At 50.2% G+C, this 70,629-nt stretch overlaps 2 protein-coding genes across 2 annotated transcripts in view; both read right to left on the minus strand.

Annotated features, from left to right (window-relative positions):
• Positions 1 to 14,990: 14,990 nt before the first annotated feature.
• Positions 14,991 to 40,435, minus strand: LOC111144904 (SPARC/osteonectin, cwcv and kazal like domains proteoglycan 2). Its single transcript, XM_022499500.1, has 11 exons — positions 40,009 to 40,435; positions 27,108 to 27,116; positions 26,706 to 26,751; positions 26,352 to 26,466; positions 24,906 to 25,020; positions 23,107 to 23,221; positions 22,600 to 22,719; positions 21,906 to 22,124; positions 20,285 to 20,347; positions 18,804 to 18,941; positions 14,991 to 18,648 (listed from the first exon to the last, which is right to left on the minus strand). Exons 1-11 carry the CDS (start codon positions 40,195 to 40,197, stop codon positions 18,503 to 18,505), a joined length of 1,275 nt encoding a protein of 424 aa, XP_022355208.1. The 5' UTR covers positions 40,198 to 40,435; the 3' UTR covers positions 14,991 to 18,502.
• An 8,985-nt stretch (positions 40,436 to 49,420) lies between these two features.
• The window catches only part of LOC111144905 (activating signal cointegrator 1 complex subunit 1), a 97,696-nt gene continuing 76,487 nt past the window's right edge, over positions 49,421 to 70,629 (minus strand). Inside the window, exon 10 of the mRNA XM_022499501.1 lies at positions 49,421 to 49,997. Within this exon, the coding sequence (XP_022355209.1) occupies positions 49,881 to 49,997 (117 nt within the window). The 3' untranslated portion in view covers positions 49,421 to 49,880. The remainder of the gene's footprint in view (positions 49,998 to 70,629) is intronic.

Here is a 70,629-nt window from a genome sequence, read left to right on the forward strand (position 1 = left end):
ACCGAGCCTACCCCAGCAGCCCCCACCCTCTCTCAACCACACGCAGAGCGTGGAGAGTCTCCTGTGGGGAAAGCACGCAGTGAGGAGTAGCTATGCCCACCCTGTGGTGGGAAGGTGGCTCGCCCTGGCCCCAGACCCAGCTAAGTGCTGGGGAGACTCTCGGCATCCCACCTGGAGACTGAGGGTTCCTGTGAGGGGAAGGGGCGGCCATCTGGTGACCCAGGAGCCTAGACAGAGTGCTTGGGAGAGCTTGGCCCGTGTCCCTCTCAGTCTGCGGTTCTGGAGAACGGAGAAGCTGATTCCTGGACAGCCGGTCCTGAAGGACACGCCCGTTAGAGACAGGGCCTGGTGCCACATGGAAATGCCTTCTTCAGAGATTACTAAGCAAGGTGAGCATCAACAGTGCTGAGTCACGTTACCATGTACCCTTGACAGGATGTGATGGGAAGGGCACTTCCTGCTACGGGCTGTGCCCATTCCATGCAGGACGGCCTCTCCGGAGGCAACTATGAGGCAGGAATTGAGAAGAAAGAAGCCAGTGGCCAATAAAAATTTGAAAAGATGCTCGGCTTCATCAGAGTTCAGAATAACACAAATTAAAACAACCACGAGACCACTATTTTTTATCCACAAATAGGGCAGGATTTAAATCAAAGCCACAACAGCAGTGGTACTGGGCTGTCAGGGACTCAGCAACAGCCTTTTGTCCCGACTGTGCTGCGTCACCCTTTTGAGAAATAACCTGACATTTTCTTCTCAGATAGGAAAAACACACAAATTTTAGCCCAGCAGTGCCAACACTGACAGGTTTCCTATGGGAATAAAAGCACTCACCGAGGGCGCCCGGGTGGCTGGGTTGGCTAAGCGTCTGCCTTCTTCGGCTTAGGTCATGATCTCAGGGTCCTGGGATCCAGTCCCGCATGGGGCTCCGCCCTCTCCCTCTGCCTGCCGCTCCCCCAGCTTGTGCTCTCTCTCTCTGACAAATAAATAAAATCTTTTAAATAAAATTTTAAAGAAAGCACTCACCAAAAGGACACATAAGAAGGAGTGGGCTTTACAGTGTTGTTTGAAACCGTGAACCCGCCCCCACGCCAGGTGTCGGCGATAGACTCCTCCCGTGGCCCATGAGGCAGGTGTTACAAACGGCTGATGGCTCCAGCTCTACCAGGAGACCTGTGTGCCTGTTGTTAAATTGAGAAAACATGTTGCCAGACTGGGGCACTGGGCCCTGCAGGCAGGACAATTCAACTGTACAACTGTCCCACACATTCCAGACATGTGGCATCCCTGGTCCCTTCACGATGCTTCCGTGTCAATGGAACAAAAAAGCCTTAACATAGTTCCCAGTAAGCTGTGCAATGGGGAGGTCTGGTATGGTTTTGTCTTGTGGGTGTTTTTGTTTTTGTTTTGTTTTGTTTTGTTTTTAACAAACAATAGCAAAGCCCTCGAAGTGTAGATGTCAGGTCCTAGGGAGGTGTGGGAGGGCCTCAGGGGTGATGTGGGAATTCGGGGCAGGGCAGCAGAGATCCTTATGCTCTCTTTCCATCTTTGCATGGATTTGTCCCATAAATGAGCATATCACTCTTGTAGTCACCAAATAAATAAAGAGAAAAACCTCTTAAAGACGAACCACGATAGACCGTGGACTCTGAGAAACAAACTGAGGGTTTTTGAGGGGAGGGGGGTGGGGGGTTGGTTGAGCCTGGTGGTGGGTATTAAGGAGGGCACGTATTGCATGGAGCACTGGGTGTGGTGCATAAACAATGAATCTTGGAACACTGAAAAAATAAAATAAAATTGAAAAAAAAAAAAAGTAAGGAGGAAGAGCGCTCTGGAGACCCAAGGCGCCCACCTCTCATGTGGCCGCAGACAGCCACACCGTCCCCAACCTGCCCAGGGGCCACATATCAGGCAAGTGGGGAGCAGCACCTGCTGGCCACCTCCCCAGCCACGGCCACGGCCACGCAGTGCTGGCTTCCTCCCTCCAGCCGGGCTACTGTTGCCCGCTAGCCACAAAGGCCCCTTTCTCTGCTGGCTGTTTGGGTTGGTCCCTGCCCACCCCGATGGGCAGCCTCTGGCCGGCCGCGGATGGCCCGTCGCTGAAGGCTCGCTTTATAGACCTGAAGATCCGCCCGCCTGTGCACCAGGCCCCCTGGAAGCCAGCTGTTGCCACCCTCCTACCACATTCCCACCTCCTTCCCCGCACCCCGCTCCACCCCGCTGGGGCTCCAGGAGGGAACACACAGCCCCTGTTCTTCCTCCACCGCTGGTGACAAATCACAGCTCTCTGCAGGCCAGGCGGCTCAGGGCTCCTTGACACCCTGCTGCCTGGCAACGACACCCGCGCCTCCCCTCCACGTGGCCCTCTCTGCACCGGGAGCAGAGCGAGGCTGGGCCAGGATCCCCCGCCTCCCACCCCCCTGCACCACGGCGGGAAGCGCTTCCAACTCACGGATTTCTTCCTCTGCAGACACCGCGCATGTTGACACGGGCCCGGCCTTCCGCCAGAGAGGGTATAAAATAGCCACAATGATGGCTAAACTGCAACCAGCACATTAGGACTGGCAAGCCGCTCCTCGCTCTTTCGCTATGGAGAGTTTCAGGGTAGTTTAGAGCAGAGGAACATGAGAGACACCTCCACCTGGGACAGTAGGGCGTTAGTTAAATAAATTATAATAAGCCGCACAGCTGCACGGGACGTGGCCATAGAAGTTAAAAGGTATAGCTATAGAACCTAATTTACTTATAAATAGTTTATTTATTTATAGAATCTAATGGCAAATTCCTAAGTATATGCCCAATGGTATTTTTTTAGGAAAGGGACTGGAAGTCTCATGAGCTTTTTTTTTTTGTTTTTTTTAAAGATTTTATTTATTTGACAGAGAGAGACACAGTGAGAGGGAACACAAGCAGGGAGAGTGGGAGAGGAAGAGGCAGGCTTCCCGCGGAGCAGGGAGCCCGAGGCGGGGCTCGACCCCAGGACCCTGAGCCGAAGACACTTAACCACTGAGCCACCCAAGCGTCCCTTTCATGAGCTTCTTGAAATGACTTAGGACCCCCAAGAAAGGAAGTGTCACTGTCCTACAGAAGCGTATGTAATGTCATGATGAGACACTTCTGTTGTAGATAAACTGTAGGTTAGTGACGAAGTCCCACCTTCATGTTTGTGGGTAGTGTGGGAGGCTATCCCACAGAAGCCAGTTCCCTTATCCCTGGGTAATAGAGATGTAACTGATTTTTTTTCTCCTTTGTTTTTCTACCAGCCCGATCTATACACTCATCACAGGGAACCACAGCTTCGGCCATACATTTTCTAGCACCCAAAGCAAAAAAAATGTGGGCAGTTACTAATGGCTAGTGTCCAGAGAAGAAAGTTAAGTGAGAGTTTTTGGCCTTATAAAGGGTAGTAAGTTCTCTGGAGAGGTGGGGTGGGTATGATGAAAAAATGTATGGGGTTCCGCATTAGGACAGCTGAGTCTTAGGGATGGAGTCAAGAGGGGCTGTCATGGGCCTGAGTTGGATGGTGATTGGTCTTGAGCCAACTGGCCCTGAGTTATCTTGTGAAGAAAAAGAACAACAGAGGGACACCTGGGTGGCTCAGATGGTTAAGCATCTGCCTTTAGCTCAGGTCATGATCCCAGGGTCCTGGAATTGAGCCCCGCATCAGGCTCCCTGCTCTGTGTGGAACCTGCTTATCCCTCTCCCTCTGCCATTCCCTCTTCTTCTGCTCTCTGGCTCTCTCTATCTCTCTGTCAAATAAATAAAATAAATAAAATCCAAAAAAGAAAAGAAAAGAACAACAGAAACAAGAACAAAATGAAAGAACGGTGTAGTTCTAAAGTGTTTTTGGATGGAATGACACAATGTTTCAGATTTGCTTTATAATTCTGGAGCAAACAAACAAAAAGTACATCTGGGGGTAGGGGTAGGGGGTAAGATCAGTCATGAGTCGCTAATTGTTCAAGTGTGGAGGTTCATTGTACCATTCCTTCCATTTTTGTGAATATTTGAACATTTCCATAATAAAAAGCAAAACTGTATTAAATATTGGAAATCTATCCTTAAGTATTGCATCTGAAAGTCAAACTCTGATTCGGCATAATTAAATTCCTGGAAATTTCTCCTCCCCTAACTGTTATACACTCACCTGGTGATTTTTATAAGGATTATCAGGGTCATAATTATAGACAAGTCAATAACCGTCTGGACTGATATACTTAATTCTATTGTGTCAACAATGCAGAATTTTCCTTTCGAGAAAAGTGTATTATATATGTGCAACCACAGAAGTAATCCTCACGCCTGAATTCAGAGCTCTGGAAGCAATGAGAAAGTGTTAACAGAGAGACAGCAGGGGTTGGCAGTGAGAGCAGGAATATTTGGTATGGTTTAGGATTTTTTTGCCATGTGAATGTGTCAATTTTTTTAAGTTAATTGGTTTATTTAGAATAAAGAACAGCTGTAGAACATGTACTATTGGCTGTTCCTCTCTTCTTTCTCAAGTATATCTTTGCTTCCTTTGAACTTGTTTCATCTTCCCAGAGAACAATATCACTGACAAGCAAGAGACAGCAGGCATTAAAGATTGATACAGTCATGGAAGAGTATGTTTGAAAATGTAGGGAAATCCAGTAGCCAAACTATGGAAAGAGCCCAGATGTGCATCAACAGATGAATGGATAAAGAAGATGGAAGATACACACACACACACACACACAGGAATATTATGCAGTCATCAAAAAATCTTGCCATTTGCAATGACGTGGATGGAACTAGAGGATGTTATGCTAAGTGAAGCCGATTAGAGAAAGGCAATTACCATATGATCTCGGCCATATGTGGAACTTAAGGAACAAAACAGAGGATCATAGGGGAAGAGAGGAAAAAATAAAACAAGACAAAATCAAAGAGACAAACCATAAGAGACTCTTAATCATAGGAAACAAACTGAGGGTTATTGGAGGGGAGGAGGGTGAAGAGATGGGGTAACTGGGTGATGGGCATTAAGGAGGGCACGTGATGTAGTGGGCACTGGGTGTTACATAAGACTGATGAATCCCTGACCTCTACCTCTGAAACTAATAATACATTACATATTAATTAATTGAATTTAAATTTTAAAAATACATTTTTTAAAAATGAAATGCAGTGAACTCTGGCAGTTAGCTTAATCTCGCTCTCCTCCCTCAACCTCACGTCTCCCTCCCTCCTCCACTTTGTAAAGACCCATTGCTGCATTTCAGCCCCTGGCCGGCTCCCAGGCCTGGTTGAAAGAGGCCGGCCGAACGCAATGACTGGCGCGCCATCTGGTGGCTTATGCAAGAAGTGCAGGAGGCCGTTTTCTGAGCTAGCTCACGGGAGCCAGGCTTGAGTTTCCCCCAGGAGTCACAAACGAGGCCTGCAAAGATGGAATCTGACTTATAGACACGCTGTCTATCAGTGTAGAAATGCATGGGTCACAAGGCTTAAAAATGTTTTGAATATATTGCCAGCGCTTAAAAATCTGGATATTTTACATAAAAACCCAGATCTCCGGCTTCTTTTGCAAACTGGTTCTACCGACGCCTGGGGCTGCGGCTGGTGCTCTCCAGTTACCTGCTCAGCTTCTGCGGCAGCCACTTTGGGTTTTGCCCAGTTTGTCCTACACAGGATCCCTGTAGTGTGTTGAGTAGTGTCTCCCAAACATTCAGGACCTCATCAAATGACCATATTTGGAAATAGGCTCTTTGCAATGTCATGAGTTAGGGATCTTGAGATAAAATCATTCTGGATTTAGAGTGGGCCCTAAAGTAATGACGGGTGTCCTTCTAAGAGGAAGAGAGGACACAGAGAGACCCAGAGGACGATTTCACGTGAAGGCAGAGGCAGAGATTGGAGGGAAGCTGGGCTAGCAGCTGGGCTAGCAGCCACTCCAGGGGTTGGAGTGAAGCTAGGAGAGAGGCATCGGCTGGGTTCTCGGAGCCTCTGGAAGTAACTAACCCCGCTGACACTTTCATTTTGAACTTCTGTTGTCCAAGACTGTGGGAGAGTACATTTCTGTTGCTTTAAGCTACCCAGTTTGTAGTAAGTTGTTACGGCAACCCTCGGAGACTGATATGCCAACCCGCCCCCCAAGTACTTACCTTTGTCCAGTGTCCCCCCAAACAGGCCTGTGCTCTAAAGCTCCAGGATGGAGAGCTGACCACGTCCCATCTGTGCGATGGGCTAGTTGTTGGGAACTTCTTTCTGCTAAACCAGTAATACAAATAATACAAAATCAGGACACAGTGTATAAGGGGCGAGGGGAAATCCCTGCCACCTGTGGGATCGGGGAGGCTTCATGGAAGTGGCAGCACTTGAACTGGGCCTTGAAGGGTGAAAATGACGGAAACAAGGAGAAACAAGTGCAGGGGCACATGTTCCAGATGACAAGGCAGCAGAAGGCCATGCGCAGAAATGTTCATTCGCCCCTTCTATGAATGGTTATTTGCTAAGCAGAGTCACTTCTTCTGATCACACCCCCATGGGCCTGGGACAAGGCGATCATGTGATCCAGGCCTGGCCAATCACAGCACCCCAGCCACCTGCGGCAGTAATGGATCCAGTAGGAGTCCTTTTCTGGAACTGATACAGACTTGGGAGCCAACAGCTCTCGCTCTCGCTCTCTCTCTGTCTGCTGGAGCAGCGTGCTTCCTGCCACATGGAGCATGCCCATCAGGGGCCAGAGAGAACGAGGCCAGCAGGCGAAAAGAAAGAGTAAAGTCGAGATAACAGATGGCTAGAGTCCCGGAAGCATTAACCTCATAGTTGCTATGCCGAGGCCCTGGCTCCTACACTTGTGCCTCAATTTCCAAGAGCTGTCCCGATATCCACTCCGTCATGAGGGCCAAAAAAATTCCTTCTCTAAGTTAGTCTGGGTTGGGTCTCCGTCTCTTGCGATCAAACAGTCCTGGTATCCGGTCCTGTCTCCCAAACCCTCCCCCTGGTGACCAAGCAACCAATGAGAGCAAAGGAGGGTGACGAAGCAACCAATGAGAGCAAAGGAGAATGGTGCCTATGTAGAGCGGCAGCCCCCATTGCCTTTCAGAGGGGTTACCCCCCCCCCCCCCCGCCCCGACCCGTGTGCTTTCTGGTAAGCCCGTGAGCGCTAGTGCTATTAGAGAGAAAGCGAAAAGGCACAGGGCTGTGGACCCTAGTGAAATACAGACAAGGACTGGGAGCCTCTCCGATATTTCTGCCTCTGAAGACACACGCATTTGTGCACTTAGAGATCCAATCCTTTGGTTTAGGGCTCCTTTCAAAATAGAAATATGAGCTGGGAGAGAAGTTTAGGAGGTAGAAAGTAGGCCAGTTTGCCAAAAACTCAGTACGCCTTAGAAGAATGCACTAAATTTACTACATTAACAAAATTACCCAAAACTTGTTTCTATTAACTAAATATAAAGTTTTCAGCAATTCATATAAAATGTTGACAATCTGGTTTCCAACAAGAAACAGTTGGGATATGTTGGCTTGGAATCAATTTGCAGAAAGGTTCCACAGGAAAGGGTAAAATTGTTCAAGCAACCAAAGAGAAGTGAGTCTCTGATGGTGATAAGTAGCACCAGGAGTGAAGATAACTTTTGTGGACAAGGGTGATGTGAAGGCTGGACGGGGACACGATAATTCATCTCTCCATTCATTTATTTCACATAAACTTCCTGGTTATCTGACGTGTGCCAGGCCCAGGACTCAGGATACAGCTGTGACAAGAAATGATTTGTGCCCTCAAGGAAATCAGAAGGGGGAAAACCCAGGGCATTAGCCACGAGATGCACCCCCATGGTCCTAGGCCAAGATACAGACCTTCTCAGGGCCACTGAGGAACAGAGGTGGCTTGGTCCTTTCTGCCTGAGGAGGTGGGAGGGAGACATGATGTTTGATCTGGGTTTTGAAGGATGCATAGGGGTTTGCCAGGTAAAGAAGAACAGGGAACATTTTCAGGCTGGAGTAGAGCTCACTGTAAGGCTCTAAGGCACAGGAGAGGGGGAGGAAGGAGAAAAAGAAGATGCTGGTGAGGAGTATGGGGTCTAAATCCCCAGGTTTCCAAAGAGCCAAAGAGAACTTTACTTTTACCCAGTGGCTAATCAGGAGCCGCTGGGGGTTTTATCAGAGGAAGGAAGTACCTGTTTCTGTGGCAGCTCTGACAACGATGGACCAGGAGTGCTGGAAGGGAGGGGGTTAGAAGACAAGGTCAGAGGCTACAGGTGTCCAAGTGACAGGTGAACTGTGTGGAGTTGGAATTCACTCATTCCACAGACACTTACTGACTGCCACTGACTAGAGATAGGCATGAGCCCAGATGATCCCTGCTGGGGATTCCGTGGTGTGAAGAAAGGGGGAACAAGAGTGAGGCAGGAGAAGAGCCTTCCAGAAAGAGTGAACAGAATGTGGGGGTCCCAAAGTGGGAAAGATTTAGGCTCTTCTCAGGCATAGAAGGAAGACCAGTGTGGCTAGGGCCTCGGGACTGTGAAGCTGGGAGAAGCTGAACCTGAGGCTGCAGTGAAGCTAGGGCCAGTCCTTGAAGGTCTGGTGAAAGTGCCACCTCCACCAGGAAGCCTCCCCAGATCACTGCAGTCCGATTCGTCTCTCCCTCTCCCAGCTCCTTGCCACTTTTACAAGGACAACACTGGAGCATTTTCTGGCCCAATGTGGACACTCCATAAATCTTTGGTGAGTGGATGACCGTTTGGAAGAGGGAAAAAAGAGTGGTGTGAGGCAGGCCATGCTGGAAGTCGGGGGTGGAGGGGGGCAGAGAAACAGGAAAGCTGGATGCTAAGGGGAGCAGGTCAGTGTGGACAACTGTCAAGATGGTGTTTTTTCAGACTTTCAGTCACAATTTGGTGAACACACACACAGCATTTAAAAAGAAATGAAACAGATTAAAAATATGAGAATGCAGAGTGAAGAGTACGGGTTTGTACTGCTTCACAAAGTCTTGTTCTAGTCTCTCTCTCTCTCTCTCTCTCTCTCTCTCACACACACACACACACACACACACACACCACAAAATAAATGTATGCCTTTCTATGGTCATGGCAAAAAAGCTTAAAATCCTCAGAATTAGGATATAGGTTTGGCTTTTGTATCAGAGACCAAAAATAACAGTGGCTTAAACCAAACAAACAGTTACATCTCTTTCCATAACGGTCAGGCCCGGCAGTCCCAGGCTGGAATGTGACTCCAGGGGCGGCAGCAGTGGTGGGGGGATGGTTAGGCCCCTCCCTCACGGGTGCTGCACGGACAAGATGGAGATTCCATGTCTGCCCTCCAGCCAGCAGGGAGAGGCATCCTGGTTTGGATGATTTCTTAGGACTCCCAGCAGCCCATAGTGAGCCACACTCACGGCTAAGACCTGTGACAGTGCGAGGATGGAGAGCAAAGTCGGTGCAGGGTAAAGACTGGAGGAAACCAAGCAGAAGCTTCCAAGAGTCCTCATCCCAGAGAGTCACACAGGACACGCTAATCTCCTCCAGCAATGTGTTATGACAGCGCACGTGCAACATTTTCTGCTAAAGACACTCATTAGAGCCCCAGTGCCCAGGGTGTTTACTGGGGGCTGGTCACACAGTTGCCCTCTGCCTACACGCACCAAAATTCCAGACTCCCCAAAGGAGAGCAAGGCTGCAGCATAAGCCGTACTGTTTGCACAAAAGATTTAGGCATCGTGAGCCCTTCTTATCGGAAAATCACAACAGCGCTCTTGAAATCCAAGTTCCCAAATGCAAGCCAAGGGCCAGGCTTGTGAGCATGCCTCTCCAAGGATGGCAGTCTCTGGCCTGCTGTGCTAACTCTGTTCTGCCCAGTTGCCAAAGAACGTGGCATTTGACGTGGGAAAGTCAGGAACAATATCGAAAGGGCAAAACTCTGCTATGTTGACCCCCAACTTCCTCTCCAGCCTTCATCTGAACCTCTTCCTGAGTCCCAGTCATCACACACCCAGATCCGAGCAGGGGCGGCCCCATTGCACGAGGTACATCCCTGCCACGGGGTCACAGAACCCAGTCCTCAGGCCCCGACACCCTCTCACACTGAGTTTGCAACCCTGGAAAGGCACCTTCCTACACAGCAAGAATCGTATCCAGACTGTGTTCTTGGGCACAAGCCTGTCTTCTCAGTGGGTCTGTGGGGTCCCTGAGGCAGGCTGGATCTTATTTCTCTCCCTTTCTTCCTTCCACCACCACCCGCTCCAGGCTCTGATGAACAGAGAGCCATGCATACAACGAGGGCACCATAAATTCAGCTGTGTGGAACTTCCCATCTCCATGGGCCAAGGATGGGGAAGGAGTAGACCAGATGAGCTCCAACATCCTCGGGATTGAGGAGTCCAGGATTTTCAGAGTCGGAGAAACTCAAATTTGGTGCGGCCACCTGAATCCTGAGCAAGGGAAGCTCTGGAGCCTGGTGTGTGGGTGCAGCAAACAGAAAAGGAGCAAAACCAGAGACCCAGCCGGATGGAGTCCCAACCCTGCCAGGCAGCAGGTAGCAAGCAACGGCAAGGAAGGAGCCCAGCACCTTTCTGGGTGTCTGCCCACTGCTGAGACACAGGACCTCAGCTGGTCTGAGAGTGAACAGGAAGAGCCGTCCGCCCCAGCCCGGCAGCCTTGCCTCGGCTGATGAGGGGCCCCTCCTAGCTGGTTCTGGGGGTCCTTGGGGAGATATACTTTGTTAAGCAGATGCTCACGTAGATACTGCCGGGCCCTGGGCTCTCCCCACACCCCCCCCCCCCCCCGCCAAGGCAAAGTAAATGTTGGAGGGGCTGGCTGGGGCTGGCTGCCTGGCACAGGTTCGGGTTAGTGGGGAGGCCAGGGGTGAGGTGGAGGGAAGGCTGCCCTGCTTGGGGTGGAGTTTCCGCTGGCGTATGTCATTGACTGTAAATGTGTTCAAGAGGATTCAGTGCAGGGAGCGGTCTCCTCCCCCACGGGGCAGGGAAGCAAATGTTCAGGGAAGTCTGGAAGGAAACCACCCATCTTCTCCTTGCACAAGGCAAGAATCAGGAAGGGATGGGAGGAGGGAGCAGGAGACTGACTCCTTGGATCAGTGTCATCTTCTCTAGAAGCCAAGCCTCTCAGAAGGAGAGGCGTTGCGGCTGCCCAGCCTTCTAGAGAAGTTGCACAGAGTCATATCAGGTGGCAGCCTAGAGCATGGCGGGGGGTGCCAGGTAGCCCCAGCTTGTCCACTCACTCGGCCATGTGCCCTCTGCTGCCTGTGCCCCAGCCACACCATCCGTAGTTGCTGGGGGTGGGGACAGTGAGAGGACTTGTCAGAGACGGTTGTGTGACTGGTTTCCTCACCTATGAGATGATGAGGGATGTCCTAGGCTCAGATGAAATCACGTGTGTGGAGGCTCTGGCCCAGGCGGGCCTGAGGTCAAGGTCTGCACCAGCCACCTGCTGGGGCAGTGTCAGAGACGGAACCCTGGCCTCGGTCTCCTGGGCTGTCCCATGCTCAGGCCAAAGGGGAACAGTTCTTGCCTTTGCCAGCCTGTTTTCCCAACTAGAGTGAGTGCCACGCCCCAGAGTCTGGCCATGGCCTCCAAAAATTTCAAGCAGCATCCTCCTGCCTGGACATCAGGCACCCCCAAATATCACCAAGAGAAACAGTCATTTGAGCCTCCAAAAAGACGGCTGCTATTACTTATATTCCATCTCCAGCTTTTTTTTTTTTTAAAGATTTTATTTATTTATTTGAGAGAGAGACAGTGAGAGAGAGCATGAGCGAGGAGAAGGTCAGAGAGAGGAGCAGACTCCCCATGGAGCTGGGAGCCCAATGCGGGACTCGATCCCAGGACTCCCAGGATCATGACCCGAGCCGAAGGCAGTCGTCCAACCAACTGAGCCACCCAGGCGTCCCTCCAGCTTTCTTTTTAAGGCATAGTTAATTCTGCTTTGCAAATGTGTGAGCCCTTGAGGTTAATTAGATCAACTGTGGAATGTTCCAGAGAGAGAAGGATAACCCTGAACTTTACAGAAACTGATTTCCGGATTCATACCTTTGCATTCTTCCGCAGAATCATGAAACTGGGCGACCAAGTCATCTTACAGATGGGGAAACTGAGGCTCCAAGGAAGGTGCTGGGAGGCAGAGCCAGGCAAAAACCAAGCATCCTTCTGGACTTCGTCCCTGACGCTCAAGCTGACACCCATATTCATTCACCCAGGACTTGTCTTGGAAGACGCAGGGATCCCTGCAGAACTCATTATCTCCCTGTGGGGTATTGCCAGGTGCACAGCAGTGGAATGTGGGGGCTGACCTTGATGCTCAGCCAGGCCTGGGGTGACATTGTGGCATGCACCAAGGTGGGCCCCCGGGGGCATAGCTGTCTCCCGAGTAAAATGAGGCTGGGTTTGTAACATCTGCCTCAAAGAGTTGTAGGCAGGATTAGACACGACAGAAAAAGCACACCGATGGGAACAGAAACATTCCTGCTTTTCTCCTCTCCCTCATCCGTTTGGCTCAAAAAGAAAATGTTTAAAAATTGCTCTTTAAACTTAGTTGTTTGTTTTGTTTTGTTTTGTTTTGTTTTAATTGTCTGTGTTTGTTCGCTCATTTGTTCTTGGTCTCTGAGGCCTCACAAAGGAGTGGGACCAGCCACTGGCCCCGGGACCCAGAAGGCAGGTGGCAGGGGTGGGGGAGGGATGGGGTAAGCTGGTTCTGCCCCTTCGTGGCTATATGGGTTCGTGTGCCGTTTGTCTTTCCTCTATTAGATTTATTCTCAGGCCCCGGTTATTCACCAGAGAGCAGTAAATACACAGTCCCTGTCCCCAGGAGGCTAAACGTGAAGGAAAAACAGGGGCCAGAATGAGGCGGTGCCCACAGTGGAGGAAGAGGGTGGGACAGACCCCATCCAGGAGGAGCGGGAGGCAGTGGGGGCTTCCCGAATGGCCATTGGCACTGGGGCCTGTCCCCGGCAGTACCATCTGAGCCACCTGCCCTAGGAAACCAGGTTACTGGGTCACGGTGACGACGGATGTCAGGAACTAGGGCCTGGCCTGGCCTCTGTGGCCCCATTGCCTGAACAGATGTGATCTCGGAGTGCAAACACCTGTGTTTCCCTGCAGGCTGAAGAGACTCACTGGGAGGGTTCCCATGGGATGGACAGGGGCACCCTCAGCAGATACCCCACTGAGCCGGCACCAAGCAGGTACCCCACTGAACGTGGTTTGGGGCTTCACAAGATGTCAAATAAAATCAATAAAACAGGCAAGCCCTTCTGGCCTTGACCAGCCCACAGGCCTCACACTGCCACCACTCAGAAAAGGGGGCCCTGTCCTGGCTCCTCACAGGTTTTTTTCTGCCCTGGCCACCTGTACATCCTGTCCTCACCAAGGGACGTGCTTCTGTCTGCTCAGCCATCTGGCTACACATTGGCGTCACCTGGGACCCTTCTAAAATATACTGACGTCCGTGCCCCAGCTCAGAACAATGAAACCAGAATCTTTTTTTTTTTTTTAAAGATTTTATTTATTTATTTGACAGAGAGAGATCACAAGTAGACGGAGAGGCAGGCAGAGAGAGAGAGAGAGGGAAGCAGGCTTCCCGCTGAGCAGAGAGCCCGATGTGGGACTCGATCCCAGGACCCTGAGATCATGACCTGAGCCGAAGGCAGCGGCCTAACCCACTGAGCCACCCAGGCGCCCCCAGAAACCAGAATCTTTGTAGGTGGGGCCTAGGAACCTAGACTTCCCCCAGATGATTCTGAAGTACAGCCAGGAGTAAGCCCCTGGTCCATTTCTACCCACATAGAGGACCAAGATGAAGGCCAATTCCTCCAGGAAGTCTTCCCGAACTTACCCCATGCAGGTGACTCTTCTTTTCTGACCACCTTTGAGCCACGTGAGGAGCAGTCACTGGACACTGGTGGCAGCCTGCTTTGTGTCAGATGGTAGGAGCAAGAGGAACCCCAGCTCCGCCCCCACTAGCTGTACATCCTTGGTTGCTCCCGAAACTCTCTGAGATCTAGCTTCCTCATCTGTGAAATGGGCATTAACAACAGTACCTCCCTGACAGGCTGATAGAAGACATTCCCAAGGATCGATTCCAACCTCCAGCCCTCCCCCAGCCCATAGTCCTCTATTTCTAAAACTACAGGTTCCCACAAGCCCAGCATGCGACCCAGTTCCCAGAGACCTCTGTCCCTGTCTCCATCCACATTCTCATTCCGAATGCTGGGAGCGGCCAGCCCCTTGACAAGACATGGCCTTCCTCACATGGCCTTCCAGGACTCCCGAGCCGGCCCCTGGAGGTGGCTGGAGAAACATGGAGGAGCAGAAAACCACCCCCAGAAGGTAGGATCCCTTTTCTGAGGATCTTTTCTAGCCAGACGGGCAGAGCCTGCCCTGACTGTGAGCCGGCAAAGGGGGAGGGGAGTGAACTTGACATCACTCAGGGCTTTCACTGTTCAGAAATCACTTCCACGGGTTATAAAAAGGGATCTTTGTGAGGTGAGTTCTTCTCTCCATCCGCCAGATGACTTGCGGAAGGTCATGGTTAGCTAGTTCTAGGGCTAGAGTTGAGAGTGCTAAGAAATTGAGAACAGTCTGAATGTCCAAAAATTGGGAAATTATTAAATTCACTAAATACATCCATATCATGGAATGCTATGCAGCTATTCAAGTCATCTCTTCCAATGATTTTAATAATGTGGGGAAAGGTACATAGTAAGTTAAATGGAAAAAGCAGGACATAGAGCTTGATCTCTGCTCTGTGGTGTAGACGTGTTTACCGGCATATGTACACATAGAGATCGCACGCAGATCTGCAATGACACCAAAAACCCTACTAAGTTGCTCCCGGTTCTCCCCTCAGATCAGGCCCCCCTCCCAGCCCCATCCTGTCTGGGGTCTCATACGTGAAGGTGCATAAGGGTAGCCTGCCGACCACGTCTCTCTAGCAGGGAGCGCATCTGGGAATGTCACTTTTGTGAAAAATGACACCGAGGGGAAGTGTAATCAGAACATCGCCAGAGGGTGGTGTTTATAAAGTTTTTATTTTCTGTTTTCTTAAAAATAACATTTGATTTCCTTTATGCATGTGTGGAGTGTACTTGTTTCCTTAGGCTGAGTAATAGGCAGATAAAGACAACACGAGGCGGGGTCCCCAAGGGGAAGGGGGGTCTGGGGGTGAGGGGCTTGGGGGCACAGGGGAAAGGGACAGGGTGGGGTGACTCACGGGACGCTTGAGTGCCCATCAATGCACATACACGGTCTAACACTTTGTTTTTCGATTTTTTAAGGACATCTAAAATTACTGAAAGATACGATTTCAGCACTGAAATATATAGAAGGAAATCCAAGCACTTGAACACAATTCTTAACTCTAAGCTCAGTTATTGCACATCACACAATTTAAGTAGGCTTCAGGCTGTAGAGCAGTTTGCTCTGCTTGCGACTTCCCCGGGATGTCTCCAGTCTCCTTTTGTACCCCCGGTGTCTCTTCCCCTTGACCCCCGCCTGCCCACAGCCTCACAATGACGGCGCCGGGTGGCATCGTGACATGCCAGACTAAGCCATTCGTCCTCCCCAAGGGCTGAGGTGAGGCTTTGGTGAAATGGAGGGTTCCCATGGGGGTCCCAAGGGACCCCACGCACTCAGAGGTGAAGTTGGAAGCAGACAGAGCTCATGAAAGGCGCAGGGGTGGCCATTAACGCCAGGTGGGCTGGCGTGGGGAAGGAAGTGTGACCGCTGAGCACCTGCGGTCACAGCACCAAAGGGATAATAAGGGACCGTCATGATGTCCCACGGTGCCCTCATCAACTTCGCCTTCCTTTTCCTCCTTCCTGAGCTCCAATGCCCTGCCTTCTTCCCCATCACCCTGAACCTCTGAGTGGTCTCTCAAGGCACATTTGTTCTCTCCAACTCCAGCTTCCCCGTCCTAGACACACCCATCTCGCCCAGCCCCCATGGGTGAGGAGGCCTCCGGCGGCCAAGGTCAGCTCCGGGGCTCGGCAAGAAACCGCTCTTCAAGTTTGGCTGAGCTCTTTTCAACAGAGCTCTAATTCCACTGCCTGCCTAAACCAGGGGAGACAGGGTATCCACACAGAAGGACATGGGAGGAGATGGGTGGCAGGCAGCTTGGTCAAGGGCATGAATCCGAGGAGCCGAGGGAGGCCCGCCCTGCGACTTGCTCACGAGAAAGCCTGTAGCTTGTCTGACAAGAAGTCAGTTGGAGGCTGTCAGCCCCCCTGGGAACAAGTTGCTTTGTCTAGCTCTGGGGGCGGGGGGCTCAGTCTCAGAGAGTGGGGTGAAAAGCAGGGTGGGGGCTTCAGAGACAGGACAAGGCTTGACCCCTGAATCCCACCAGGGTCTAATTCAGCGCCTTTTGCTTTCTTTCTACAACATATTTACAAGGTCATAAGAAACGTGCACAACCAGAAGACCCAGAGACACAGAGAGAGCTTGTGCCCCCAGTAGGGGAGGGCAACAGTGAGAGAGGGGTGCCCCTTCCTCTAGCTCTCTCCCCACCCTGGAACTCCCCAGCCTCCTCAACAGCCGCTCCCAGCGACAGGTCCAGAAGCCTCGGCTGGGGCAGAGGGAAGAAACAGACAGACTCCATTCCTAGTGAGAGCAGGAAGCATCGCGGCTGCTCAGAGAGCAAAGGGCGGTTCCCTGAACTGAGCCGGGGCCAGAGGGAGGAGGTGGGAGGGCAGAGAAGGGTGGGGGGCCAGGAGACGGGATATTGGGGGGTCTGGGACAGCGCGACACCCTACCCTGTGCTGTTGTGCTGCGGGATGAGAAGCGGCTCATGGGGCTAGCTGCGGTTTCAATATTTTCCCCAGCATAGGACTGGGAAGATGTTGACTCCGGGGTGCAGTCAAAGAGGCAGACGGGGTGAGCTTCTTCCATAAGGTCTGGCAGGCTCAGCGGATGCTGCCGAAGCCAGAAAGGGACGACGGCTGGAGCCCTGTCTGGGGACACTTGCCCCGGGGGCCCCCACACACGCACCCCTCCTCACACCCCAGGCTCTCACACACATTCAAACACATACAGCCGCTCACAGACTCACACACAAACACACACGGCACACACCAGGTATAGAAGGACAGCAGAGGCCCAGGTCCAGGTTAGAAATTCTTTGCCCAAAGTGTTAAGGAATTTGCTTCAACAGGGAGAATGGGACAGATTAGGAAAGAAAACAAAAAGAAACTCAAAACAGGGAGCTCGGTCTCATCCACCCTGGCTCCCGCCTGGTTAGGAGATTTGGGAGAACAGGATGTTTGGCCCCAGTCCTGTCCTGTCCCCTCTGACCTCACAATTCCCGGGCCCCTCCACTAGAGCTGCCTCGGGGGACCCTCCACTGGGTCAGAGAGAAGGTCCCAGCGCTGGCAGGGGAGGGGACGGAAATGGGCCTGGTGCTGCCCCCTGGAGGAGAGATGGAGAAAGGTCACGGGAAGTGGAGCTTTCCCCCGCTGCTGCTTCCCGTCTTAAGGAAGGTCTGGATGGGAGAGGAGGTGGTTGCACATACACCGCCCCCACCCCACCCCGGCTGACACCCAGCTTCTTCACCTGCAGCCCGATCCTCAGGCTTCCAAAGTGGACCTGGGGACAAGGGCAGTGCAGCAACCCCACACGGCCCGGCGGAACCCACCCGCGGCCTCCAAGAGAATAGTCCGGACCAGGCCCCCACCTGAGGCCCACAGGAAGGGGCCAGGCTGTTCAAGGGTCTGGCACTCAGGGCTACCCAGTCTCCGCTCCTGAGAGCTCCTGCCAGATCGGCAAAGGCAGACCCTTCCTTCCTCCTCCCTCTGCTCCGGCCCCACCCCAGCCCCTCAGCTTCGGCCACCCTCGCTCACACAGGCTTGGGTTAGGAGAGCAGAGTTTAGGGCTGGGAGTCTAGTGCTGGGGAGTCTGGCGCAGGGAAAGGGCTCACTGCTGTGGGTGTCCCAGCCCATGTCATCAGAAGCCGGTGGGCGTGTCCCAGCCACACTGGCCTGGCCCCGGGAGGACCCCAGCCAGCAGGCAGCTCCCTGCCTTTCCAACCCTCTGCAATGGAGACACCCAAGGGTGGGAGAGGGCAGGCAAGTGCAGGAGGAAGCAGCGCTGGTTGAGCCAAGGATAGCAATCAAGACAAGAAGCCCTGGTCAGGGCAACCCAAGGGTGTCAGGACAGGCCCAGAGGGGGCTTGGGGGACATGGCAGGGGGCATTCATGTCATCAGCTTTGACCTTGTGGTGGGTGGATATGTGTGGATATGTGTACTTTGAAACCAACACTAAATGGAAAGCAAACAAGGAGGTCTCTGGAGCAGTGTGGACCAAGGACACATTTGCCAGCGCATGCCACACTCACACACACTCACACGTCCTAGCCATACAGGTCTCACATTGGCCATGCACAGTCACACACCCAGTCGTCCCTGCTGGAGCCAGTGTCCTTCCAACGTATCTTCCGGATCCATGCGTAAGCTGCCTGCTTCTGTCCAGGTCTCTGCTGGCCCGTCTCCCCCGGCCATCGGCACCCTGGCCTGCCATGGCTCCCCGAGGGCCATCTACCAGATGTAGCCTCCGTCGTCCGCCTCGCCCGCCTCGCCCTCCTCCTCCTCAGCCTCCTCGCCTGCTTCCTCTGTCTCCTTCTCCTCCTCGTCCTCCCAGCCGACGCCACTCCCAAAGTCCCCTGAGAAGCCCACGATGTCATCTGCGAGGGGAACAAGCCGAGGGGCCGGTTAGGACCCCGCTGGCCTCCTCGAATTGCTGCCAGCAGGATCCACCACAAGCCAGGCCCCCCAGAAGCCCTCCCAGGGCAGGTCATGGGGTACCGGGGTGGTGCCTGTGCTGCCACCTGGCCCTTACCGCAGTCGGGGCTGCCATGCGTGCGAGTGCCCGTCAGCTCCAGGCCCAGCTGGTCCACACACCAGCAGTCACCGCTGCTCTGCTCACACTGTGTCTTCCTGTAGTAGCCGTCCTCGTCACAGCTCGGGATGAAGATTCCTGAACACGGCAGGACCCACCGGGTCAGAGCAGGCGCTGGAGTGTGAGCCCTTCAGAGATGTGTCCCCGGAGCCTGGGCCATGAGCAAGGGTCCAGACCCCGCCGGAGCGCAGGCAGCCCAGATGCCCAGGGCGGCATGGTAGCATTTCTTCTGCCTCGACCGGCCTGAGCTGGAAAAACCTGCCTCCCTGATTGCACTGTGCTCAAAGCCCTGGCTCCGGCCGCCACTCCTCGGACCTGGCTGTCCTCGGTCAGCAATGCCCAGGCTTCTCCTCTCAGCCTCAGGGCCCACCTGCGCTCCCTCAGACCTGGGAACTATGACCCCTATGTCCACCCGATAGACTCCTGAGCGCGCCGACCCAGACAGAGGCTCTGCCCCTTCGGGGAGGCAGGTGACACACATTGAAACAACTATTCCAGGCACTACCGAACGGGCACCCTGAGGCCCAGGGAGTGTGCCCAGGGAACACAGACCCAAGAGGACGGCTTCCAGGGTGGAAAAGCATGGCTTCCTGAGGAGCGCTGCCGCCCATCCCGAAGGCCCCTGGGCTCTGGTCAACAAGGCTTTGTAGGGTGGTTCCAGCATTGGGTCCCACGCACGCTGGTCTCGTGGGCCCAGCAAGAGGCTGCTCTCTGCCTCTTGGCCCTCTGTCCCCTCAGCCACCATGATCCAGCCACATGGGCCCTTTCCTTCTGTTTGCCAAGAGCCTCCAGCTTTCTCCTGCCCTGGGTGGGCTCATCCTCACCTCTCAGGTCTCCCTTGGAACACCAGCTTCCCCAAGAGGCCTTCGCAGATGCGCAGGCTACCTTCTACCCACGGTGCTCTCCCTCAGCGCTATACCTACACAAGCCATCATGTGTAGTTCTGGCTTTTTGGTGTGTCAACCCATGTGTTGTGTTTTCCCAAGTAGCCTGTGTGCCTTCTGAGACCAGGGACCAAGTCTGTCTTGCCCTGACCTGGGCCGCGTCTACTGTTCCCTCTGGGGTTGGCACCGGGTATTTGCTTGCAGATGTGAGCGTCTGCTATGGAGGGGGCTCACTTGAGTTTTGCACGTACCCCCCACCGCCACCCCTGCCGGAGTGAGTTGAATGGAGGGTTCTAGGAACCTTCTGTTTTCCCATCCTCCAGTCCCAGAATGGAGGAGCTACTTGGGAGACCCTGTCCCACCACGAGGATAAGAACAGGAGGGGAGTTCTCCTTCCTGTTTTCCTAGGACAGGGATTTCTCTGGGCTCAGCTCTCCTGTAAGGCCCAGGGGCTGGAGCCTCTGGGCCTCCGGCAGACCCTGGGGCACCCCTCCCCTGCCTCCTCCAAGCCCAGCCCAGTCCAGCCAGCCCCCTCACCTGGCTTCTTCTTGGAAGCCTCTTGGATCTGGATGCGCTCCAGCTCCGCCAGGCAGGGAGGCTCTGTGTGGAGAGAAGCAGCCTCTGACGGGGGCCATCCCGTGGTGCTGGTAAGACTCACAGACGGGCCCCCAAGGCTTGGCAACCTAGCAGTAGGCTTTGCAAGACACAAATACCCAGGCTTTGACTTGGGGAAGCCCCACGGTGGTAGTGGGGAGCATGGATCCCTCCAAGTTCCCAAAAACTGACATAGGGGCTCTGCAAGATTAGAGGAGGGGAAAAAAAAAGCTCCAACCGGGGGAGGCCATTCCATGGCTGTGGCAGGGGCTGAGGTGCCCTGAGAAGCCCAGGGCCCCTGAGAATGTTGGGAACTCATGGGATAAGGATGCAGGATCCAGAAGAAGAGGCAGAGTGGATTCCCCAGGGGAGAGGCTCAAGGGGAAACATGAGACCAGAGGGAAGGTTAGACAGAAGCTCAAAACTAGGGGCGCCTAGGTGGCTCAGTCGGTTAAGCGCCCAACTCTTGGTCTCAGCTCAGGGCTTGATCTCAGGGTCATGAGTTCAAGGCCCATGTTGGGCTCCATGTTGGGCACGTAGCCTACTTAAAAAAAAAAAAAAAGAAAAAAAAGCAGCCGCCCAGATGTAGTTGCAGCCAAATCTAATTGCTTGTCACCTTGAGAAGTCCCTAGCCCTTCCCAGCAAGAGGCCTGGCTGATGGTAAAAATGAGGTCAGCCCCCCGCCTCCTGCCCAAGGAGGCTGCTGTACAGAATGGACAGAATGAGCTTCAGAGGCCTGGATGGTGAAAGTGCCAGAAGGCGGGGCAGGCGGGGTCCCTAAAACTGACCAAGATGCCACATGCTGGCAGATGGATTTGTGACTGACCCACGCTCTGCGCCCAGATTTTCTCTGGTCACCCTCACAGCAGGATGAAGAAACCGAACTTGAAGAGTCAGTGCCTTGCCCAGGGTCCCAAACCAGCCCGATACAGTGGAGCCCCAGTGGAAGGCTGGGCCTCGGCCGCGAACACCATAGTGCCTCCAACACACGCCGGCGGTGGGAACCAGGCAGGACGCTGGACACGGAGCACCAGGACCTCCCCTACCTCCGGGCGGACCTGTCGGCTGCCCCCCAGGGACCTCAGCTTCCCCACTGATGACAGTGGCCACCTGGCTGAGGTGATCTCTGAGCACACGCCCAGCTCTGGTTCAGGATATAGAAAGCTAGCAAACGATGTCCTATCTCTAAGGTTGATGAGCACAGATTTGGGGTAAATAATGTGAGACGTGTCCAGAAGAGGAATCATCGAGAAGCCAGTATAGCTTCAGCCGTAGAGCCCAGGAGCCCTCTCCAAGGCCCCAAGGGGCCCTAGAAATTTTACATTTGTAGTTTTTACTTTCCCAACATGCATATGCTTCAGGACCCACAAATCTGGATCACTGAGGTGCTTGCCAAGGAACAGATTTAACGTGCTGGCTTCCCCGGGTTCCAACAGATGAGGTGCTGGAGCGGGCAGGAAGCAGGTGGGCTGGGGGCGGGGGTGGGGGGGGGGGCGGGGGGGGGGGGGGGCGGGGGGGGGGGGGTGCAGTGAGGGGTGGGGGACCAGCCAGGGGCTACACTCACTCTCCCTCCAGAAGCAGAAGCACCACTCAGCAGTGGAGACCCGGCCGTCCTTGTAGGTGTCGCAGGAATTGAAGAAAGGGCGGATGCAGACCTCATACTTGTCCAGGTTGATGGCGGCCAGCTCTGTCTGGTCCAGGAAGAGGTCAGCACTGGTGTCCAGCTTGGAGAACATCCAGCCAATGGAGTCCTTGCAGCTGGCCCCCAAGCTCTTGTCCAGCCCTGGGGAGAAGGCCAGGTTCAGGCGTGCTCAAGGTAAACCACTCCATCCATCTGTCCACCCATCCCTCCACCTCTCCATCTGTTCAGGGTCAGGGTCAGGGCAGCTCAGAACATAACCATGGGAGTGAGAAACTCAAGAACAGCTGAAGGAGAGTCCATCTGCCTCCACACAGGACTGCACTTAAGCTATTCAGAACCCTGTTTGGAAAGAAAGCCCTTCGGGGAAGATAATTTCTTGCCTTCTCTTGGCTACCCATTTTAGGCTTTAAGCTCCTTCCACCCACTTCTAGAAGTTCTTCCAATAGCTAACCCAAACCCCTCCTGTCTAGTTGAAGCCTCCTTCTCCTTGTTCTGGGTTTAGGCCCTTTTCGAGGCTCAGAGTCTGGCAGGAGGGAACACCAGGCAGGCTGGCCCAGGGCACTCCTGTTTCCCCATCGCCCTCCCCCGTCCCAGGCAGAGCAAGTAGCTTCTGTACCACCGGCCAGGTTGGCCCCACTGCCGGCCGAGCCATTTTGCTTGGCGTTCTCATGAAGGAGCTGGAACCAGTCCCGCAGCCGGTCCCCCAGGTCAGCCAGGTCTTGACCTGTGCAGGTCTCTACAGTCGGAAGAATGGGGAGAAAGGGGTGCGGGTGAAGGTAGGTCGAAGCACAGCATGGCCTCAGCTTGGGATGCCGTCTCACAGGCCAGACGCCAGGCAGTGGTCAAGAGGCAAGGGGAGTGAGAAATTAAAGGTCCCCACCCACTGTCTCCCATCTTCCTGCCCCCTTAGTCCCTAGCCCTCAGACCACACATGGCGTGCCCCCTATACCTGAGGCACACCCCCCCCAGCCCCATGGGTCCTCAGGCTTGTCCCTGTTTTTGCCATCTCCCTTCTGGCTCTGTGAACCTCTCTCAGCACCCCAGAGCCCTGAAGGAGGTGCCCCAGGAGATGCTGGCAGGGAGGCCTCCCCCGACCCGGCTGGAGCCCGGGGCTCCACGTTACCTGGCTTGCCGTCGGTGGTGGAGGGGGAGGCCTGCTCTGTGGGGCAGGGGCAGGGGCCCTCGCATCGCACAGTCAGCTGCTTGCTGCTCAGGCAGGCCTGCTGCTCCAGCTTGCACTGCATGAGAAGAAAGGTCGCGTTGTGTGACTGGGGGGTGCTCACAGATGGGTCCTTGGAGCTGGGGTACTTCGAGCCCACCAGGCAGCCACATCTGACAGGAGGGACAGCAGCCACCAATAGCCTGGGGGGCTAGCCCTCCTGGTCCCCCTGGGGAGGCCAAAGGTACATAGCACTGCGGGGGACAGCAGGGCTGGAAAGGGGTTCCCAGGGATTCAGGGGCTCCCACGAAACCTGGTCTGCCCTAGCTTAATGTCTCTGCACATGTACTTTCCCAGGACACGAGTCTCCCCACGCCCTCACCCCAACCCACCCGCTTCTCCTATTTAGCTGCCCATTGCTCCCCACCCCAGTCCTGGCCCTCTGGCCCAACTTCCTTCTTACCACAGTCCCTCGGCCCCCAGGGAACTGGCGGCCAGCCCCTCCCTCAGTGGTCTTAACTCCGATGGGCCTCACCCAGCTCTCTGGGTAACAGCCGCTGGCTCTCTGCTCACATCTGCTCATTTCCCTGCCTTTACTGAAAACCCTCGGCCACAGCTGTTTGCTGAAGGCAGCCTGGGAGAGGGTCTCACCCACTCCCCGCCATTTGAGTGTTTTTCCTGGTCCCGTATGGTTCATCCCCATGGGATGACAGTAAATGAGAAGGGGTCGTACTATTTCATAGTATCTCCCTTGGCTCCTGGCTGCTCGGCAGAGAACACGGAAGCTCAGAGAGGCCCGGTGACTTGCCCGAGGCCACAGGGCTGGGATAGAAGCCAGATCTCCTGAGGAGCCCTATGTCCCTGCAGAACAGCTCCGTGACCCCCAGAACACAGCTTCCTGCCCAGATCTCACTCCGCCTTGGGCTGTGTGACAGCACTTTTCTCCCCTTCCCTCTCCCTCCTGCCTCCCCAGTACAGCTTCTGCCCTCAGCCTCTGGCACAGTCTCTCTCCTCTTCCAGTGACCTCACCCCTTCCCCAAGCCTGTGACTCTGTGACTCATCAATCTGCATGTTGCCCCGAAAGTGTCCCTAAGCCCTAGAACCCAACCCCAGTGGACAGTGTCCTCCAAAAACCAAGCAACTCCCAACTCCTGGTAGCTAGCAGAAGTCTTCACAATTAGCACCTGCATTTCTGTGGTCCTTTGGAGTTTATAAAATGCTTTCACGAATGTCTCATTTAACCTTCTTAAGAATCCCATCCAGTAGGGCTTCACTTCCCACAGCCACCATTCCCTCCCACATGGCTGTCTCCTGGGGGATTATTTTCTCCTGCCCCAAAATGCCTGGTGCTGGCTGGTGAACACCATCCCCTCAGGGTGGAAATCTCCCTGCGGAAAGCTCCATCCGTCACCCTCCACCCCCGACAACTGGGTGACATGGCTCCTGCCTTTCAGAGCCCTGGGTACTTTCTGGAGGATCTTACCTCACTTACTCTGACTCACAGTTCCCTGCACACCTGCACCCACATCAGGCCAGAAGCTGGGTCTGGCTCCTACTCTTATGGAGCCCAAGCCTGGGGCTCAGGTGTCCCTTCTGGCCGGCCACACCACATGCACTGACTGAGGACACCAGGCCCTGTGTCAGCATTGGGAGACCTCAGGGGACCCTGGTTGCATTGTCCTCTCTGCTCCCCGTGGCTTTGGGTGTCAAGCCAGCCCCCCGCCAGCCTTTCCCGCCCCCCACCTGGGGCCAGAACTCCTCACCACCGAGCTGTAAGTGTGGCCATCGGAGCCGCAGACTGAGGCCAGCGGGGCCATGTGACAGGGCTTGCAGACGGTGTCTTTGTTTCCAGAGAGCTTCAGGGCAGGCTGCTTGATCCTACAGGACAGAGATGGGGAGGGCATGGAGTGGAGGCGAAAATGAGAGAGGGATACCCAAAGGGAAGAAGGTTCGAGAGACTGGTTCCAAGAGGAAGCTGGTCCCAGTGATCACAGCACCTGCAGCCTCCTCCCTACCCCTGCCCACCCTCCCCATCAGCCCCAGCCAGACCCTCCTCCGGCCCCTAAGGGTGCATGGCCCAACTAGGCAGGGTGAGGAACGGTAGGTATTGGTAGCTTGCCCTTTCCTGTGGTTACTGAGCCCAGCAGGGCCTTCAGGCAGCAACTCCAGGTCTGACTGCCAGATTTAAAAAGGAGTTGCACCTCGCATAAAGGGTCACACCAAATCAGAGGTTGCAAACTGACAGCCCATGGGCCACATCTGGCCCGGAGACTCATTTTGTTTGGCCGCCAAAGGTGTTTGTTTTTGAGTCATTCACCAACATTTACAAAATGGAAGAGTTCACATGGAAACATGGATTCCTGGAGAGAGGGGAGGGAGATGGGACCTTTGCCCAGAAATCTTGGATGCTGGCAGGTCTTGTCCTTGGGATGGAGCTAATACCTTTCCCTCCTCTGCAAGCCTCAGAAGCTAGAACCTTAAATATTTTATTAAGTTGTGGCATGTTGGAGCCAGAAACAATCTCAGACTATCTGGGCCAACCTATTTGTCTTATGGATATGGACACCGAGTCCCAGAGAGGAGAGATGCCTTTCCCTGAGTCCCACACTGCTTGGTGATGGATCTCCTAGAGTGTGGGGGTCTTAGAACATGTCTACAGATTCTTTGACACTCCTCCCTTCGAAAGATGGAGTGTACTTTCCTTCCCCTAGAGACTCGCTCCTAACAAAGAGAAGGGGCAGAAGTAACAACGTATGATTTCTGAGACTAGATCGAAAGTGACATTGTGGCTTCCTCCTTGTTCTCTCTCTCCTTCGGCTGCCTCACCGAGGGGAGGTCAGCTCCCATGTTGTAAGGACACTCAAGCGTCCCTATGGAGAGAGACCACAGAGGTGACCAGAACCAACAGCTATGTGAGTGGGCTTGGAAGTGGATCCTCCAGCCCCAATCCAGCTTTCAGATGATGCGGCCCCAGTCAGCACCTTGACTGTAACCTCCTGGCAAACCCTAGCCAGAATCATCCAACAGAACCACTTCTAGATTCCTGACCCTCGGAAACTGTGGAAGATAATACATTTGTTGCCTTAAGCAGAAGGTTTGGGGGCAGGTTGTTTTGCAATAGATAGCTGCCACAGAGGAGACGATCAGGCAAGCCCTCACTGTTTAAGCCACACCCCCAGAATCTCCCCCCGACTCCCCAGGCCCCTCACCTATGCTCCAGCTTCTTGCGGCTGATGCACATGGCCCGCTGGTAGCCCTGGGCGATGCACACCTTGTGACGGCTGCACTTCACCTTCTGGCAAGGGTCCTTGGTGGTGTCCAGGGCTGCCAGGACACAGGTCACCCGGAAATCAGTGCCAACAAGCCCAGGAACCCCCAGCCCCACTTGTGAGTTCCTCTCTGTAGTAGGCCTGAGGGCCAGAGCTCCTCAGCAAAAAAGCCCCACTCCCATCAGGGTCTGGCTCCCACAAAGCCCCCAAGCCCATGGCTGGCATGTGCCCTTGGTGGGTCTCAAGTGCTCACGGGTGTCAGTCCTATTGTCTCCCCTGGGAGGGACACGTTACCTTCATCTCCTTGCTGATTGTCCTCCCAGCTCTTGATGTAGTCATCCTAAGAAAGGACAGAGGGGCAAGGAAGAAGGGAAGGGCTAAGATTCACATCCTAGAGCCAAGGCTCAACTCCAGGGCTAACATGCTAACTGCCATCACCCCAATGGCTGCTCAGATGACCCCTGGTCCCCTAGGCTTTGCCAGCTGCCTCCCCCAGAACTCTATCCCCCTAAGCTCTTATCCAGAATCCCTTCCAGCCTCTCCCATATGTTCCTTACTCCTCCATCCCATGCTGGGTGCTGCAGGGAAGAAGTCAGGGAGAGGGCACAGAGGGAGAGGAGAGGAGGGTGGGGTGTGGGGTTGCACAGAGACCATACACAATGGACACCCCCCCGCCCCGCCCCAGGAAGTACTCACCTCCACCTCCTGGGGATCAGGACGCAGTGGCAACAGGCCATGGGAAATGGAGCAGGAGGAGAGAAGGAGAGATGGGGATTTTAGTGGGATGCCCAGCCTCAGCCCATGTGGTCCCAGCACTCTGCAGGCCTCATCATGTGACCAGAGGCACTGGGCAATTCTCTTTGATTGCTCAGGTTCTCTAAGCTCAATGGCCTCCCACTGGAGGACAGGATTCCTGTATCTTCACTACAGGGAGCTCAAGGCCTGGGCCCACTCAGGGCTGGCTTTAGGAGCGCTGGAGGTGAGGCTCCATCTCTCCATTGCCCTGGCCTGACCATTAGGACAGATGTCTAAAGGACCCAGGGAACAGTGATTGTCACACCTTTGCCTTAAGGGTCCCAGAAATGCCACTCTCTCCCTCTGCCAGGGTCCTTCCCTTGGCAGTCCCCTCCCCTGCCACCTGCCACCCTGTAAGTGGGGCGAGGGGCAGGGGCTCTCTTCCACTGCACAGGGACAGTTTTTCACTTGAGGTCTGACTTTCCTGTAGGGATCCGATGGTGCCCTGAGAGAAAAGGGGACCATTGTCCCTCCCAGTGTCGATGGTTTCCTCAGTTACCACGGTCCAGCTGCAAATCCTCACATTCAGAGGATCCTGAGAAGGCCCTCTGAGATCATCTGGCCCAGCCCCCTGTTGGTGCGGGACAGGCCAGACAGGCCAGAGACAAGAGGTGACCCACCCCGGGTCCCAGCATCTCAGAACCCGGGTTTCCCGACGCCTAGTACAGACCTCTCTTCTGGCTCCAGCACACAGTCTCCAAGACCTGAGGTGTCTGGAGACAGCTCCTCACCCTGCTCTGGCCACAGGGACCTCCCCAGGGCCCACCACCATACTGTGGTCGGAGGCAGAGCATCTCACACCCAGCCTTACTCCCTCTGGTTTCCCCACTAGCCCTCATGGGGCAGAGGCGGCTGCCAACAACCAGCATAGAGCTCCCAGGGCTCTCCAGGTGGAAGATCCGTCAGGCGGGCCGGGAGACGGCTTCTTGGGACTGCAACCTGGAAGCGCCAAGGACCCAGCTGCCGGCCTCCCCTGCATGGGACTCTGGAAGCCAGGGGTCAAGGGCCACAAGGAGCCACGTGCAGCCGCGCCCTTCATCCTGAGTCACACCCATCCAACGAGCGTGGGATGGGAGGCAGAGGCCACACTGTGGGGTGGGGGTGGCAAGGGGCCAGCACCCGTCCGGTTTGGAGAAGAGGGCCCAGGGCTCCTGCAGCAGAGGGCTCCCACATGGGACAGCCACAAGCATAAGGGAGGATGTCTAGCAGTGCTCTGAAAGCCCAGGGCTCCCCTGGAAGTTGACAAGCATCAGAGGAACAGGCAGGGACAAGGGCCTTTGTCAACACGGCCTCCTGGGCAAAGGCCGAGAAAAGGCCAAGGCCAAGCAGGCCGTGGGCATCGTACCCGGGCAGATCATGCCGTGGCCACAGCTGTACCTGCATGTGCTTTCCTGAGAGCCCTGAGTGCACACACGCCCACCTACGAGCACACATCCTAGAGCACGCATGCGTGCAGCGGTACAAGTCCCGTCTGTGAGCACGTGTACACAGGCCCACGTGGTGAGGAACCGTGCACACTGGGTGTGCGTAGGAAACAAGGACATTTCAAGGCAGCTCGCCCAATGCCAGATGGGTTTTATCCAGAAATGAGGTTAACTAGGCCCACTTCTGTGAGCAGCCCCCAGTTTTCACACTTGGGCGCCAAGGCCCTCCCTCAGGCTTGGCCTTCTTGTGTCTTCCACACAGAGAGAGAGGGCAAGAGGCAGAGCTGGGGAGGCAGAGAAGGGCAGACAGAGCAGCAAACCTCTCCCCATGAAGGGCTCGAGGCACCAGCTCTGCTCTGTCTTGCTTTCGTCTGTGTTTCTGTGCATCTATCTCCTTCTGTCCACCTCCTCTTTCTCTCTCTCCTAACCCTACACTCTGCCCATGCCTGCCCCCTACCCCCCGGCCTCGACATGTCCAAGCAGCTCACTCTCAGGGGAGTGGGAACAGCCAGCCAGAGAGGGAGATGAGGGAAAGAGAGGGCCCGGGGCCACACAGTGCCCACACTCCCCTTACCAACAGACCGTGACCTTCGGGCACTCAGCACCTATCTCCTGAAACTTCTTGGAGCTTAAAGGTGTTGCCCTCAGGGTGACTCAGGTCCAGAAAACACTCCCCTAATAAAAGCTATTGTAGCAGAAGACGAGACCAAGGACTCTGGGTGGAGGAGCAGGCAACAGTCAGGGAGAGGCCTCATGAGGAGCCCCTGCCTGTGGAAAAGGGAGAGCTCCCCGCTCCCCGTCCTGGGGAGGAAAGAGACCAGTGGGGTAAGAAGAGAACCTGCCTGAGGTGGCCCTCGGAGAAGGGTGACGGGGTCCTGCAGGCAGCATGGGGGCAGAGCCCAGGGCCACATTTAGGGGCCCCTGGGGTCGGGTGTGGGCAGGCACCATCTATAAGCTGAAAAGGAGTTCGTTGGCAAGTGTGAGTCATGCCGTCCAATGCGGTGGCATCCACTTAGGCACCCAAGCAAGCTTATCAGCAGTTGTGACAAATGGTCCCATAAAGGCACAAGGGTCTTGTCAGGAACCAGGAGGCCTGGTTCTGTCCTGGCTCTGCTACCCAGCGATCACATCCTCCCCCTGAGAAACAAGGATTCGGAAGAGCCCAGGTCCAGTGCTCTGGAGGGAGGGCCAGGCCAGAAGGAAGGTTGGTCCTAGGCTGAGATCAGCATTTCTGGGCAAAGAAAGAGCACATCTGGTTTACCGGGTGGGGAGGGCTCTGTACCCAGAGACAGCTCTCAGCCTGGCTCCCTCCGCATCCTCGGGCTTGCGAGCCCTCCTCTGTGCCAATGGGTCTCAGCAATGGCTGCCCATTAGAACCACTCACCCTGCCTGTTGCCCAGAGTCACTGGAGCCCAGGGGAACTGGGCAAGGGGCAGAGCTGGCAGGGCTCCCACAGGGACAGAGCCGCTCTCAGGGGCAGCGTCCTGCCAGCTCCGCATCTTCCGTCTAAAATGCTCTCCTCATCTCCTCTGGCACCATCCCCTCTACCATAGGGCCTGGGGAGGAAAAAGAGCAGCTACTCCCTCCCTCTCACACAAAGCAGATGCTCAGCGTGCGAGGCACAGGCTGACTCATTGGAACCCGGGCTCCCGGCCTTCTCCCCTGGAATGCTCATCACAGCACTGTCTCCAAGTTGACGAGAGCAAGGTGAAGGCTGTCCTTATCATCCCCACATCCTGTCCACCCCACCTGGCTCTCCCCAACCAGCCCTCCCCCAACAAGCCATTCCCCACCTCCCACCCCGGCCTTGTCAGCACAGGCATCAGTCGCTGTGGTGTCCCTGGAGGTCTCCCAGATTGGTCAGTTGTCCCCCACTACACCAGCTGCAGCTGCAAGGATCCTTCCAGACACAATCCTGGCCACAGCTCTCCCTCCTTAAAACTCTTCACTGAATATGCTTCGCTCTCATTTTGAAAAAAATCTTAAAGGTTAGGAGGTATAAAGGATTCGTACCAAGATGTTACTGGTGATTTCCTCCGGGGAATAGGAATACAGAGAATTTTGACATCTTTCTGCCTTTTTCCAAGTCTCCAAACTTTTAAACAATGTGAACATGTTTTATTTTCTATTCTTTTTAAGATTTTATTTATTTATTTGACAGACAGAGATCACAAGTAGGCAGAGAGGCAGGCAGAGAGAGAGGGAGGAAGCAGGCTCCCCGCTGAGCAGAGAGCCCGATGCAGGGCTCAATCCCAAGACCCTGAGATCATGACCTGAGCCGAAGGCAGAGGCTTTAACCCACTGAGCCACCCAGGTGCCCCTATTTTCTATCCTCTTCACTTTTAAATTTTTAAAAAGATTTTAAGTAAGCTCTAGGCCTAACGTGGGGTTTGAACTCACAACCCCAAGATTGAGAGTCACATGCTTTAGTGACCAAGCTGGCCAGGTTTCCCAGTGAAGAGGTTTTACTTTCTGAGGAAGGGGAAAAACTACAACAAATATTATATTTAAATAACATCCCTGGGGCACCTGGGTGGCTCTGTTGGTTAAGCATCTGCCTTCGGCTCAGGTCATGATCCTGGGGTCCTGGGATCCAGTCTGCATGGGGCTCCCTGCTCCGCAGGGAGCCTGCTTCGCCCTCTGTCTACTGCTCCTTCAGCTGTGCTCCCTCTCTGTCTCTCTCTGTCAAATAAATAAAATTTGGGGGGGGGGGGATAAACCCTGTCACCTACAGAAGAAAGTCTGTCTTCTCCCAATCTGTTCCTGGCTATGCCAGCCCCATGACCTTCCAGGGGAGGCTTCAGTGTGGCCAGACCCCGGCACGGCCTTCTTTTCATGGGGGATGTGTGTCTGTACCCCGCTCCAGGGCTTCTGTTCATCTTTCGAACCCCCCGCTCAGGCATCATCTCCCCTAGCTCAGCCCCAAGCCCAGCTTCCCTTCAGGCCGATTGTCCCAGTTACACCATGCAATGCTGTTGCTTCTGCCCTATTTGAGATGGCCACTTCCTGGAGGGCAGACACCCTATAAAATTCATCCATCTATGCCCAGCACCTAACCCATAGTAAAAACACTGCTAATAACAGCTAACATCTTTTCAGCAATTACCACGTGGCCCACATTGTGCAGAGCACTTTATATTCATGGGCTTGGGTACTCTTTATAACAACTCTAAGAGAAAATTACTATTGTTATCCCCATTTCTCAGATGATAACACGGAGGCTTGGAGACGTGAAGCAACATACGCAGGATCACATGTCAGTTGCACAGCAGAAGAGTACTGGTACCACCAGAACTGTGGTTCCAGAATCTGGGTCCCTAACCTGCACTCCGTGCTGCTCCATAAACCCATAAACTTTATCGGATGAGGAAAGTCCCAGGCTGGGGGCTGGACCTGGAGGTCCGATCCCAGCTCAGGGGTAGTTCCGCCCACCCCACCAGCTCTGCTGCAAACCCTGGGCAGGGAGTCCTGGAGCCCTCGGAGGAGCTGAGACACCTGGACACCGCCTTCTGCAGGCGCTTCCCAGAAACCCCTTCCTAAGCCCCTGGGTGGGCTGGTTTGGAGCTCACCCATCTCCTGCTTTGATCTCTGCGGCTCAGTGCGGTTGCCATGGAGACGGGGCCCACTGTGCCAAGCTGGGGGAGAGATGGTGGTAAGTGCGCAGGCCTAGCTGGGCTGAGGGGGCACATGCTGGGTGTTTCCAAGCGCTGTTTACTTCCTGTCATTTTAATTAGCACCCAAATCACCCGCTCACTTCACAGCTTGAATTAACCCCATCTCTCCCAGGCTCTCCATCTGCTGAGGAGGATGGATGCTGTGGTGACTGTGGCCAAAGAAGAGCTCCCCACAAGGCCCCAACTGTTTGGACTAAGAGCCCCTGGGCATATCTCCACCTGCCTCTCTGTATCACAGTGTGATGGGGAGACTGACCCCCTGACATGGAATCAGGGCACAGGGTACCCTTTTGGCTTTGCCTCTGACTGCCAGCGAGACTGTAGGCTCCAATAGTGCCCTCGCCAGACCCCACTTTCTCGTCTGTGAAACGGGCTGACTCCCTTGCCTTCCTCCCTGAGCTGTGGAGCGACCTAGGGCAATGTCTCAGAGGACGCGATGAGCTGTGAAGCTCTAGACTTTCAAAAGCCATGAAACGGGACCACCGAAGCCTGGGTTCTTGGGCACACACGGTGGGAGCCCAGGGGACGGGGTGGGCCAGAACTGCTTTGGGGGCTCATGGTAACATCAAGGGCCTCCAAGATAGACTTCTGACGTTGTCACCAAATGAGACAGAGGCACACCAACAGGACCAGACGTTCGTCGTGAGACTTTAAATTAAGCACAACTTTTGTAACCCTGTTATGGCATTGCTTCATTTTTTACTAGATCAAGAACCTCTAAAAATGGAAGTGGGCCAGGCCTCTCTCAACCTCTGAAAGGCCCTGCACTCGGCATTATTTTCGCCTCATCTCAGGCAAGGGAGCCTCCGTTGGAGCCCAGGCCCCTGAAGAAGGCCCAGGAGTGGGGGCCCTTGTGGCTGGGTCCTCTCCCGTCCCTCCCTGCAAACAGCCGGAGGAGCACCGAGTGGGGTGCCCAGAAAGGAATGAGGAGAGGCCGAGCGGAGGCCATCTAGGCTCCTTCTCAGCTGAGGACGGACACTTCTGTCACACGCCCAGGCAGAAGGCATCTTGAGAAGGCAGTGACTGCTGTGTGGAGGTGTGAAAACAGGGGCAGTCATTAAATATTTGTCCCCCTCCCAGAGGGAGTGGCAGAGGCTGTGTGTTAGGCCTGCACAAACAGAAGGAGACAGGCATCTGGAAGACTCTTGGGCTCCACCCCCACCCCTTGGAGGAATTTCCTTGGAGGGTGAAAATGTGCTTACCCCTCCCAGCATGTCAGGGGCTCCACCTGGCCTCAGGTATGCAAGCAGCAATGCCCCCGATCCTTGGGCTTGACCTCTCCACCACTGGGGCGTCTCAGCCATTCCCTCCCTGCCCCACACACACTCTCCTTGGGTTTCTGGTTCTAGGCAGCAGCCCCAGGAGGCCATAAAGGGCAGAGAACAGGGAGGGATAAAAAGGAGATGAGACCTGAAATTCTATTCTGAGTTGCCTTGGGACCTTGTTTTCCCTTCTGGAACATGAGTGGAGGCAGGATTGAAAGGCCAGAGATCTCTGTGGAAACACAGGCGTGGCGTGGGGAAAGAACCCTGGGCTGAGAAGGAAGAAGGGTTCTCGGTGCCTGCACCTCTCCAGGTCTGCGTCTCCGTCTGGAAAACATAGGGGCTTTGTGCCGCCGGGGCTCCACAGCTCTGCTCTGGTCCCAGCTCTTCCAAACTGAGAACTGTGAGGATGGGGGTGGGCGGGGAAGAGCCTGAATAAGTCCAGACTCTTCCATGTGCTCCAGGCTGTGCAGGGGAACAAGAGATTGGCGGAAGACTGCATCTAGGCAGGGGTAAGACACCCGCCAGGCCTGGCTTGTCCTTTCAACTGAGTGAAGCCTTGACCTCTTTTCTGATGTCAGGGAAGAGAGCTGGAGGGACAGGATGCCCTGCCTTGGGGAATCCATTCTCCACCTGTGGGAGTCCTGTGCTTACCTGTTCTCAGCCCTGATAGTTAGGTGACCGTACTGCTCTATAGGCATATTGAGAATGGGTGGGAGGCAGACACAGGGGCGGAAGGACAGCAAGGGGACAACCTTCCTACAAAAGATGTCACTCACTCCCTTATCCTACAAATGAATCACTGGAGAATCAGGGTGCCAGGGTTCTAGTTTGACTGTCTCCACCTTCTGGAATCCAGAAAGAGGAAGAGATCTCCCCAGATCCCAGGACGAGTTAGTTGAGATCCTTTCTGGCACATTCCATAATGCATATGTGTATACTGAGCCCTGTGTGCACACACAGCCCGAGCAACGCTCCAAGGACGGGGTGGTACGGTGCACAGGTAGTCTAACCCCAGGTCCTGCCCTCAGACCTAACCACGGGAGGAATGGGATAAGCACACCTTAAAATACCAGTCGGAGCCCTCTTTGGATACAAGTGCAAGTGTAAGCGAGGCCACAAGGCAGCACCGACATGCACCAAATGACTCTCTGACCAACGGGAACTCCCGGAGGGGGCTCTACCTGCCAATGACCGTTGGCTGAGCCCTTAGGAGCTGAGAGGCTGTCCCGTTTCCAGAACCACATCACCCTCCCTCCCGCAGCTGGGCCTGGGTCCACCCACCAACTGGAGCTGCCCTGATGGATCCACACCCCCGGGGGGGGCCCTGCTATACCTGCACGGACGCCCACACAGGGTAGGAGGACTCTGTCACAGTGCTTGCCCCAAGATGCCACTAGGTCCCAGTCCTCAGCGTCCCCTGTCTCTGGCTAATGCATGCCCTACGCTGGTTTGGTCACAGATACTTCCTTAGGAGCAAAGAGAAACCCTTTCCCTGCACCCAAAGATGGGGCTGCCAGCTGGTAGAAGGGTTGGGGGTGAAGGGCTGTTGGCTGCCTCTAGGGCCATCTTCCTGGAGTCAATGAATGCCAAGGGCTCTGCAGAGGCTTCTGTGTCGGCAACCCATGAAGCCCATGGAAAAATCAAGGGCCAGAAACGTGAAGTGGCTCTCACAAGGTCACACTGCGAGGTCTGTCCTCTCACGAGGAGGACAAGCTGAGTGTTCTCCCAGGGCCTCTGGGGCATGGGGTAGGATAGAGCTCTGGCTGTCTTCCAGACAGTCTCTGACCTTCTGGAGAAGGAGAAGGGGTGGTGTTGACCGTCCACCCTCTTCAGCGTGCTGGAAGGTGAGAGGACCATACGACAGCCTCTCCAGGTAAAGAGTGCTCTTCTCTCCCTCTCTTCCCAAGGCCTGGAGTCCTGCCGGGTGTTCAAGGGTCCCTCACCAGGCTGATACGGCTCTGGGAGATGCCAGCACCCCCCAACCCCCAGCTGGGAGAGGATTCAAAATCAGAATGGAGGAGGAGGCCAGGCAAGGACTCACCCTCCCATCCCAAACCCTAGTTATGGAATCCATTCTGACCCAGTTTGGGGTTCTTCTCACGCACCCACACTTGTTCACAAACATCTGTGCCACTCATTCCCACACTTGCATTGGTTTAGGTGCGCGGAATGGGGAGAGGGAAGGGATGGTGAGAAGGGAGCCCCTTTGTGGCTAAAACTTGTTACTGGCTTGCCTGGCGATCCTAAAAATCTGAGACTCAAGAATAGCCAGCGGGCATTACTTCCCCAGGCCAGCTCCCAGGGTCAAGGTGAAGCCCCTCGCACCGCGGAGGTGCTCAGATCTGCAAGGAAGGAGTTAACACACATCAACGTCTTTCTTGTGGAGACTGAGGCGTGGTGTGGGCTAGCCCCAGAGATGAGCGTTCCTCCGGGAGCTTTCTGGGGGGCTTGAGGCTGGGGAGTCCCACCTGAAATGGATGCCCTCCAGCCCTGTGACAAAACGCCTCCATGCTGACGCACGGGTTTTGGTCTCCTTGCCCGCAGGAGACGTAGTGTGACGTACCTGGCATCACATGGCCGGCCAGTGGCAGAGCCCAAACCCGCACCCAGGCCTTCCAGCTCCCAGGCCAGAGCTCTCCCAGCACAGCGCGTTCCTGCCTCTCCTGGGTAGAGAGCTGCCTCTGGGGTGTCGCTAGGTCCAGGGAGGAGGGGAGCAGGAGGTGGCCGGCTGCTGAAGACCCTGAGGGCTTCGGCCCCCCTTTCTAGGAGGTGCCACTCCAGTCCCGGGGCAACCTGGAGGCACATAGGGCACAAGGCTGACTTTGTTCTTCAAGGTAGACTCCTCCTTCCCATGTGTCCCTAAGGGTTAGGCCTTGAGCTCCCTGAAAAGCACAGTTGAACCGGAAGACCTGGGTTCAAATCCCAGCTCAGCCACTTTCTAGCTATTTGACCCTGCTGTACGTTACTTAACTTCTCTGCACCTTTGTTTCTTCAACCGTAGAATGCATGGGTCACGAAATGACAAAGAAGGTGGTAGAGGGGCACGAGAGACGATGCAAGGACCGGCAGCTGGAAGCCAGCGCGCACTACAATCGGTGGTTCAACAGACAGTAACTGTGCGCCTGCTGGGGGCCAGGCACCGTGCTAGACGCCCGTCAGTCTCATGAGAGCTTAATGGACATGGAGCACAAAGTAGGGAAGAACTAAGAAGAAAAAGAACATTCCGTGCTGCTTCGCCCGGCTCTCAGGTCCTGCCCGGAAGAATGCTGTGTAACGGGCCTGGCTCCTCTCACGGTGCGTCTCTATCTCCAAGACCTGGATGCTCTGTTCTGAAGACTACAGGGAAGTTCCACCTGGTTCTGCTGGGAGGGAAGCTGGAGATAACAGGGCTGGGAAGCAGGCCTCCCAAAGGCCCAGGCCTGCCCAGGGGAGGGCACAGCTAGATCACAACCTCCCCCTCTCCTCTGGCATGAAGCTCTCCTCCCTGGCAGCGAGGCATTGGGCATTAGAGGAAATCTACCCCAGCCCAGGAGCGGGGGGATTACTCTGCTGGTAAACCCTGACTCCCTATAATCCTAGTGCTCAGAGAAAGAACGCTAAACTCAACTCCCCCCTACCCAGTTCAGACCAGTTCCGTGTTAGAGCACCTGCCCATGCTTTCTTCCTCTTCTTCGTCCTCCTGACCTCTTCCACATCGTGCCCTCAATCTCCCCCTGCCCCTCGATTCAGTCAGCACCATTTAATGAGACACGCCCCTCACCTACAATACTGACTCCTCCATCCTATGCCCTAAGAACATTCCACCCCTCTCACTTGTCTCTTCTGTTCAGGCAAACTGGGGGGCTGCGTCATTTTGTGGTTATGAACAACGTGCTGGTATGACCTGGTAATGCCTTAGACATCCAAAAGAACATCCATCTTGCCTTTGAGGCTTCAGGAAGCATGTTTTCCAGAAAGCTAGCCTGATGAGATGTATATAAAGCCCTATGCTACTGGGCCCAACTAGAGGGCCTTCGGGCTTTAGAGTACGAAGTGGAGCATCTATTAACAGAGGAGGGCTGAGAAGTGTCTGGGGTATTGGCAGAGTCCCTGTGGACAGCATGAGTGCTGCACAACTCCAGGGGGCGCCCTCACATTGTGGGCGCTCTAGGATTGTGCAATGCAGGGGCTCTGAGCCCTCAGCCCCTGCCCTTCTGCAGAAGCTGCCAACGGGTCCCCAGAGCCAGAACCCCCTGCCCAGCCTTCCCTGGCCTCCTCCTCTCCCTGATCCTGTCTTCCCCCAGCCAACGCTACCTTAAATGGGGTTTTAGAGGACATTTTCCCTAAAAAAGCCCAAGGCCGCCCATCTTACTACGTGCCCTAAAGCTTTCCATGAATCCTAGGGTGTCCGGCCCTGCAGAATTTATAATCGGTGCCTTTCTTCTGGTGAGCATGAGAGGAAGGAGGAAATGATTGGCACCAATACAGGGAGACAGGTGGGCAGCCCTGGGCCGGGGGTTAAGCAGTCAAGTCATTTAGCCTCACCCACAGCGTTGGCTATTGGAAGCAGGTAGAGGAAGAGAGATGGGGAGGCATCTTTATTTTTAAACCTTTACGTTCTGATAAGCATTTCTTTTCCCCCTGACCTTCACCAGTCTTGCTTCAGAAGATCAAACCGCCAGGCCAGCAAGTCAGAGGGAGGCCTGGACCGGTGACACATGGATTGGGGATGGACCAGCCTGCAGCTGCCCCCTCGCTGCTATGGCCAGGCTGCTTCCCAGGCAGTGGCAGGAGGCTGCACCTAATCTGTGCTGGGCCTGCAGGGGCCTCGGAAAAGGCCTTGCTGGGACTCCTGCCTCCCTTGGTTGGACCAGCTGTGCCTCCTCTGGGACCCAGGCCCCTCTGCCCCAGATGACCTGGCTGCATGCGATGCTCTCTGATGACTTAAAACCTACTGGTTAGACTTTGAAGAGAAACTGTCACTTGTCTCACGGTAACAAAAAGATCCATATCTCTGCCTTTTCACATCATTTGGCTGGATAGTGTATGAAGTATGTGTGTTTTAAACACATTTCTAAGGAACTTCTGGATGCCTACAATTTAAGAGAAGATGAGAAAGGTCACAGTGTGGCCAGTGTTGTGCCTGGTGGGTCTGATGAGGGACCTTGGCAAGTGAAAAGTGAGGCCTGGGGACGTATTAGAGGCTTTCTGCGAGCTGGCAGGCATCTGAGAGCACTAGGTGGCCAGGACCAGCATTCTTCTCCCCTGGTGCATCCGCATCGGGGCCCATCCTCCACCTTACACCCGGCCCCCTTCTCTGGGTTCCAGCCACGCCCTCTGCCACCGGCACCTCCCCCGCTCAGCTCCTACTTCCCCCTTCTGGGAACGCAGTCTCCGGTTTCCCCTCTGATCTACAGGTGCTCGTAAACAAAGTGCTGCAGCAAAGCCGGCTAGTCCGCAGCCGCCTCCCCAACCCCCACCAGGCTAAGTTCGGCCCAAGGTTAAACCAGGGTTCGGGCAGGCGTCCCCGAAGGGACCCCAGACCCAGCTCCTCGGCTCTCGCCTCTGCTCTTCAAGACCACCGGGCTGCAGAGTCTTTCCTCCGCATGGGAGTCTCTCCCTTCTCTGGGCCCGGCTTCCCCACAAAAGGCTGGTCCTGGAAAACCAGCCTCCGTGAGCTCACGCCACTCTGCATGGGGACCCCAGACCTGGCTCTGGTGGCCACCCGGAGGTGGCCTCGGCTATTTTCACTGCCGTCGTCCGCCCCCAATCATGGACACGCCTTTCACCAAGTCGCCTAATGAAGATTGCTAGGACACCTACCCCCAACCCCAATTCAAAGTCCCAGCCCAGGGCTCTGTCCCCGTCTGTCCTCCCTCCCCCAAAGCCCAAGGTGGGAATAGAGGGCACTCGCGCAAGACGATGCTACCTACCCGCCGCCGGCCGCACCCAGACCTGCCCCTTCTGCAGTGCCCCGTATGTGGCGCCTGCAGCATCCACACGGCTGGGGGCAGGCCTGGGGCCTCTTTTTTTTCCACCAAAAAAAGGGGAGCCGGTCGGGGGTCCAGCCGCAGCCAGGGCTCCCACCTCTCCCGCCCTGTACCCCCCTTGCATCCCGCGCCCGTCTCCGCGCCCAACCTGCAGTGGCGACCGTGTCTGGCGCACGAGCCCCGGGAGCAACTCCTTGCCCGGGACTCGCCCGGGGCGGCTGTGGGGCTTGGGGTCCCGGGCCGGGGGCGGGTGATGGGGGAATGATGGTCTCGGGGAGGGGGCACCGAGCTGGGCCGGCGACGGCTGGCGGGAGGGTGGGTGCGCGTTGTTTACTCTCGGTGCGGTCTGCCGGCTGGGCTGCGGAGCCGGTGGCTGCGACGTGCCGCCGCCGCTCCCGGCGCTTGGGGTTCCGCTCCGAGCCTTCCTCCCCAAACCCGCGCCCCCGGCCCTGGCGGCCCTGCAGACTCACGTCTCGAAAGCGGTTCCAGTGCTTGATCTTGCCGCTATACTGCGAGATGGACGACAGCCATTGCTCGTCCTCCATGAAATTGCCGGGGGTCTCGCCCTCCTTGAACCCTTTGGCGTCGCCTTCGGCCAGGGCGGCCGCGGCGAGGAGCAGCAGCGGCAGCACCAGCCGCCCGCAGCCCGGGGTGCGCATCGTGGTCAGGGTCCGACCTGGGGGAAGGGGGGTCTTGACTTCTGCAGTATTTTAATGTCCTTCTTTCCACCCCGCGGTTGGCGAAGCAAACGCCGTAGTCTTCCTCCGCCCTCCTCCTGCGGTCTGACTCCGGTGACAGACAGATAGTGGGTCGCGGCTGAAATGTGACCTGGTTAGGAGATGCACTTGTCTGAAAAAGCCCAGCGCTGGACGCGGAGAGGGAGAGAGAATCAGAGAGGCTGCGCCAGCAGGGGCCGTGTCTGTAACTGTAGCATCAGCATCACGTTTGACATCATCATACCTGGTTAAAAAAAAAAAAAAGAAAAAGAAAAAACGAAAACGGAAAAAAAAAAAAAAAAAGAGGGGGTAGATTTCAAAGGGAAGCGCTACATGAGAGCGCCAAACGCCAACCAACCGCAGCAGAACCCAGCCCAGCCCAGCACTTAAGGAGTTGCAAACCAAGGAATCCAAATCCTGAGATGTCCCTGCTATCTCTCCATGGGAATAGGGCAAGAAAAAGGGCCCCCCCCCCCCGGGGGGGGGTCTCCCCAGGGAAGATGGGAGTGGGGAGGACACAAATCTCTCCAGTTACAAAGCCAGTAGGCGCAGGTGTCTAAAAGGGAATTTGGCCACAGACGCTGTGTCTCCCCTTGCCTGCCACCCGGAGGGGCCTGTGCCACAGCCCTGACAGCTGGCTTCCTTCGAGTTATGGCTCTGACAGTAATGGGTGGCTTCGTTAAGACAAAAGCCATTGAACAACTGGCTGCCTCCAAACTATTGCTCCCCAGCCCCACATGCTTTTTTCCAGGCAAGGCCGAAGCCCTGAATGGCTGGTAAGAGAGGCAGATGTCCTCCTCCCCAAGCAGCTGTTTCAGGGCTTCACCCCTTTTGTTAGCCCTTTCTAGGGCAACCCTAAAAGGCAAACGTCTGACCATCTCATCTGCCTTGGGGCTGCACATTTGGAAAAGGCGCATTTGTTCGTGCTTTTGACTTCAACTTGTTTGTAATAAGCCACTGGGGAAGGGGGTTGGAGGGGAGGCTGGTTTTGTCTGAGGTGTTTAGGTTTTTGTTAAAACTGTGACCCTTATCATTGCCTGTGAAAATGTGTTGACATCCCAGCTGGGAAGGCTGGAAGCTGGGCAGTCCCAGGATCAGAGCAGAAATGGGGTGAGGTTTACATTACAAATAAATGGAAGAGGAAACATGGAGAATCTAACAGGACAAAACATAATGAACTCTTGGGACCCAAGCCCTAGATTGTGTTTTTATAAAAAGACTTGGTTGCTGTAGTCTTAAAAAAAAAAAAAAAAGAAAGAAATCAAAGGCAATGAAAAACATGATCTTAATCGGTAGGAAAAAACACAGGTTAGAAGGTTCATAGTCACCCTGAATCCGGCTTGCCTGGGAATTCTGACTGCATCAATGGCTTGGCCTGGGGTCCCCTTAGGAAAACAGAAAACAATAGCTCCTTTTCCGTGTTTTCTTTTTCCTTTGCGGTTGGATTTAGAGGTGGTGCTGCAGGGCGGCTCTGGCTGTTGATGTCCTGGTCTCCCAGTAAGTAACAGCAGCCTTGCCGGGTTGTTTAGCAACACTGTATAATGGGAGAGCAGTTTCTTGTCAGATAGACTGGGGGTGGAAGCCCACTTACCTGCTGTGTTATTCGGCAGGTTCCCTAATCTATTTTCTATCTGTAACAACAATACCATCTATCTCAGAATAATTCTGTGAAACTCATGCAAAACTCTATGATAAGTAGGACAGTGGGCATTTGAAAAACGTTAGTTATTTTCTCACGTCAAGAAGAGAAGGCTCTGATGCCCCGTGGTTCTCAAGATGTCCTGAAATTTGCCATCTTTTCCCACCATCTCAATCCTAGTCTTAGCAAAGCTCACTGTGTATGTCCAAGGCACTGAGGAAGTAGATTCTAGACATAGCTCTCCCATTCCAGTGCTATCTTATAAAGTCCCTGGTCTTCTAGAATTACCAAAGTTGCCCAATAGTTTGGACAGGCACTGACAAGATGCCTATCAATAAGACAATAGATGTTTCCAGACTTTTTTAAAAAAGATTTTATTTATTCATTTGACAGAGAGAGATCACAAGTAGGCAGAGAGGCAGGCAGAGAGGTGGCGGGGGGGGGGGGGAAGCAGGCTCCCCGCTGAGCAGAGAGCCCAATGCAGGGCTCCATCCCAGGACACCGGGATCATGACCTGAGCCAAAGGCAGAGGCTTTAACCCACTGAGCCATCCAGGCGCCCCGATGCTTCCAGACTTTTGAAGGTCAAAATGTTTCCCACACTCCCAGGCAGCTCCTCCAGTGGGACTGGTCTTCTGCAACACCTTCAAGGTGGGTCAGCTGATTTACGCCAGAAGCAAATCAACAAGAGTCCAGGACTGTTAGTTAAGTCCAACAGCAAAGCCAATTTAGGGGAGAGAGCCAATTTTCCAGATGACAGGTAAAAGAGTTGTAGAAATGGTTACCACGTATAAAGAAGAAAAGGTTTTCCTAACCTTTGAGAGAATTCCTAGGTTGGCCTTTTCAAGTGAATGGGCCCAAAAGCTGCTGGGTATATTTGTTACATGGTATGTATGCTTTATGCATTTTTTTATGTTTGTATTTAGTACCTAGCAATACAAAATGGAGGGGCCTTAGTTTCTAAATAAGAGACTTAAATTTAACATCTTTAAAACCACAAAATCTCGTTTCTGGATGACCTCACAAGCATTAAAAAAAAAAAAATGCACAAAGATACTCAATCCAGAATTGTTTATAATAGCCAAACCTGGAAACCAACTCATTGTTAGTCAGAGACCAGCTAGTTAACGTAACATACATACACACAATGAACTATTGCAAAGATATTAAAACTCATGGAGATCTGCATCTGTTCACAACTAAGGTAACCCACTACGTATTCCTGGATGAGAAAAGCTTGTTACAGAAGATCATGTGTAATACGATCCCATTTGGAAGAAGTACGGTAGGGCACAGCAGTCGTCAAGCTTTCTCATCTCGGGGGTCCTTTACACTAAAAAATTATTGAGGACTCCTACCAACTTTTATTTCTATGAGACATATAGACATAAATATCATCTATTGTACTTGAAAATAAAACTCAGCCTGCCCCTAAATTTTGCTGTGAACTAAAACTGCTCTTAAATCTTTAAAGAGACTCTTAAAAAGTGAAAAAATGTTTTAAAATAGCAATAAGGAAACCATTACATATTAACAAAATAATGTGTTTTATGAAACACAGCTATATTCCCCCTCCCAAAAAAATTAGCAAGAAAGGGGGCACTGATGTACATTTACTGTCTGGTTCAAAAGAAGACAGGCGGATTAGCTTCTGCATTAAAACAAGGATATTACGGGCACCTGGGTGGCTCAGTCGTTAAGCGTCAGCCTTCTGCTCAGGTCATAATGCCAGGGTCCTGGGACTGAGTCCCACATTGGGCTTCCCACTCAGCGGGAAGTCTGCTTCTCCCTCTCTCACTCCCCTTACTTGTGTTCCCCTCTCGCTGTGTCTCTATCAAATAAATAAATAAAATATTTTTAAAAAATAACAAGTATACTAGTTTGTTAGGACTGTCATAACAAAATACCACAAACTGGGGGTGGCTTCAACAACAGAAGTTTATTTTCTCCAAGTCCTGGAGATGAGAAGTCCAAGATTAAGGTGTTGCTAGGTTTGCTTTCTCCTGAGATCTTTCCTCCTGGCTTGCAGATGGCTGCCTTCTTGCTGGGCCATATATGGTCCTTCCCTTATTCACGCACATGTCTGGTGCTTTTTTTCTTTTGATTGTCAAACACCCCTTTATTGAAGTATTTTCCTTTCTAGTCCTTAACCAGACATTTCACCACACCACTGCTGATGTCACGAAGGCAGCATTCATCCACACTGCAGCCCACGGATCAGGGCAGAGGCAGAAGGAACTACCTCAGTCTGAGCCCGTCTGCCCTGGACGGTCAGTTTCACCAAAATCCTCAGACCCTTCCAATCACCAGGTGCCTTGGTGATGTCATCACCAACCTTCTTAGAAGAAAGACAGGGGTGGGGGGGGTGGATCTCAGAGGCCAGGGGTCTAAAGTATCCTTAAAAGCCTCAGCCTCATTTTTACCTGATCACCTCTTTAGGGCCCTATCTCCAAACACAATCACATTCTGAGCTACTGGGGGCGGGGCGGGGAGGTTTAGGGCTTCAGCATATGAATTCCTAGGGATATAATTCAGCTTGTAACAGCAGATAAAACTGAAAATAGCTAGTAAGAGCACAATAGAAATACTGAGAGCAAACTGAGTTAATGTCTAAAAACATATTACTTATAAACCTGCTGACTTATAAAATTCTAGAAAACACAAAAACATACGAGCACATATTCCATTAACCATCACAGTGATGATGTCACCATGTCACATAGCCACTGGAAAACTCCACTGTATACTCACGAGAGAATGAGAGTGAAAAAAACATAAATCTTGGTGTTTTTTTTTTTAAGATTTTATTTATTTGAGAGAGAGAGAGAGAATAAGAGAGGAGAGGTCAGAGGGAGAAGCAGACTCTCTGCTGAGCAGGGAGCCCAGTGGGGACTCAATCCCGGGACTCCAGGATCATGACCTGAGCCGAAGGCTGTTGCTTAACCAACTGAGCCACCCAGGTACCCCATATCTTAGTATTTTTAAGAAAACAGTGTGGACCTCACTCATAGCCCTAAAAGGTTCCCAGGGATTCCCAGGGGTCCAGAGGCCACATTTGAAGAACTGGTGGTATAAACTGTTATGACCTCAGGCAAATCTCTTAACCTCCTTATGCCCCAGTCTATAAAATGAGGGTAATGATAATACCAACTTAAGTAGGCTGTTGTAAAGATTAATAAATTAATACTCAGGGCGCCTGGGTGGCTCAGTCGGTTAAGTGGCTGACTTCAGCTCAGGTTATGACCTCAGGGTCCTGGGATTGAGCCCCGCATCGGGCTCCTTGCTCAGCGAAGGGGGGGGGGGCAATGGATCCGCTTGAGATTCTCTCTCTACCCCCCCTTTCCCCCACTGCTTGCATGTGATCTCTCAAATAAATGAAATCTTAAAAAAAAATGTTAATACACAAATTACAAATGTGAGCATTCTGCAAATATTAACTGTTATTTGTGAGACATTATGTAACAATTTGATATGATATGTGCTCAAATGCACAGGGAGTAGTAACCTCTGGATGATGAAATCTGTTCTTTTTCTTTTTTTCTTTTTTTAAAGAATTTATTTATTTATTTGACAGAGAGAGATCACAAGTAGGCAGAGGCAGGCAGAGAGAGAGAGAGGAAGAAGCAGGCTCCCCACTGAGCAGAGAGCCCGATGCAGGACTCGATCCCAGGACGCTGAGATCATGACCCGAGCCGAAGGCAGAGGCTTTAACCCACTGAGCCACCCAGGCGCCCCTGAGATCTGTTTTTAAACCACCATCTAAACTGAAGTATAAAATACACACTGAAAATCCTAAAGGGTACAGCTGATGACCTGCCACAAGGTAAGCGTATGTGATCTTCTGTTTAAAAGAACACTTTAGGGCGCCTGGGTGGCTTAGTGGGTTAGGCCTCTGCCTTCAGCTCGGGTCGTGATCTCAGGGTCCTGGGATGGAGTCCCACATCGGGCTCTCTGCTCAGCGGAGAGCCTGCTTCCCCCCCGCCCCCCTCTGCCTGCCTCTCTGCCTACTTGTGATTTCTCTGTGTGTCAAATAAATAAATAAAATCTTAAAAAAAATAAAAATAAAAATAAAAGAACACTTTAGGCACCTGGGTGGCTCAGTGGGTTAAGCCTCTGCCTTTGGCTCAGGTCATGGTCTCAGGGTCCTGGGATAGAGGCCTACATCGGGCTCTCTGCTCAGCAGGGAGCCTGCTTCCCACACCCCTCTCTCTCTGCCTGCTTTTCTGCCTACATGTGATCTCTGTCAAATAAATTTTAAAAATCTTAAAAAAAAAAAAAAAGAACACTTTATTAACAACAAGAAAGCTATAAAAACAGCCCCGATGGCAGCCCATCCTCTCGCCTGTGGTGTCCTGCAGTATCCAGGTTCCCTGGAGGCATCAAGGGAGCATCTGAGAGGTGTTCCTCGCTCAGCACCCTGGTGCTGTGGGGTTCCCTTCCACTCCAGGGAGAGGGCGTGGCACAGGAGTGAATCAGAACAAGCTTTGGGTCTTTAAGAAGCTGAATTCTCAGCAGTGTCCACTCTAGTAAATTCTGGAGCTCACTTAAACATAACCACCACAAAAAGTGACTTTCACATGTTTCCACCATGGGTATGGAGTTTGTCCGGGACTAACTCCTTGTGTCCCCTCCCAAAAAATCAAGATTATTCTCCCGTGATGAAGTCTCTTATGTAACAACACAGATCTTGTGTGATAACTGCAGTGAGAGACCGTTTTCCCTCCTGCTCTTCAAGGATCTGATGGTGAAGTCAGTGTCTCAAAAAACCGCCTGAGAATGATGGGAGCTGCGATTTAATTTTATTCCAGTGCAGAATGAATTGCTAAGTGATATTATTAAAGGAGATTTGTTTATAAACACAAGTAGCAAATCTTCCAACATGTACCCCACTACAAGTTGGCAGGAGGGGATCCCAAATCTTGGAAAATTACAACTTACAAGGTTCTAGGAAACACAAAAATACCGAAGTACAAGCTCTGTTAACCATTAGAGTGAAGATGTCACTAAGTCATGTAGCCTCTGGAAAAACCCACTGTAGAGTCGTGAGAGAAGGAGAGTGAAAAAGGTAAATTACTTGTGAAAAATTACTTAGTAATACAATAGGTCCTTAAATGCAGAATTTAGGATTTGGGGGATGCCTGGTTAGCTCAGTGGGTTAAGCCTCTGCCTTCGGCTCAGGTCATGATCTCAGGGTCCTGGGATCGAGCCCCACGTCGGGCTCCCTGCTTGGTGGAGAGCCCACTTCTCCCTCTCCCTCTGCCTGCCTCTCTGCCTACTTGTGATCTCTCTATCAAATAAAAAAGAATTTAGGATATACAAGGTTACATCTTCCAAAGATAAAACTTAAAAAAAAAGATTTACTGGAAACACAGGTCATACATCTCTGACATTGAAAATAAGACATTTTTACTTCCTGGGGGCCAAGGCTACCGGGCGGCAGGTGTCGAAAAGAAACCAATAGGAGAGAAGTGCTGGGATGAGATGAGGACACCAAGCTCCACTTTTCAGTATGATCCCTTGGAGCACTCCTTCTCACGTGCCATCTAACCTCTGGCAGTAAACGAGGTAAAACCTCAAATAAAAATAAAAAACGAACGTTCCTAGAAGAAAGCATCTGGGGGAGAAACCACCTGCAGGCACTCCTATGTAAGCTCCAGATGAATGATACAGCGATGCTAGGGCGTCCATGAGGGCAGCATGGTGTCCCAACACGCCCCGACAAAGGGGGTCAAGCTAAAACTGTGCGATAATACTAGAGAAAAACACAGTGGCTTTGGTATATGTGCTGCCGAAGCGAGCACAAACACAGTGGCTTTGGAAATTCATTTATTCACAAATGATCTGTGCAGTCACACTGAGGAGCAAATCCAAGGCGGCCTTAATGCACAGGGTTCAGAAGGAGACTTCTCAAACGTAGAGAATCAAAGTAAGAGTAAGGAATGAAGGGAGGACAAAGAAGGGACACGGAGGAAGAGGGATGTGAACAGGAGGAGATGAGGGTGAGCCTGAGGCCGGAGCTCCCCAGCAGACCACGTGGCAGGACGGGTGGGTCAGGGAAGGTGTGCTGCAAGCCCCCTCCACCCAACGGTCCCCGGCAAGGAAGAAGGAGCTTCTGCAGCTGCCCTTGTCCCAGGGAACCCCGCATCCTCCTGCCCTATCCTCACTATTTCTACTGCTGCTGCTTTGAAGGAAATATAAAAGAGCCATGATGCCATAATGCCATCAGGGGCGTGGGAAGCCTGGAGGGTAGGGGAAGGTAAGGAATGGGAACCTAACACACATAAAAGGGTGCCAAGTTCAGAAGAGGACAGACCAAAGTAAAAGATAAAAACTTTCAGTTATTTTGCTAAAGATAAAATTCTGAGCAGTAAAGGAACTAACAGCAGAATCGCAAAGAGATCCCTCTACACCCATGTTCACTGAGCACTACATCCACAACAGCCGAGGGGTCAAGGAACCCAAGAGCCCAGTCGTGGCTGAAGAGATAAACCAAACGTGGTGTACATGTACAAAGGAATATCATTTGGCCTTTTTAAAAGGGAGGGAATTCTGACAAGTGCTACAACATGGATAAACCTTGAGGATGTTTTGCTAAAGTGCAGTAAGACAGTCACAAAAAGACAAATACTGTATGATCCTACTTCCATGGGGTATCCAAAGTAATCAAATTCATAGAGAAAGTAGAAGGGTGGTTGCCAGGGACCTGGGGGAGAAGGAAATGGAGAGTTGTTAAATGGGTATAGTTTCAGATTTGCAAGATGGGAAAGTTCTGGAGATGTTTCAGAACAATGTGAGGACACGTAACAGTGCGGAACTAGACAGTAACAAATGGTTAAAATGGGAAACCATATGTTGTGTGGTTTTTACCATATTAAAAAAGAACTTCTGGGTCGTGATTAAAAGTTAAGGTACAGGGGAACCTGGGTGGCCCAACTAGTTGAGCATCTGCCTTCGGCTCAGGTCGTGATCCTGGGGTCCTGGGATTGAGCCCCGCATCAGGCTCGCTGCTCAGCAGCGAGTCTGCTTCTCCCTCTCCCACTCCCCCTGCCTGTGTTCCCTTTCTCGCTGTCTCTCTTTCTGTCCAATAAATAAATAAAATCTTAAAAAAAAAAAAGTTAAGGTACAGGGACGCCAGGGTAGCTCAGTGGATTAAGTATCCGACTTCTGATTTCACCTCAGGTCATGATCTCAGGGTCGTTGAGACTGGACTTCATGCTCAGCGCAGAGTCTATTTGGGTTTTCTCTCTCCTTATCCCTCTGCCCCTGCCCTGCTCGCTTTCTCTCTAAAATAAATAAAATCTTCAGGGTGCCTGGGTGGCTCAGTGGGTTAAGCCTCTGCCTTTGGCTCAGGTCATGATCTCAGGGTCCTGGGATTGAGCCCCGCATCAGGCTCTCTGCTCGGTGGGGAGCCTGCTTCCCCTTTCTCTCTCTCTCTGCCCACCTCTCTGCCTACTTGTGATCTCTCTCGGTCAAGTAAATAAATAAAATCTTTTTAAAAAATAAATAAATAAAATCTTTAAAAAAAAAGTTTAGGTCTAAAGGGAAGTAAAAATCAAACCTTCTAAAAACTGCAGACATTTGATTTAGGTGGAGAGAGTAACAAAACCAGGTCTTTAATTCTCTTTTAAAGTACTACTATGAAAGAGTTTAATGGCTGTAGGAAAATCCATAGGTGTATAAGAAATAACGTGAATCTCAGCTCCAATGGGCTTGAGACGTACAATTCCAGAGAAGACCTTCAGAAAGAAAGGCAGACCCTATGAAAGACGAACAAGCCACGGGTTACACTACCTTGTGCCTGCAGCCACTTTAGCTGACAGACAGTTTGAGGACTGGGGACAACCATGAGAGACCATGGTTTGTGCGTGGAGCCACCCAGGAAAGTCACCATCCAAATTATTCCGTCCCTCTTCAGTAATTCAAACAGAGGTATTTTCCCTCAGTACCCGGTGAGGATGTTCAACTTCTAGCACTTCCCAAGATCCACCTCAGGAGAAGTCAATTTGCCCACAGGAAGCGTAGTTTCCAAAGCTGTCTACCGTGAACCTCTGAGAGATGTGAATTGAATTGAGCTTCAGGGTACCAAAGTAGAAGTTCTCAAAGAGCTGAAAAGAAAGAATACAAACCCACAATGAATATCCAAAGGAAACTACAGATGAAAATAGCAGCCATCAGATTCTCTTGTAAAAACACTACAACAATCCCAACAAACCTCTCGTGCTTTTTTTCAGTGTTTGTTCTGAAAAACGATCCTGGAGAGAAGGGACGGGAGTGGGAGAAGGAAGAGAAGAGAAGCTCTTCTCTCTGGTGCATTTTAAAACCTCCACTGATGAAAGACACTAAGGAAAGAGGGCTGAAAGGTCAATTCCAAAATTTATCTACTAAGCACCCATGACCAAGAACTTGTAACAAACATCCTGGGGCTACACTCTGAGTCATAGCACCTAACAAAGCTGCTTGACGACTTTCAGTTCCTGACTCTACAGGGTCAGTATTTTGTTACAGACAGGACAAAATCTGATTGCATTCCTCTACCGAGTCAACAACATGTAGTAGAAGCACCCATTAAAATAAATAGAAGATAAGGTTCCTAACCCACCAGTGATTCTGCCAACCCCGAGAGGAATCCAGAACATTCAGGCATACCAAACAGCCTTCTACTGGACGGTATCACACATGCAAATGATAATATTTATCAAAAAACCTTTTACTCAACTTGGACTGAAGCCAGCATCCTAAAGTAAACGCTCTTTACTGCAATTCTTTACTTTAAAAGCTTTCAAGTGTGTCAGACGGAGGGATGAGCTATACTCTGAGAGGGACCTGCCCTCGTGATTAGCACATATGTAAGGCAGAATCCAAAATGACATCAGGGCGCATCTCAGATGGGCGCCTGGGTGACTCGGTTGGTCAGGCGTCTGCCTTCAGTTCAGGTCATGATCCCAGGGTCCTGGGATCGAGTCCTGATTCGGATTCCTTGCTCAGAAGGGAGTCTGCTTTTCCCTCTCCCTCTGCCTGCCACTCTCCCTGCTTGTGCTCTCTGTCAAATAAATAAATAAAATCCTTAAAAAAAAAAAAAACTCGTCTCAGAAAGTTAACTGCTTAGATAACGGTGTCGAAGTGTAAAGGGCTTATGTGCTTCTGTTAGGATGCAAGAGCTGCTGTTTCTTAAAATGTCAGTAAAATCCCAAGAAAGCCAGCCTTTCCATACACATACCCAAGAAAAGCTTGGGTAGAATCTAGGGTGGGCCCTTTGCACAAAAGCAAGTGACCGTCTCTACACTTATTTTTGCACAAGCTCCATAGCCATGGACTTCAGCCACTGTCGCCTTCCCTCTTCCTGCAATTAGCAGCCTAGCAAAATGCTTGGGGTTCATTAAGGCTGACTTTATAAAGCCCAGTAAATATTGATTCTTCCACATGACATCAACTTGACCCCAAAGATCTATTTAGAGGTTGTATGCTGCATGGTCTTGTCTTTCAGAAAGGTGATCAGCTCTTGGCTGCATTGATTTACGCAATTAACTTCTCTTCCTGGCTTTGGCAGCCTGTTCAAACCATATCCACCCTTTTGCGTAAAGAAACACAGCCTGAAATGGTTATCTGCTAATCCCTTTGTTGAACCTTAATTCGAAGTGAAAGCCACGTCAAGACTGGCAGATTGATAGCTTTGCAAACTGAAGCCTTGTAGTTTCAAAAAAGATATAACCAAAGGGGCAATAAAAGACAAGACAAAACAGAACAAAAAGGGAACTCATAATACTTTCAACAAGTTACTGTTTCAGGCTTAGCAGCCTAGGGGTCCTCTACCGTCCATCCGCTGTGCCTAGGTTTCCAAGCGACAGAGCCACGGCAAGGGGCTGCCAAACGATGTGCCTGACCTCACTTTGTCTTATGTGGACAACCTCTGCACGGTGTGACAGCCAGCGAGCTCCTCATGCTTGAGCTTTAAAGTAAACAGGAAAAACGGTGATAAGAGCAGCCTGGAGAAGAATTCGGCAGTCGGTCTACACTCACGGCCAGCCCACAGAAGCTGCATGACTGTGCGAACGTGATCAGAGTGGCCAAGATCCGGTGGGATGAACAAGTCAAAGTCCCTTCCTTGTAAACTCTAAGGCTCTGCTGAAAATTAAGTATTTCCTATGATGTTTTTGAAATCTCTCTGCTCTCCTTAACTCTGGACTTATTTTACCTTTCTGAGTTGCCGCCGGTCTTTCGTACCTTTGGTAATGTCCCAAACAAATGGATTTCTTACCAGATGTCCCTAGAGCGGGGCTGATCGTCCTTGAGCCCCTCCTATCTCCATGCTCTTATTCCCTCTGTATGTTGATGAGGATTTCGTAACCATTTTTCACCATTCTCCTATTTAGGCCTTGTTGTGTACCTTCAGTCTTAAAGCCTTTCTTTCAGTTCTATCAATTATTTCTAGTGACTCATTAAAATACGAGCTCTGTAAAGAGGAACAATCTTGTGTGTTATTCACAGCTGAATACTAACATACGCTGGAACCATACCTAGTAGACTGTGTATGGTCAATAAATATTTGCTAGAGAGAATGACAACGAAAACTAACGTTGTACATGTCTGCGTACCTTATCTGAAAAGTGAAAGCTATGACATGGGCTTGTTCAGACTGGATTTGAAGGTCTTACTTACAGGTCACCACCTAGAAACCCTTGAACAGACTCACCAAATTATATTCTCTCTAATCATATCTAAACTGTAACTAGTTGTCAAGAAAGAATTTGCTGTTAATAATGGAAATTTCACATACTCCTTTAAATTTCTTTTTTTTTTAAATAATTTTTAAATTTATTTGTCAGAGAGAGAGAGAGAGAGAGCATAAGCAGAGGGAACAGCAGGCAGAGGGAGAGGCAGGCTCCCCACTGAGCAAGAAGTCCACATGGGACTCGATCCCAAGACCCTGGATCATGACCTGAGCAGAAGGCAGATGCTTGACCGACTGAGCCACCCAGGCACCCCTTCTGTGTTTCTTATCTGTTAAAGCCTAGATCCCTTTTTTTTTTTTTAATTTTTTTTGAAGACTTTATTGACTTATTTTACAGAGAGAGAGACAAGCAGGGGGAGTGGGAAAGGGAGAAGCAGGCTCTCTGCCGAGCAGGGAGCCTGATGAGAGGCCCGATCCCAGGACCCTGAGATCATGACCTGAGCCGAAGGCAGAGGCCCAACCCACTGAGCCACCCAGGCACCACCCTACATCCCTTTCTTAGCTCAAATTCCTGATCTGGAATGTCACTGAGCACCTGATTCCATGCGTTTTCACACAAAGGCACACGATATAGTTCTCTCAAGGGCTTACCATCTAGTTAGGGAGGCAGGGTGTGAATCAGAAGAGAGGAATGTGGATGACATGGGTGTGTTCACCTTGTGAAAAGTTACTGATCTACTTTGTGATCTGGGCACCTCTGGATTATGTTCTACTTCAATGAAAAGGTTTACCTTAAAAAAAAAAAAAAAGAAAAGGTTTACCTAAAACAACATAGGGGCCAGAGGTTAAGCCTGAGAGGGGAGGTCCAGACAGCTAATACATGCAGCGAGGCAAGAAAACAATGGGCGCCAAAGGCACAGAGGCCAGCCAGCGGGCTGGAGGAGATGGGAGCCGAGCTGGGCAGCATAAAGGCAGAAATGGGCACAGTGGGCCAGTCCATGCCCATTAGGTTAAGTGTTTAGAGGGTCCCTAAAGAGTCATAGTGAAAAAGACTCAGTAAGGCTAGAGACAGAAGAACAGTGAATCACACAAAAGGACCCTGAGGGTTGGGTTCAGAAGGCAGACTCCATTCTAGATGGTAAGAACCACTGAAGGTTTCTGAGTAGGTTGGTGGGCCGACACAAAAACCGTCTTAAGGAAACTGATCTGGGTGTGGTATACTGTGGTGCCTGGAGGAGGGATGAGGGAAAGTAAGGGAAACCAACAGTCCAGTAAGGTACTGAATATCTTTTTGACTAAGATGGTAGTTGCATGCCTGAAAAGATTGAAGCAGTTGTGAACTACTCTGAATGAAACCCAGAAAAGACTCTGTGACTTTCTGGGTGCAGGGGAGCCAGGAAAAGGAGATGAGAAAATCACGGGTGACAGGGTACACAGGAGGTACTGCAGACAGCAACAGAACATTTCTGAGAGAGAGCTACTTTATGGGGAAACATAAACAAAAATTTCAGGTCTGTTTACACACTCATGGATATTTCTTTGGCTATATATGTCCCGAGACCCCCTCCAACCTAAGGTTTTCCTATTTTGCTCTGAGTACTCATGACACGAAATCTGTAGCACCGTTAAATGGAAAAATACCACCATAAAAAGCCTTACAACTATTCATTTTTTTAATTGAGTAGTAGTTCTTTATATATTAGGAAATGAACCCTTTGTCTACATTATGCATTGCAAATACAGCCCTTGACCCATCTGTCATTTGACTTTGTTTATGGTGGTTTTTACCAGGTCGATTTTTTTTTTTTAAGATTTTATTTATTTATTTGAGAGAGAGACAGTGAGAGAGAGCATGAGCAAGGAGAAGGTCAAAGGGAGAAGCAGACTCCCCATGGAGCTGGGAGCCCGATGCGGGACTCGATCCCGGGACTCCGGGATCATGACCTGAGCTGAAGGCAGTCGTCCAACCAACTGAGCCACCCAGGCGTCCCATACCAGGTCGATTTAAATTTTTGCAAGCTCAAATATACAGTAAAGGAGACTTTTAACACAGCTAATGCCAGCGCTACTAAATGTATATTAAAAGAGCAGAGTGGGGTGCCTGGGTGGCTCAGTGGGTTAAACCTCTGCCTTCGGCTCAGGTCATGATCTTGGGATCCCGGGATCGAGCCCCACATCCGGCTCTCTGCTCAGTGGGGAGGCTGTTTCCCCCTCTCTCTCTGCCTGCCTCTCTGCCTACTTGTGATCTCTGTCTTTCAAATAAATAAAATCTTAAAAAAAAAAAAAAAAAGAGCAGAGTGACTCATACATACATAAGTACTGATAACGCTAATAAAATAAAGATTGTTACTGGCCACCTGACTGGGCAAGCCTGTGTGCCTGGCATCCTGCTGTGGGCTCCACGAGACCTTCTGACTGCACCCTCAAAACCCCAAGCAGCAGATACAATTCTTAATTCCCACTGTACAGCTGAACGTGGAGTTTAAAAGGCTTAAGTGATTTGCCCACGGGTACACAGCAAATAAAGGGTGCGAAACTGAGATTCATAAAGCTGGAAAAGGAAAAGGAAAATACAAAGCGGAGATTTAAACCCGGGAAGCCTACCTGGAGTCTGGGCTCTTGAACCCCAACACCCCCAGCCCCTTCCCACATCTCTGCTTAAGCCACAGGGAAGGCTCTCCGCCCGGCACCACCTTGAGACGGAGATGAACACATTCTTCCACTGCTCACTCCTACTTTCCCTGCCACCTCTTATCTGGGACCTGGTATAAGAATAAGATGGCTGGAAGAGTTTTACTTGAATCCCTGAAGAAAATGAACTCGAGGGGCTCTATTTAATTAGGTACCTGAAAGGGGAAAGAAGAAAAAAAAAAAAAGCTTAAACTACAAAAGAAAAAAGAAACTTGGTTGTGTTCTCTAGCCTAAAGTAGTTCATGAAGAGCAGAGCAGTCTATTGTTTGGGAAATAAAAGACCTAGCAGGAAAAATTTAAATTAAAAAAGAATCACGTCAAGGTATTTAAATCATGCTGAGTTTTTTCTCCTCACTGTTGTTTTATAACAACTCCCTTGGGAATTTTGAAACCTAAACCATTTTCTTTCTGAAAACATCTCTCTCTCTCTCTCTCTCTCTCTCTCTCTCTCTCTCTCACACACACACACACACACACACACACACACACACAAACACACACACACACAGAGTCTTGTTGTGCTGGAAGCCAGCATTTTTTAAAAAAGCCTGCTGTAAAGGAACATAACAATGAATAGCTACACAAAACTACAAATATTTAATAAGGAAATAAAATTAGGATTTAAAACTTCAAATATTTGGGACACTACGTACCCAAATTGGACTAAGTACTAAGTATTGATACTAAGTACCAATTTGGACAATTTAAAAAGAAAATTTTAGGGGCACCTGGGTGGCTCAGTCGTTAAGCGTCTGCCTTTGGCTAAGGTCATGATCCCAGGATTGACTCTTTGGTCCTGGGATCAAGCCCCGCATCAGGCTTCCTGCTCAGCGGGAAGCCTGCTTATCCCTCTCCCACTCCTCATGCTTGTGTTCCCTCTCTCGCTGTGTCTCTGTCAAATAAATAAATAAAATCTAAAACAATGAATCATTTGGAAAAAAAAATTTTAATCTAAGTAAGTATAAATATGATGTTTGAGGGGCACCTGGATGGCTCAGTCAGTTAGTGTCTGCCTTTGGGCAGGGTCCTGTGATCAAGCCGGGCATCAGGCTCCCTGCTTGCAGGGAACCTGTTTCTTCCTCTACTCCCTGCTCGTGCTCTCTCTCTCTCTCTCTCAAATAAATTAATAAAATTTTTTTTTTTAAAGTATAAATACGACGTTTGAAAACTGCTGTGCACACAGCTGCTGTCCTTTACTGAATACTCACAGTATCTTTAGAAATGGAATAAACTTTCCCTTTCACCAAGTAAAGAGAGAAATGTGGACCACCAAGATGAAGGTTTTGGTCTGTTAAAAATAAAATAAAAACAGGCCCCAAATGGAGTCCCCTGTGCTAAGCCCCACATCAGCAAACCAAGACAATATCTAACCTAATTGGAGTTTCAGCCCCTTCCAGGAATGTGACCTTTTCACCAGTCAATATGGAATTCCACGGTCAGCACCAGAGAGCTCATCTGCCTGACAGACCCCTGTCCTCCCCTAAACGAAGGTGACCTTGCCTGAAATAAACCACTTTTGGCTGGAAACTTCCTTTCTCTGCCCTGTTCTTCCTATAAAAAGCCTTTCATTTGGTACAGCTCCTTCCAGCTCCCTTCTATCTGCTAAGATGGGTTGCTGCTGGATTCACGAATCATTAAATAAAATCAATCAGATCTTCAAATTTACTCAATTGAATTTTGGTTTTTTAACAGGTCAAAACCAAGGCTTCCCTGACAGAGAAGTACGAGAGAAAATCCAACCATCCTGCTGTCCCTTGTTCACATGATCTGTGAAGCCTATCATTTCTTAGTTTGTTCATGTTTGTTTCCTAGGGAGAACACAGAGGGAATTATTGATTTCTAGTAATGTCATGGTATACACTGAAAGAAAACAAATAGTGAGACTTAAGGGCTAACTGTGGTCATTTTTCCTTGCATTCATTTCATACCTTCTACTTCTTCCTCCCAGGCCCTGTGACATGACCATCGAAGACCAGAAATAACTCCATGTGTAATTAATCTCAGACATAGGTGGAAAGAGGGTGGAGAGGAGCCTTCTCCTATCTGTGACCTCAAGCCACGAAACCAAATGAATGGTCAGTCCTCAAGAGCATAATGACAAGCCTGTTGGGGATCTCCGCCCACGTGGCTTCCCAAATGAGGTTTGTTCTCTTTCTTCTTAGACAAGGTAGTGGCCCCTCTCTCCAGAGATCTCTCCTTTACAAAAACCTAATTCTTATACTGGGAGGCCACAGCAAACTATCTGCTACCCAACATGACTTCACCAGGAGGAAATTCATTTCAAACTCCAAAATAAAAATCCCAAGTATCGAAGGCCTGTGAAATATACAATGATTCCTGGTATATTTGAGTTAAACTGACCCTCAGAACGTAAAGTAGTACAACTGAAAATAAGTACTGGTGTTCAGTTAATGCAAGTATTTGGCAGGATGTACTGGGTCCCAGTTCTCCAGAGGTAGGGATGCTTCCTATCGTTTTCATGTGTGGCACTCAGACTTTAGACCCAAGTAGAAGAAACAAGAGTATCAAGTGCATGATACTTTGAGATTTTCCCAGTGTTTTTCTTCTATAATCTGTTTTACAAGTTCTATTTCTTACAATTACCCCCCAGGCTACAGATGAAAGTAACAGTAAATAACACTATTTTGTACTTAATAACAATGCTTACCCACCTACCTCCCTACCAGGGATGGGGATGAATGGAAGAGAGTCTGACAGGCACTCAGAGCTCAGTAGGAAGGCATTCCCAGCATGAAGCCTTGCTGTGGTTAAATAACACCTTTCTTCTAAGGATCTAAAAGTATCTCACAAGGCTCATTAACCCTTCAAACAAACTGCTGTGACGTACACCAGAGCTGAGCTTTATTATTTAAAAGAAAAGAACCAGACAGGCTAAGACCACTAACATTGTGATACAAATTTAGGAGATCCCAGGACCAGGCCCAGAACACAGGCCGGTAGAAGACCACATCCACAAGGCACTGTGCTATGTGTGTCACAATTTGAGTAACACATCTGTGCCAGAGAATGCCAAGAGGGGCAGTTCCATTCTTGGGCCATGTGTACGCAATCACTCTGCAAAGAAACTGTTCATGGGGTTCTATGGCCAAGAATGAAAAAGAAATAATGGGAAAAGCAATCCTCACAGACCTTGGGAGATCCTGAGAAGCAACAAAACAAATAATGGCATATTTCAGACGCGTTCTTCATGAAACTGGCCTCCACGCACAAGATGAAGACTTTGGGGCGCAGACAGAAAGTAATGGACATCAGACTAAAACTACAATAGGTTTGAACAATATCACAGCTCCACATACATCACAGTACTAATCTCACTTAGAATTAGGATCACAAATCAGGGTTTGTTTGTTTTTTCCACAACTAAGTTCTGTTTCAAAGTTTTGTTAAAATTCCCCTAACCTAAAAAAATGATTATGAAAAAAAAAAAAAATGATTATGAATTTCTGCCAAGGTGCCATGCAATTCAAATTCTCAAGACTTTCTGTACCTTGCATGTTTCCTCTGGCTACATGTGACATCACTTCTGAAGAGAGTAAATGTGGGAGATATGAAGACAAGAAGGAAAATGGAGATCCAACACATCCAGGGGTCAAAAAAAAAGTCTCCCATCTGCTTTTAAGATATTCACAAAGACTGTACTCATATGGATTCTTTCTAAAGATCGCAAAAGAACACAACTAAACCTATTCATACTAAACCATGTTCCTCTACACAAAGACAAAACACACACAACTTCATCTGAAAAACAGAGACAGGAACTTCTTTTCTTTTGAGAGAGAGATCAAGATGGTTCTTAGGGCAAACTAGACTTTAATGCTTTCCTGTCAATAACCACAGAGCCACTCCTTCCCCCAAGTTCTCCATCTTTAAACAGGGACAATGCTTTCCAAGCATGTGCTGTGCTGGAACAAGATAAATTGTAAGATGGAATTCTGAGCTCTGGGTATGATTGTCACTTATGGCCTATAACCATTAATTCCTCATCAGAGGAAGCAAAAAGCAGAGTTTCCTTTAAAGATAAAAAGGCAAAGGTTTTGTAGAACTCTGACAGCTTCGAGTCTCTGTGGTCATCATCTGGTCTCACAGGGCTGTAGTATTTTTAAAGACTGGCATAGGAACACTGCCTTCAGAATAAAGAAAGACTGGAACAGGAATACCTACTTCAGAATAAAAGCCAATGGGGCTGGCAGGTACTTCCTATCCTAGAATTGTCTCCAAATACAGCCCTAACTCTGCCCAAGATGCCACTTTTAATCTGAAACCTCAAGTTGCAGTGATCAAGTGGCGAGAGTGCCAATAATAATAGCTAATAATAGCCAATAAAAAAAGGACATAATGTACTTCCAGAAAGGTCTGGGGCACCGTGCCTCCAAGGAGCAAGGTAAAGGCCAGACTGGGGGAGGAGTAGCCCCTGACATCATCAATTGCCTGCATCAGGGAAGCAGCAGGAAGATGCTCTGTGCATCTCCATGAAAGGTGGACCAAAAGCTTGCCTGTCCCCGGAGCACAAGCCCCATCTCCAGTGACTGCCACAGCACACGAACACTCTGAGGCTCCTTACACGGAATGGGGACGTGAACCTGGAAGTCCTTCATTCATTCTGCTCTCCCAAAACCCCTGCCTGTCTTAGCTGCAGTGAACAGGAGGCATGCTAACAGCATGACCCAAGGAGGCACCAGGCAAAAGTCAGACGAACAGAGCCGGGGGAATAAAGGCTTCAAAACTTCCCTCAGATAATCACTCAGGGCTGCACTTTTGGATGCTTGGCCTGAGCCTCACTGCTGACGTAAGGATTATCAAGTTTAGTTTAAGACTCTGCTGGTAAGGCCAAATGACCTATTAGAGAGTGAATTAAAACAGCTCCATACAAACAGGACGCCAGGCAGTTCTGCTGAGCACCTCAATACTCAAAATGCCAAGGGACTTCCCCTCCCTGCAGGGCTGCTTAATTTTAAAAAGCAGGAAGAAAAAAATGAGGGGCAGAGGCAGGAGGCAGGAAGAGGCCGTGCTGACAGGGCTGCTGAGCCTAGACCGAAGCTTCGCAAACCACAGCACGCCCTGCCCCACTCCCCCGCAGCAGGGAGAACTCACTGCAGAGATGGGCGCCTGGGAGCTGGGTTTGCCAACAGACTGGTTCTGGCAGAAGCCTCGCCTCCAGGCATGGATATTAATGCTTCGGCAGGGCAAAACTGCCCCTGGCGGCTCCGGGCTAGCCGACACCTCTCAGTGCCCCCAGTAGGGGCCTTTTCAGGACGAATGCAGAGACTGTTTCTGCAGAGAAATCCTTTCCCTCAGAAGGCCCCTTCACGCTCTGTCAAACAGGTCAGCACTCTTGTATTTTCGGTCTGGTCGTCTTCCCTCAGGTATCATTCAGAACTGTCCCTCATGCACAGGCAACAGAAGGTGTTGGATCTTGTATTATGTATCCGACAGGAAGTGCAAGTCAGCAGAAAGAAACCCCGGAAAGGGAGCACCGGGGACAGCAGCAGAGACCATTTCTTTGGGGCCTGACGGTCTCTAGGCACGCGGCTTGAGGGAGGCTGGGCATAAAGGGGCTGACTACAGTGCCAAGCAACAAATTCAGAGAGAAAACAAAGTGAGGGGGAGAGAACAAGGCCATTAGGCTTGGCCCAGCTCCATTCCAACTTTTTCTACGTGAGAACAGCTTCCAGAACTTAAAGAGCAAATCAGATGCCCGTTGGCAACATTTGACAGCGGCAAGAGTACCCACACATAGAGATAACAATTGCCCAAATAATGGCTAAGGTGGTGACGGCTCCTGGAGGATGGGAAAGATGGGGACACCTGGATCCTGGATTCTCAACAAAGTCACCTGATTACAGACAGGAGATACTGTGTCCTCTGTCAGAACCCCAGGGAACCTGCCCCAGTAACACCACGGCAGCGTTACATACGAAGACACACACCTGGTTGTCTATAAGCCAGTTCACATGGCCTCCTTCCCCTCTGCAAAGGGCTACAGGTCAAATAAGCAAAAGGCCTTGGAAGTGGGATGCGATTATCATCCCCCGCCACACCTCAGGGATTACAAGAACAAGACCCCTACAATTTAAGAAAGTGGTTTCAATGTTTTAACCTACAACTGAAAGAGTAAACTTTGAATTGGTGCTCTGGTTGATTTATATCCTGTGTTTTCACTTTTAATTTGTAATAACAATGCTCGCATTTGAGCACAAACTATAAAATTGTTTCATCACTGGGATAGAGGAAAGAGGACATTGTTTCTTAATTAGTCATCAGCTTAATAAATTTCCTGGCATAAAGGACTTCACTCTTGTTTCTTTGATCTCATCACACCAATGTCCTCTAATAACACTTAGACATTGTTGGCACCAAGCCACCCAATCGAACCTGGTTCCACTTGGTCTGGTCTCTAGACAACAGGCTGCTTTAAAGAAGACAGTGCCCTGTTCCCATCGCTGGGTACAGATTTATATTCGGCTCCTGGTGTGTCTACACTGTAGCCAAAAACACACAATGGAATATACATACACAATGAGCTATTATTCAGTCTTAAAAAGAAACAAAATTCTGATACATGCTACGACACTGATGAATCGTTAAATAAGCCAGAAACAAAAGGACAAAATACTGTATGATTCCACCTATAGGAGATACCTACAGTAGTCAAATTCGTAGAGCCAGAAATCAGATCAGTGGGTACTAGGGGATGAGGGGAGGAGAGAACGAGCAGTCACTACTTAATGGGTGCAGAGTTTCAATCTGGGATGATAAAAAAGTTCTGCAGATGGATGCTGGCGGTGGTTGGACAACAGTGTGAACTTCACTTTAATGCCACTGAATTATACACTTAAAACCGGTTAAAATGGGAAATCTTATATTTTACCACAATTAAAAAAAACCATAATGGACCCCAAATGAACCATAATCCAACTCACTTCATTTGTGAACTGTACCCCAAATGATATGACTGGATCCCCAGAAATGACTACACAAGAGAGATGAGTATTTCCCACAACTGTAACAGGCATTCTGTTCCGAGTTCACGGAAATGTAATCAGACAGACCAAAGACAACGGAGTATTTATTCTCCCTTCCCCAAATATGCCAAGACACTAGTTTAGTGTTTTATGTGCAGTAGATAGTCAAGGAAATATGTATTTCCTGTCGTCACCATCTTTGCCAAACCATGGCCTCTATCTTGTCGCTCTGCAGGTTAGACCCTTCCAAAGCCGTCATCCCCTGCCACAGCCAAGACAACACATACGCGTATTCCAGAACCACCACAAAGATGAGTAACCAATAAACATAAATTCAAAAGAGAGTAAAGGGAGGGGAAAAAAACCCCAAAACAAAAACATCGTGTATGAACAGACAGCAACAGGCCAGAGAAGGAGCATCATTCTGGAGTGGACGTTGGCTCTGTCAAAAGATCAGCCGAGTGCTCGTTTTCCAGTTTCAATTTAATGATGGTTTCACCTCGCTAACAGTCATGTCTTGGGTTGCCCTCATTAGTGTTTTAGGACTTCACTTTCCAGGCAAAGTGACACGTAAAGCAAAAGCAGAGGAAAAATTTTGGTAAAATACTAAAATAAATATGAATCTTCTTCCTGGCTCCCACCCCGACCCAAGAACCTAAAATAAGACCCTATAAAACCAAACTGAAGCATTTCAAACTGCACTTTTATCTCTGATGCTTGAAAAAACTGCCCAATCACCTGACAGAAGTATTTTATTTCTTTTCATATACGGTATATTTATTACTAGCAAAATATGAAAAAGCCCCTAATGATTTCCTGAAATCTCCCACTGCCATGAGTTTTGTTTTTCAACCATCAAGAATGGAGGAGGAGCCATATTTTATTACTAACAGCAAAATAATAGTGGCCGCATTTTGTTAAGAGGTCTTGTCCCAGGTTTGTTCTTAAACTCCACATTTTTCTGATAGTCATGCTAATTATAAAATATGCACAATTTATTTACAAGAGCAGTGTTCTTTATTTCTCATTCAATAATTTTTTTAAAGATTTTTATTTATTTATTTGACAAGAGATCACAAGTAAGCAGAGAGGCAGGTAGAGAGAGAGAAGGGGAAGCAGGCTCCCTGCTGAGCAGAGAGCCCGATGTGGGGCTCGATCCCAGGACCCTGAGATCACGACCTGAGTCGAAGGCAGAGGCTTAACCCACTGAGCCACCCAGCCGCCTCTCATTCAATAATTTTTATTAATATATTCTGTAATAAGGCATAAATGAAATGGCAAAGAAATCATTGTTCATCTTTCAAGTTAATGAATGTGTACCACAGAGAAGCATAAAATTTATCTTGGCTATATTCTGAAATAAAAGGAGGTTAAGTGTAAATTCAAGTTCATTATGATCCATATCAGCTGAATCTTGCTACGTGGAGTATTAAAGTTGCAATCAAATTTAATTGAAAAATGAACTTCACTTATTAACAGAGGATTATGAGTTACGAGCTATAGATATATTTAATGTGGGGCCCTCTTTTTCTTGAATTTAGTAAACTCATTTAAAAAAAGAAATAAACAGGGGCACCTGGGTGGCTCAGTTGATTAAGTGTCTGCCTTTGGCTCAGGTGATGGGTCCTGGAGTGGAGCCCTGCCTGGGGTTCCCTGCTCATTGGGGAGTCTGCTTCTCCCTCTGCCCCTCTCCCCGACTCATGCTCTCTCTCAAATAAATAAATAAGATCTTTAAAAATAAAGGGACGCCTGGGTGGCTCAGTTGGTTAAGCGGCTGCCTTCAGCTCAGGTCGTGATCCCAGCATCCTGGGATCGAGTTCCGCATCGGGCTCTTTGCTCCGCAGGGAGCCTGCTTCTCCCTCTACCACTCTGTCTGCCTGTGCTCACTCTCTCTCTCTCTGACAAATAAATAAATAAAATCTTTAAAAAAATAAAAAAATAAAAATAAAAATAAAAATTTGCTAGAAAAGATTCAAATAAATAACAATTCAATAAGATTGACTGTTAACTAAATACTTATGATATAACTAGTATATCTTGAGGGTCTATTAAATATGAGCATCATAGCTAATCATAAAGTTCTGTTGGGGGATGCCTGGGTTGCTCAGTCGGTTGGGCGGTTGCCTTTGGCACAGGTCATGATCCTGGGGTCCTGGGATCAATTCCCACTTTGGGCTCCTTGCTCAGTGGGGAGCCTGCTTCTCTCTCTGCCTCTGCCTGCCACTCTGCCTATCTCCTTCTCTCTCTGACAAATGAATAAATAAAATCTTAAAAAAAAATAAAGTTGTGTTGGGTGAAATAAAAGAAAACTAAACTAAACTCTAACCATTTAGGTGTCAGCAGACTTTTCCCATAAAGGGCGAGGTGTCCATGTGGTGTCTGTCACAACTTCTCAACCCTGGCACTGTAGCACCGAAGCAGGCAGACGTGCATAGCCAAATGAGGGCGGCCGTGTTCCAATAAAATTTTATGTATGGACCGTGGCATTTGAATTTTACATGATTTTTACATGTCCTAAAGTATGACTCTTCTTTTGATTATTTTTTTCCAACCATTAAAAACCTTCATAGTTTGCGGGCCATATGCCAGGCAGGGGGCAGGACATAGCCGGCCCTCAAACTACAGCTTGCAGGCCCCTGCTCTAAGAGTTTACAATCTCAAGTACGGGGTTAAAAACCATCCCCTTTGGCAAACAGAAAATCTTTTTCTTCTCCTCCTCCGAAATCTGACTTCTGTAAAAGGCAGTTTTAGTCAGTCAATCCGGAAAAGCTAGCTGAGTGTTTGCTGGGTGCAAAAACGTTGCTAAACACTGGGGAGCACACAACAGGTCTTTGCACGATCAAGGTGAGGAGAGAAGGGAAGAGTGCCATTGCCTGGGATGGGCCTTACCAATACAGACAGAGGTACTATCTGTATTTGGAAGATAAGAAGAATTTGCACATAACAAGACTGCAGTAAAAGAGAAACAGAGAGATAGGGACAAAACCTTAAAAAGTAGCCCTACATGGCAGTGAAATAAAAAAAATAAGTAGATTTAGTGGCAAGGAAAAAAACAGGAGAGCCAACAGCCACTGAAGCCAAGAGAAGAGAACATTTGAAGGAGAAAAGGGCTTAATACTCTCAGTGTGGTTACTGGGGAAAAAGTAAAAGTAGGTCAAGGCACTAAACACACAGGGGCCACTGGTGACCTTTTACAGTGTTGTTTCAGTTCAACAATAGAGGTGAGAGCTAGGTTGCAGGGAATTAAATAGGGAATAGTTGGAAAAGGATGACAGCAAGAAGAATGGCTTTTTAGAGAAATGAACTCTCATTTCTTCAAACAACAAACATTCTAATGAAAGATGCTGGCTAACTTCCTAGTAGCTTACTCTAATATGAAACATTCTAATTAGAAAATTGTTCCTTACATTAAACTTTTATACCCTTTGAAATCAAATGGCCCAATTTTTACGGTAAGATCAACAATTAATAAAAGCTGCATCTATCTTAAACACTGAAACAAAATATAGCTAAGACTTCAATAAACTCTTCTGGAAGGAAGTTATCAAAAAATACATGTATACACAACAAATGGCTAGTGTCCTATCCCCCTCCTAAGTGCACGTCTGTTTTTCCTTCTTTTAGAAAATTTTATTTTGACAGTTTCAGACTTACAGCGAAGTTATAAGAATAGTAAAAAGAATTCCTGGATAACTTTTATCCTTCTTTTTTGTTTAAAAGTAGGTTTACCGTCTACTTTAAGAAACATTATTTAGCTGAATTTCCTGTTTTGTTTTTTGTTCTTTGTAATGAATTGGAAAACAAATTTCAGCCATTCAGTTTATTTTTTCCTTAAGATTTTTATTTAGGGGCGCCTGGGTGGCTCAGTCAAGCATCTGGTTTGGGCTCAGGTCAGGATCCCAGGGTCACTGGGCTCCCTGCTCAGTGGGGAGTCTCAACTGTCCTTCTCCCACTGCCCCAATCCTGTCCTCTCTTAGTCTCATGCACACACACTCTCTCTAATAAATAAAATCTTTTTTAAAAAAAGATTTTTATTTATTTATCTGAGAGTGAGAGCAAGAGAGATCACAGGGGGAAAGGGAGCCTGATGTGGGGGTTTGATGCCAGGACCCTGAGATCATGACCTGAGGCATCTGCTAACCGACTGAGCCATCCAGGTGCCCCAATTCAGTTTAAAAAGTGCTGGGGGCCAAGTAGTTTCATTAAGTTGTCTGTGATGCAGTCACGAGCTGTAGGGAAGAAAAATCTAATATAAGCTCACTTCCTAGAACGCCTGTGCTCCTTTATCAGTGAGCTGAGGTCTTCCATCGGCTCTGCCCTGTTCTTTCTCCTCTCCTTCGGGGACTGACTAAACGCAGGTCAGTTAGATATTCTCACTCTGTCCTTTAGGTCTCTTACTCTCTCAGCTCTAATTTTTGCCTTTTCCTCTGTCCATGCAACATTCTGGATGATTTCTTCTGACCTAACTTCCAGCCCACTCCAGCCTACTTTAGCTTTATCTACTTTGCTGCTAAACTTACCATCCACTGAGCTCCTCATTTCAGTTACTGCATTTTACAGTTCAAGCATTTTGATCTGGTTTTTTAAACTGCAATGTAACTGCAATGTCACAATGCTTTTGTAACAGTTCCCAATTACCTGGTAACAATCTGAAGCTTGGCTTTTAATTTCTCTGAACACACTAAACATAGCTGTTTTCAGCCTGAGTCTCATGACTCCAGTATCTCGTGTCTTTGAGTTTGAGATGTCTGCTTATGGGGAGCGGTCTCCTTACAGGCCCAGCTGTCTCTGTGTACTGGCCATGTTGGGGAGAAAGTTCCTTGGAGGAATATTATTAGGCAGAGAGTGATGAAACTATCTCCTGGAGAGGATTTTTCTTTGCAACTGCTGGGTGCCTCAGGGCACTCCCAATCCAGAGCCTCCTTCATCCAACTTCAAGAACTCATTCTCTCTCTACTTTCTCCTTTGAGAATCTTTTTGTTTTTTCACCTAATTCTCCTTTGAGAATCTTTTTCTTCTCCGCTTGGAATCTTAACAGTTAATTTTTACACTGCTTAAGGATCCTCTTTCTCATATTTTTCCCTTATATTTTCCATGTCTTCACCTTTGCCAGAGATCTTAACTTTATCTTCCAATCCTTAATTGAATATATGTACATTTGAGTGTATATATATGTGTGTGTGTAATTTCCATGGAGTCTCTTATTCTCCAACTGACCTTTTCCACAACATCTTAACTTGATAAATGAAAATCTTCAGAAAGTTGTATGTTCGCTCCTCTAACACATTTCCTACTTCACATGATTATCAAGAATAATGTGACTGCTTTTGTTACGGAGAAAAGCTATTACAAAATACTAGTATGTCCGAGGGAACTAAATTTGGTAAGTGTCAATAGTGTCAATATGTACAAATAGCTTAGAGAGGAAGTGACATCTGTTTACTGATTTTACACCAAGATTAGAATTTCAGGGGCGCCTGGGTGGCTCAGTGGGTTAAGCCGCTGCCTTCGGCTCAGGTCATGATCTCAGGGTCCTGGGATCGAGCCCCGCATCGGGCTCTCTGCTCAGCGGGAAGCCTGCTTCCCCCTCTCTCTCTGCCTGCCTCTCTGCCTACTTGTGATCTCTCTCTCTCTCTCTGTCAAATAAATAAATAAAATCTTAAAAAAAAAAAAAAAAAGAATGAAACTTTAAAGATTAGAATTTCACTTCACAGAAAAAAAAATTTCAAGTCACAGAAATATCAGGCAGTAAAAATGACACCATAGCTATGGTGGTAAGGAGAGACAATAATTTTATTCTACATTTGATTTGCTGTTGTTTATTCTGATGTAACAGTGCAATGGAACACTTAGTGACAGACTTTCAAAGAAAGCCTTTCTGAGAGAGTTGAGTTTTTTGGGGGTGGGGGGGAGAATTCTAAAGAGCCATGTAACCAAGATGTAATATTCAATAACAATATATAATACAGCTGAAAATTGAATTGGATAATGGATAACAAAAGACACAATGTTTTCTCCCATAGTGATAATATAGTTTCTGGGGTGACTGGGTGGATCAGGTGGTTGAGTATCCAACTCTTGATTTCGTCTCAGGTAACGATCTCAAGGTGGTGAGAGTGAGCCCTCTGCGGGGAATCTGCGAGAGATTCTCTTTTTCCCTCTCCCCTGCCCTTCCCCCACTCTTGAGTGAGCATGCTGGAGCGCTCTCTAAGATCAATAAAATTTTTTTTAAAGAAGAAATAATATAGTTTCTAAATGCCAGTCTCTCTTTGTAGTAATTAATGTCTGGGTTTTTTTTTAGGTAGGCTCCACACCCAATGGTGGGGGGAGGTGGTTCAAACTCATGACCGCAAAATCAAGAGTCCCATGCTCTACTGACTGAAACAGCCAGGTGCTCTTAATATCTTTTTTTTTAAATTACTATATAGCTCTCAATCTCACTTATCTTCCCTAGAAAACAACAAAAATGAATTCAGCTGCTCAATACTCTTCTAATACTGTGAAACAAAAGTAATCATTCAAAACAAGCATCTTTACTGGTGTTTGAAGAATTTAATTGTGACTTTGTTACCTTAGGACAAACTGGAATCAGCCAGGGAGGGACATGGGAGGTATGTTCTCCTTTTTGACCTTGGTAGTAGTTACACTGTTCACTTCATGATTATTTGTTAAACAGTATTTGTGTGTGTGTGAGGGTGTTTGTGTGTATTTCATGTACTTTTCTATGTATATGTTTCATCAAAAAAGATAAAATAGTACATATTTTTAAATAGCTTCCTTAAGCAAATTAAATAAAGATCTCATTTAAATTTACTTATTCAACCTGTCCTTTTGTAAAGATGTTAAGGGGCAGAGATAGAACAAAAGCAAAAATGAATGAAATTTTTGAGTTACTATCATTTACATCTTTCAAGAAAAGTCTCAATGTGGCTAGATAGATTAAAACCTATTTCCAGGGGCGCCTGGGTGGCTCAGTGGGTTAAAGCCTCTGCCTTTGGCTCGGTCATGATCCCAGGGTCCTGGGATCAAGCCCCTCATCGGGCTCTCTGCTCAGCAGGGTGCCTGTTTCCCCCTCTCTCTCTCTCTGCCTGCCTCTCTGCCTACTTGTGATCTCTGTCTGTCAAATAAATAAATAAAATCTTAAAAAAAAATAAAACCTGTTTCAAAGTAAAGTATTAAAAATTAATACAGTTTAGGGAGCCTGGGTGGCTCAGTTGGTTAAGAATTGGACTCTTGGGGGGCGCCTGGGTGGCTCAGTGGGTTAAGCCTCTGCCTTCGGCTCAGGTCATGATCCCAGGGTCCTGGGATCGAGCCCCACATCGGGCTCTCTGCTCAGCAGGGAGCCTGCTTCCTCCTCTTTCTCTGCCTGCCTCTCTGCCTACTTGTGATCTCTCTGTGTCAAATAAATAAATAATATCTTTAAAAAAAATTTTTTTTTAAAAAGAATTGGACTCTTGGTTTCAGCTCAGGGCATGATCTTAGGGTGCTAGGATTAGCCTACACTGGGGCTCCATACTTAGCAGAGAGTTGGCTTCCGCTGTCCCTCTCCCTCTGTTCCTCTACCCCTCAAAATGAATAAATAAATCTTTAAAAAAAAACTTAATACGGTTCCCTCTTTCTCTAAATTTAACGATTCCTGTATATAAAGTGGAAAAGGCACAAATCCACCTCCTTTTTACTTAGTTTATATTTTCCAGAATTTTTAGGTGTCTAAAGAAATGGCACTTTCTTTCTAAGACTGTATTTATTTATTTGACAGAGAGAGAGATCACAAGTAGGCAGAGAGGCAGGCAGAGAGAAAGGGAGAAGCATGCTTCCTACTGAGCAGAGAGCAGGCCTCGATCCCAGAACCCTGAGATCATGACCTGAGCCAAAGGCAGTGGCTTAACCCCCTGAGCCACCCAGGTGCTCAAGAAATGGCACTTTCATGGTGGCCTTTGATTCTGGACCGAGAGAGAGCACTTTCTTTCTATTCCTTCCCAAATACATCACCTGTGCCTTTGTTTGCTCAACACCACCTCCTCTGGTGAGCACCAGCTCGGGCTCGGATATCTCCTCTTCACTCTGCAGTTAGACGCCATGCTTTCGAACAGGTAATACCGTACCCGTTCCATGTGCTACAGCACAGTTCTGGCAGAGTGATTCTGCGGCTTAACGCCAGCTCAGAGGCCCCCCAACAGACTGCCACTAACACCACTTCTCTCTGCGAAGCTGGCAGTCACTGGCGGTCTGCTTGCAAGGGGGCAGTTATCTCTGGCAGTATGTCTCTAGGTCAGCGTGGTTTCTCCAATCACAAGTTTACAACTGCCTCAGGGATGAACAAACATCTTTGTTCTTATCTCTTAGATCAGAAACAGAAACTCTCTGAGCAGTGACTACCCTCTGCGTTTGGCC

Source organism: Enhydra lutris, unplaced genomic scaffold (genome assembly GCF_002288905.1).
Source record: "Enhydra lutris kenyoni isolate GAN:26980312 unplaced genomic scaffold, ASM228890v2 scaffoldscaffold12, whole genome shotgun sequence".
Taxonomy (NCBI): domain Eukaryota; kingdom Metazoa; phylum Chordata; class Mammalia; order Carnivora; family Mustelidae; genus Enhydra; species Enhydra lutris.

Excerpts from the sequence above, each read along its gene's own strand:
- LOC111144904 (XM_022499500.1), bottom strand. The coding sequence starts at position 40,197 with ATGCGCACCCCGGGCTGCGGGCGGCTGGTGCTGCCGCTGCTGCTCCTC. Across the intron at positions 23,222-24,905 it reads GCCACACTTACAGCTCGGTG|TGCAAGCTGGAGCAGCAGGC; the intron begins GTGAGGAGTTCT and ends CTTCTCATGCAG. Across the intron at positions 22,125-22,599 it reads TGGGGCCAACCTGGCCGGTG|GGCTGGACAAGAGCTTGGGG; the intron begins GTACAGAAGCTA and ends CCTTCTCCCCAG.